At 36.0% G+C, this 72,089-nt stretch overlaps 1 protein-coding gene, 1 long non-coding RNA gene and 1 pseudogene across 5 annotated transcripts; 1 reads left to right on the forward strand and 2 right to left on the reverse strand.

The window, feature by feature from the left end:
- Positions 1-15,229: 15,229 nt before the first annotated feature.
- LOC113356365 lies at positions 15,230-24,478 on the reverse strand (annotated as a pseudogene).
- Positions 24,479-56,620: 32,142 nt separating this feature from the next.
- Positions 56,621-70,950, reverse strand: LOC113356364 (probable LRR receptor-like serine/threonine-protein kinase At1g53440). 3 transcript variants are annotated; one of them, XR_003362951.1, is made up of 25 exons: positions 67,276-67,750; positions 66,150-66,324; positions 65,943-66,014; positions 65,790-65,858; positions 65,626-65,697; positions 65,466-65,537; positions 64,834-64,905; positions 64,632-64,703; positions 64,467-64,538; positions 64,253-64,324; positions 64,077-64,151; positions 63,283-63,351; positions 63,068-63,133; positions 62,919-62,978; positions 62,794-62,829; positions 62,664-62,713; positions 62,172-62,533; positions 61,795-61,990; positions 61,563-61,700; positions 60,963-61,078; positions 60,623-60,833; positions 60,254-60,491; positions 59,746-59,899; positions 58,386-59,328; positions 56,621-56,934 (listed from the first exon to the last, which is right to left on the reverse strand). XR_003362951.1 is itself a non-coding variant. In XM_026599479.1 (24 exons), exons 1-24 carry the CDS (start codon positions 67,481-67,483, stop codon positions 58,888-58,890), a joined length of 3,168 nt encoding a protein of 1,055 aa, XP_026455264.1. In that variant the 5' UTR covers positions 67,484-67,750; the 3' UTR covers positions 58,261-58,887. The 3 variants fall into 3 exon arrangements, 2 of the variants coding, with proteins under 2 accessions (XP_026455264.1, XP_026455265.1); XM_026599479.1 differs by lacking the exon at positions 56,621-56,934 and having other exon boundaries at positions 58,261-59,328; XM_026599480.1 differs by lacking the exons at positions 56,621-56,934; positions 67,276-67,750 and adding an exon at positions 70,537-70,950 and having other exon boundaries at positions 58,266-59,328.
- Positions 68,008-69,383, forward strand: LOC113356366. Of its 2 annotated transcripts, XR_003362952.1 has the most exons (4): positions 68,008-68,074; positions 68,178-68,203; positions 68,305-68,387; positions 69,155-69,383. It is a non-coding gene; the product is annotated as an uncharacterized LOC113356366 (long non-coding RNA). The 2 variants fall into 2 exon arrangements; XR_003362953.1 differs by lacking the exon at positions 69,155-69,383 and having other exon boundaries at positions 68,010-68,074; positions 68,175-68,203; positions 68,305-68,592.
- Positions 70,951-72,089: the final 1,139 nt, after the last annotated feature.

The following is a 72,089-nucleotide window of genomic DNA, read 5'->3' on the forward strand; positions in this document are numbered from 1 at the left end:
TGCCGCGAGTAGGACAAAAGTTTTTTCTATGACTTTCATTAATGAGTAAAGAGATATTAGTAGTTGAGATGCACTGCTCTACCAAATCTATCCATTAATGAGCAAAAATGACCTTTCAAGCCTGTCGAAAGATTTTGATATATCTAACTTCATACCAACCAGAGATTGATTATAATCTTCTTAGTTTTCATAATATCTAATAATTCATGAGCTATAATAACATTATCTTGAATGTGTCTTCTTTGAACATAAGCAATTTGAGTTGGCGAAATGAGTTTAGATAAGAAAGGTTTCGATCTATTAGCCAAAGTTTTTGAAAGTATTTTGTAACTTACATTACAAAGGCTAATAGGACGATAATCAGATGGTGATTGAGGATATTGAATTTTAGGAATCAAGACTTGGTAAGAATGGTTCATAGCTTTAAGAATACGAGGAGAGTGTACGTGCGATGCACGTCGTCAGAATTCAGGTGTTACACAACTTTTTTTGCAGACAGATACTGATCTGAAAATTTCATAAGTTTCAATCTTAAAAAGTCTGCGAGGATCGTGAAGAAGAAGATGTAGTAGTGCAGTTTATATTCGAAGGTCCTTAAATATGTTCATAATTTCCAATACACCTCTAAAATAATTGGCATATCTAACAAAACCCCCTTCCAATCTAACAGATGAGTTATAAATACGAAAGATATCTGGTGGCTTACATGAATTGTTCAGACATAAATATATTTCAGAATGAATTCAGATTTGACGGCTACAAAAAGATAAGCTTAAGATTCTGTTGCTCTCATTAAAAGGGGAGGAGATGTTTATGGGTAAGAAAATGGTGGACCATAGAAATTACCTCAGTTCATACAATATCCCAGCATTGTTGATAGAAAGCAGCTTGGAATCCATCATTTCTTGGAGAATACTAAGGTCTAATACTAAATACAACATCTTTAATTTCTTGAGCATTTGGTAATCTAATAATACTTTCATTTTCTTCCACAGAAATACAAGGCATGAAAAGATTAAGTAAATATTTATTAACAAGAGGATTTGAAGTTGTTGAAATAGAACTAAAATGAGAGAGAAGAACATGTTCAATATCATTTCTCGAATCATTCCACAAACCCAAAGGACCTTGAATGGCATTTGTTAGAGCATTGCTTGGTCGAACTCGCATGCGTTGCTATCTCAAGCATGTTTGTCAATGTTAGTGATCAAAGCTATAAGTCTTGATTTCTAGTCTATTATAGCTAAGTCTCGGACTAGGATAGGTGTAGTTGAGCTCAAGGACTTCATGGCGATTCATCATACAAGTAGAAGAACTACTCAAGGAACCGGTGGAATTTCTCGACAAAAAGGTATGTGAAGACTTGAACTTATCTGTCACTCAAAAGTATATATACTCTATCTCCTACTTCTTGAGACAAAAAGTCGTATGCTATATATATAGACTTAGATTATATACATTTGGTATTTTGAAACGAGTATACCTCGCCTATATATATCTCGAAATATGTGTTGGTAAGCTTTTCGCTTCGACCAAGTTTATCTTTACCTAGTGAAGAAAGTCATGATATCTTTCAATCATCTTGAAAATTGTTTTGACAAAAATGGTGTAACAACTATATAACGTCCTCTAAGAATGTTTCAATGATTGGAATGAGAGTTTAGATTACATAACCAATGATGGACATAAGCATTGTTGTGGAAACACATTTATGTATAAGTCCTATTCCTTGAACCAAAGTTGGCGAACTTTGTTGATCAAGAGAAACCGGAAGAATGGGTTGTTGCCAAGTCCGCGAACTCAGTCCGCGAACTGCCGAAGTTCTCAAACCCGAGAATTTCTGCTGGAGCTGACAGACTACTTGCGTGAGCTAAGTCCACGAACCCAGTCCGCGAACCGGCGGAAGGTCTCTTGCCGAGATTTTCTGCTGGAGTTTGTAAACTCTACCGGTTGCTTAAGTCCGCGAACCTAGTGTGCGAACTTAAGAAGGTTATATATCTGAAGATGATTTCTGAACTTAAACTTTAAAAAGACTAAGGAATGCAGTTTGCAAACCGTGGCTATAAAAGTTCATGAACCGATTCAAAGTGAATCAAATCATCTTTGCTTCAATTGTGTCTTGTGTAGTTACATAAGATTTCCTTGCAATTGAACAACTCTCTAACTAGTTCATTTGAGTCATTTGAACTAGTTATGGTGAAGAAGAACATGGTTGATATGAAATGCTCATATGGCTAACCTTTTGGTTAACTATTATTGAACTAACAATGTACATGTTTGGGTACGGTTAACAAACCTAGAAGCGTGCAGTTCATTTGTGTATAACAAGATAAGTTTCGATCTAACGGTTGAGAAATATTAACTTGAATCTAAATCAGATTTTCATCTAACGGTGAATATTGATTGGTTTGTTACCAAGGCAAAACCCTGATTTGAGAGACTATATAAAGGAGACATCTAGTATTGTGCAAAATTAATCCCCACACCTTACGTGTGATACTAGTTTGCATACTAGAGTCGGTTCTCCTTTAACCTTTGGTTTTCTTATTCTAAAACCAGGTTAACGACTTAAAGACTTCATTGGGATTGTGAAGCCAGACCGATACTACTTTTATCTTAGTTGCGTGATCTGATATTGCATCTTCTATCGTATGAGTACAATCAGATTGATTGGCTTGAGATTTGATATCTCCGATAGGCAAGATATAAAAAGTAATCACAAACATCTTCGTCTCATTGTTTGTGATTCCACAACATCTTGTTTCGCTACCATACGATTAAGATTGTTGTGAGGTGATTGATTAATATAGGCTGTTCTTCGGGAATATAAGACCGGATTATCAATTGGTTCTTTTTCACCTTGATTATTATCAAAATACAGAACAAAAACTTTAGGGTTTTTCTGTGGGAGACATATTGATCCTTTGATAGAATTGTCTGTGTGAGACAGATTTGTTTATTTTCAAAGCCTGCGATTTTTGGGTCGTAGAAACTCTTAGTTGTGGGTGAGATCAGCTAAGGGAATCAAGTGCGCAGTATCCTGCTGGGATTAGAGGCGTAGGGAGTACAATTATACCTTGGATCAGTGGGAGACTGATTGGGGTTCAACTACAGTCCAATACGAAGTTAGCATGGAGCAGGATAGTGTCTGTAGCGGATTAATACAGTGTGTGTTCAATCTGGACTAGGTCCCGAGGTTTTTCTGCATTTGCGGTTTCCTCGTTAAAAAAATTTCTGATGTCTGTGTTATTTCAATTTCCGCATTATATTGTTTTATCTTTATAATTGAAATATTACAGGTTGTGCGTTAGATCAATCAATTGGAGAATCCGACCTAACGGTTGTTGATTGATATTGATTGACACTTGGATATTGGTCTTTGGTACCATCCAAGTTATTCCTTGTATTTGATTAGTACTCGCAGTTTCTGTTTGAGGAAATCAAATCAAGAGAGAGATATAAACTCGTTAATATACTTTTAATTGATTGAGTCTTGTTGATTCTCTTAAAAGTATATTCGAGTTTGTCCATACAGATTGCTAAGCGAAATATTGGGTGGTGTTGTTAGACCCCCGATTTTTCAATTGGTATCGGAGCAGGCAAACAAGTTTAAGACCTTACAAGTCTGTGTTTGTAGCGATCTGACTCTATGGACGATAAGTACATCTCTGACAGCGGAGCGCCAGTTCAGTGCTACTCACGTGAGTCTCAAAGGGTTGAAACTTCTGAGAAAAACTCAAAGACTTGTCCACTGACTGAATCTACTTTCGACTGGAAAAAATCTCTTGAGGAACAGTTGGATGTCTTTCTGATGATAGTGATTCATAAGAAGGACAAAGTGTTGATGAGGAAGTCTCTCAATATATCAAGCTGTTTGATCGTTCCTTGAAGAAAAAGAAGTCAATAACCTGCTTGAGTAAATACATGGGTCCTCTTTGTCAAGAAAACAGAAAGCTGAAAAAACTCTTTAAAGGATATGATGGTGGATATAAACTCTTACAATCTAACGTTAAAGATCGTGAAGAAGATGTACGCACAAAAAAAGGAATGTGATAATCTTATTCGAAATATCTTCATGTTGAAAGAAAGACTTGCAGAAACTGAAGCAAGATATCACTCTCAACAAAAGCATTTTAGCGACAAAGAGCGCAGTCTTCTCACCAAAGAAAAATCCTTGGAGACTGAGCTTGTAGCTGCTCTTAAGAAAGTAAAATCACTGGAAGAGAATCTGAGTAGATTCAATTCTAGCTCTACAAAATTGTCTTCTATGCTTGGAGCATGTAAAGAACACCGTGATACACGTGGTCTGGGCTATAAAGGAATAAATGCTCCAAAAACTAGTAAGATCAACTTTTTTAAAGCTAGTGATGATTCTCCATGTGAAAAAACTTTGGCATCTTGAAATGGTCCCAAAAACAATAATTCCGCTCCTTCTAAATCTGCTCAAAAGAGAACGGTTAAAAATAATTCCTTTAACTGCTATTACTGCGGGAATAAAGGATATTCTGAGTAAAGATGTCGTTATCGGTTGAGGAATGAAAAGCTTCACAACATTCTTACTTGGATGTCTAAAGAATTCATGAAACTGGCTTCACACATAGTTGGAAAACGCATTTTAAACACTCAAGGAAAGCACTGTGATAAGTCCCTTCTTAATTTTATGTTCAAAACAAAAAATGCCTACAATGGAAGAAGGAAGAGTGGCGAAAGGGTGACTGACCCTGCAAGAAGAAAAAGGCATAGGAGAAAGAAAGAAAAGTTGAGTTCCTCATCTCTCCCTGAAGAAAGCTGCAAATCCAAAACTTCCGCTCCAGACTTCTTACATATCAACAATCGAGTCTCAAATCTAAAAATCAGTGTAAACAGACTCAAACGGAGCATCAAGAAAACATGGAAAAAAGTTGACTCAGGTACTTCTAACCTTTTCCTTGATAAAACTCCTTCAGCTATGACTAGTAATGTCTTTTTGAATATCCTTGATAAAGGAAGAGGAGGAGTGAATATTGATGAGAAAGATGCTCATCTTAGTACACCATGACTGCATAAGGTTGCATCCTTCTTTTAACAAAGAGGGATGCTCTTTGTTCTCAAGATGCTCATCTTGAGAAAACTAGCAGGAGTGTATTAAGTTGTTGCTTAAAGTTTTTTCTCTTCATCCCTTCACCTAGTGTTTGCCACTTGACAACACTCTCTTGTATCTCTTTGCTTCTTTCTCTTCTTTGGCGTCACATGTGTTTTGACCGCAAGCACACGTACCGGACCCACACGAACTCCATGGTTCCTAGAGTTTTTGAAATACCTTATAAATATTAGGTTCCATAAGGTCAGAAGATTCTATTGAATTTTTGTGCATAATGGAAGGGAGGAACAAGATTGTTGAAGTCGAGTCGGGCAAAACCAGTGAGTTGATTGATGTCTCCATATCATGCTTTCATGCAGTTGATCATGAAAACAACCTACCAGTTCAGATGTCTTCACAACTGGTAGGAAATCTTCTTCAAGACTTTGAAGTAGTACGAGAACATCTTGGGATTGCAACAAGAAATCTTGTTTTTTCTGAAAGATGAACTAAAGAAGGCAACTGATGAACTCACCCATATTCGATCTCTAGTTGCTGACAAGGCTTAGTTTCTTTGGTTATTAAAAACTGAGTGTTGTTTATTGTTACCTAGTATGTCTTGTTTTTGTTTTAGTTGGAAGAATAACTAGTGCTTGAATAGCAATGATTGTGACTACACATAGCTATTATTTTTCATCTTCTTGTATTATTTTTTAGGTTTATTGGTTTTAAATTCTAAAAATATTTGGAGGATGATGTTTTTGCAGTATTAATCTTTATGATATGTTATATTGCAACTTGTTATGGGATATGTATGTTTGCGTCCGTGAACTTGAAGGTCCCATACTTTGTCAAAAGTAAAGTCGTTTGCGTTCAGTATTCACGTACTGGTAAAAGGATGAATGGACTTTTGACAAATACAAAAGTTAAGCCTATATTGTCAATGATTTTGATGGAGATAGGTTAAAGTCTTTTGTTTTCAAGGATTATGTCTATTATTGTTGTTATGCAAATAATGATTGAAGATAGAATGAATCCTTGTGTATTCCGCAGTATTGATCATCCATGATCCATATTCGTATGTATTACTGTGAGGCTCTGTAATGTGTCTTATGTTGAGCACGATACAACCAAGTTGATTATTTGTATTAGATTTGTTGGTTGTTCCGTAAGGTACTTTATGTTGAGCATTTTTAACTAAATTAATTATCTTGTTTGGTTATTTAGTTATTGCTCCGTAAGTTTTCTTATGTCGAGCAAAACAATTGACAATTAAATTGATTACTTTCGTAATTAGTTTGGTTGTGTATTCCAATTAGATTAATTATGGGTTCTCTTGTAATTGATCTAGTTGAGTATTTTTGTCTCCATGAGTTTTCTTATGTTGAGCACAAACAATTGAATTGATCACTTTTTGTGTTTGATTTGATTGCGTATACCGATTAAATTTGTCACGGGTTTTTCCTGTGATTAATTTGATTGAGTTTTTGGATATAAAAAAAATAGTTCTAATGGTTTTTGGTGTCCAATAAAATCCTTCTTTTCTTTTGAAATTAAGGTCGCTCTTGTTGTTCTTTCGGGAATGACATCAAATGGGGGAGAGTTCTTTTGAACTTGTGCTTAATGGTCATATCTTGAGGGGTGTGCGGCTGTGGAATTTTAGAGGGGTTATCTTGTATCTTTAAACTCCTTGATGAATGCTATTAGCTTCGGCTATATGATTGCATCTAAATAAGATGATGTGTGTTCTTTCTTTTTAGTCATGAAATGTCTCTTACGGAAATTTCATTATGATCCCGTTCTTGTACCTTTGCCAATTTTATTGACAAAAAGGGGGAGAATTAATATGTAGTTCACACTACAAATACATATGGTCTTCGGGTCATTATGTAAGGGGGAGTGGTTTCCATGTGAGATGGAGTATTGACTAAGGGGGAGTGATACATATCACCATAGTATTATTGTTGAAGTTGTGATACAATTGAACTTTGAACGCTGTGTAATAATACTATGACACTGTATAACAATGGTCGAGACCGATGCTTTCTCATTGTTATAGCTATGGATCTTCAACAACGGTGATGCTAAACTTACAAACTTTGGGATCATTGGAGTACTTGGAAGTGACGAAGATTTCGAGGAATGTTGAAGATTAGACATGTGGAATAGAAGCTACTTAAGTTTCTTTATCTTTTTTGTATTCCATATGTATTGATAGTTTTGTCACTAAAATTGAAAGAGGGGGAGATTGTTAGAGCATTGATCGGTCGAACTCGCATGCGTTGCTATCTCAAGCATGTTTGTCAATGTTAGTGATCAAAACTATAAGTCTTGATTTCTAGTCTATTATAGCTAAGTCTAGGACTAGGATATAAAGTGTATTTGAGCTCAAGGACTTCATGGAGATTCATCATACAAGTAGAAGAACTACTCAAGGAACCAGTGGAACTTCTCGACAAAAAAGTATGTGAAGACTTGAACTTATCTGTCACTCAAAAGTCTATCTACTCTATCTCCTACTTCTTGAGACAAAAAGTCGTATGCTATATATATAGACTTAGATTATATACATTTGGTATTTCGAGCCGAGTATACCTCGCCTATCTATATCTCAAAATATGTGTTGGTAAGCTTTTCGCTTCGACCAAGTTTATCTTTACCTAGTGACGAGAGTCATGACATGTTTCAATCATCTTGAAAATTGTTTTGACGAGAAATGGTGTAACAACTGTATAACGTCCTCTAAGAATGTTTCAATGATTGGAATGAAAGTTTAGATTACATAACCAATGATGGACATAAGCATTATTGTGGAACACATTTATGTATAAGTCGTATTCCTTGAACCAAAGTTTGCGAACTTTGTTGATCAAGAGAAACCAGAAGAATGGCTTATTGCCAAGTCCGCGAACTCAGTCCGCGAACTCAGTTCGCGAACTGCTGAAGTTTCTGGAGTAACTACTTGCGTGAGCTAAGTCCACGAACCCAGTCCGCGAACCGGCGGAAGGTCTCTTGCCGAGATTTTCTGCTGGAGTTTGTAAACTCTACCGGTTGCTTAAGTCCGCGAACCTAGTGTGCGAACTTAAGAAGGTTATATATCTGAAGATGATTTCTGAACTTAAACTTTAAAAATACTAAGGAATGCAGTTTGCAAACCGTGGCTATAAAAGTTCATGAACCGATTCAAAGTGAATCAAATCATCTTTGCTTCAATTGTGTCTTGTGTAGTTACATAAGATTTCCTTGCAATTGAACAACTCTCTAACTAGTTCATTTGAGTCATTTGAACTAGTTATGGTGAAGAAGAACATGGTTGATATGAAATGCTCATATGGCTAACCTTTTGGTTAACTATTATTGAACTAACAATGTACATGTTTGGGTACGGTTAACAAACCTAGAAGCGTGCAGTTCATTTGTGTATAACAAGATAAGTTTCGATCTAACGGTTGAGAAATATTAACTTGAATCTAAATCAGATTTTCATCTAACGGTGAATATTGATTGGTTTGTTACCAAGGCAAAACCCTGATTTGAGAGACTATATAAAGGAGACATCTAGTATTGTGCAAAATTAATCCCCACACCTTACGTGTGATACTAGTTTGCATACTAGAGTCGGTTCTCCTTTAACCTTTGGTTTTCTTGTTCTAAAACCAGGTTAACGACTTAAAGACTTCATTGGGATTGTGAAGCCAGACCGATACTACTTTTATCTTAGTTGCGTGATCTGATATTGCATCTTCTATCGTATGAGTACAATCAGATTGATTGGCTTGAGATTTGATATCTCCGATAGGCAAGATATAAAAAGTAATCACAAACATCTTCGTCTCATTGTTTGTGATTCCACAACATCTTGTTTCGCTACCATACGATTAAGATTGTTGTGAGGTGATTGATTAATCTAGGTTGTTCTTCGGGAATATAAGACCGGATTATCAATTGGTTCTTTTTCACCTTGATTATTATCAAAATACAGAACAAAAACTTTAGGGTTTTTCTGTGGGAGACATATTGATCCTTTGATAGAATTGTCTGTGTGAGACAGATTTGTTTATTGTCAAAGCCTGCGATTTTTGGGTCGTATAAACTCTTAGTTGTGGGTGAGATCAGCTAAGGGAATCAAGTGCGCAGTATCCTGCTGGGATTAGAGGCGTAGGGAGTACAATTATACCTTGGATCAGTGGGAGACTGATTGGGGTTCAACTACAGTCCAGTACGAAGTTAGCATGGAGCAGGATAGTGTCTGTAGCGGATTAATACAGTGTGTGTTCAATCTGGACTAGGTCCCGAGGTTTTTCTGCATTTGCGGTTTCCTCGTTAAAAAAATTTCTGATGTCTGTGTTATTTCAATTTCCGCATTATATTGTTTTATCTTTATAATTGAAATATTACAGGTTGTGCGTTAGATCAATCAATTGGAGAATCCGACCTAACGGTTGTTGATTGATATTGATTGACACTTGGATATTGGTCTTTGGTACCATCCAAGTTATTCCTTGTATTTGATTAGTACTCGCAGTTTCTGTTTGAGGAAATCAAATCAAGAGAGAGATATAAACTCGTTGATATATTTTTAATTGATTGAGTCATGTTGATTATCTTAAAAGTATATTCGAGTTTGTCCATACAGATTGCTAAGCGAAATATTGGGTGGTGTTGTTAGACCCCCACTTTTTCAGCATTGATATTAGATCTCCTTTTATTAAAATTAACCACAGAATGGAAGTATGAAGTATTCTTGTCTGCTTTTAAAAAAAATCACCATCTTGTTGCATGAAATATTTCTTCTAAATAGATAACCGATGCTGTAAAGATTGACTGAGCTGAATAACTTCAGAATGGGTAGAAGGCATATTTGAATCATAACATTGTTGTAATTGAGCCTGAGTAGAATGAATAATTGTTTCAATGTTGCCAAAGGATAATTTTTTCCACTTCAGAAGTTGAAATTTAGTGTACTTCAGCTTGCTCGAGAATTGATAAGATAATGAGCCCAAAAAGTGATGTTGCCGACTTTGGTTAATAGTATCAGTGCAAGAAGGGAATCTAAACCAACATTTATATAACTTAAAAGGAGAATGCTTACTGGAATTTGGGATGGTATGCAAAAGAATGGGACTATGATCAGATGCAATAGGAACAAAATGTTGAAGATGAGAATTAATATAATAATTTAACCAAAGAGTATTAACTAAAGCCCTGTCCAGTCTGACAGAGATATGAGCATCTCCAGATTTATGGTTAGACCAAGTAGCCAGTATAACCCAAATCGAAAAGGCCTAATTATTGAACAAAGTCCCTAACCTGAGTAGAATGATGAGAACTAGTAGCACGACTATGAGTTTCAAAATCATTCATAGTAAAATTTAAATCCCCAAAAAGAACCCATGGAAGATCAACATAACCAACCATATCCATAAGAAATTGCCACCGATTAACACTATCCAAAACATTGTTAGCACCATACATGAGAGTTATCAAAAAAATCAGGATTATAATCATGAGTCTGAATAATAACATGCAGTGGTATGCATGATTTCTAAATCAACACCATTTTTCCAAGCCAAAGAAATTCAATCAGAAAGATCAATAGAAGGATAGAACCAAAATTTGGATATTTAGTGTGAGTAAGATAAAGATGCACTCATTTCAGAATATTGAGCCTTGGTTTCTGATAAAAATAAAATGTCATGGTCATAAGTAATCAAGCAATATCTTAGATAATCTCTAGTATGAGGGTTACCTATATCTTGGCAATTCCGAGAGATAATTTTCATTGTAAACAGAAAAAACATCAAAAGATGAAAAAATAATGAAAAGAGACTGAAATTTGAGTCAAAGATGATATAAAAAATTTGAGATACCTGTTGAACAACATGTTGATGATTAAGAACCATTGTTCTAGATGGAATGTCCCAATCAGTTGGCTCAATGTCAAAACTAGGGTGATCCTCAGTAAAACATACACCTCTTGAAGGTAAATTACCTTGAGTTTCATTCCGTTGATGATTAAAGATGCTTGAGATGAATCATTTGAAGTTTGAACTGGTGAAGCTTGATTAGTGTGTATATGATCTTCACGAATGACCAACTTCTTAATGTGATTTCTCTCGAGTCTAACAAAGGTTTTACAACCAGAAATGCTGGCAATAGAGACAAACATAGAAGAGTGGGGAACAACTCGGCCTGCTGGTGCTAAAGAAGAGTCCGATAGGAATCAGTAGCTGTAAAGTACGAAACATGCATACTATCATAAGGTCTAATCTGCTATGAAGTAAAAGGTTTATGAAGATTTGATCTTTTCTGATGACCATGATCAAGAAATAATTTCGCAATCTCCTGAGGATTTCTCTCCGGTAAAGCAACAGGTTCAACTTGAGGACCAAAATTTCTAACTGCCAATTCCATATTGATTTTTCTGGTTTTGCGATCGTTACAAAGGTTAGTATCATGGTCTGGAACTTTGCATTCAGGACAAAGCTTGTATGGTTGTTTTTTAAAAAAGAAACCCACCCAACGAGATACTCCTGCAACATTGACATCATGAATTCCTTTAATCAAATGAGTGGCCACTCTTAACATAACTAAAGCTCTAAACTTATTAGAGTTAGTAGGATTTAGACCATGAGGTTCAAGAACAATTGTTTCTCCAACAATATTGCCAATAAGATTGAGAATTTTTGGATAAGTGAATTCAGGGAGAAGGTATTTAAACTCAAACCAAAAGGGAGAGGTGTTGAAGTTAAGTTTCTGGTAAGGAATATAGGGATGCCAGTCATGAAGAACTATGAGATAACCATCAAAATTCTAAGCTCCTCCAAACAAAATAGCATTTTTATCTTCATCAGTTTATGGCAAAAAATATTGGGTTCTAGTGATCTAACCATGAGTTGCCGTTGATCATTTCTCTTAAGATGAGACCAAATAAACTTAGTTGCTTTCTCAGCATCCCGCCAGACCATGACTCCAGGTGCAAATAACTTACCAGTAAGACGAATTTTCCAATCCTTGATACCCTGAGATAAAGCAATAACAGAATGTGTAATAACTCGAGCTTTAGCAGGGATATCCTCTAAATTGATGTATTCCATTTGAAAAGACATATTATTGATGTAATCAGATATTATGATAAATAGAAGAGTGAACAAAGCAGAGGGATTTATGATTGTGAAAATCAAATCATGAACAAGTAAAGTGTTTAAAAAGAAGTTTAAGTATATGGGTGTCATGAAAATGTGAAGATAGTTGATGAGTATTGAAAAAGGATAAGGGAAAAATTGCACGGATGTTAATGTTACAAGAGATGGTGTGTGATGATGAAATTGAAAGTAACAACAAAAAATCTGCATAACCAGATAAGATTAGTTTTTTTTTTTTTTGAAATAGGATAAGAATAGATATTGATAACCGAACAGATTCATACTGATGATGCACGACTGCAATGAATAGAAGCCAACAAACACTTAAAGTCCAGCTGATGACTAAAAAAGACAGGTATCTAGGAACTCCTCTCTTCTTTGATAAAAATAGGAAGGAGAATTTCGAACCGCTATTTCAAAAATATTATAATACCTTACAAGGTTGGAAACCAAAGTTGCTATCTCAAGTTGGCAGAACAGTCTTAATCCAATCCATTCTTCAAGCGTACCCGACATATCAGATGCAGATGCTAGCTCTTCCTAAAAAAACTTTGGATAAATTAGGTAAAATCCAGAGAGATTTGTAGTGGAAGAAAGATGGGTGAAAAGGTAAAGGTGGTTAAATAAAGGGGTGGAAAGGCATGTGCAAACCAAAAACACAAGGGGGGTTGGGAATAAAAAATCCTCATTATTTCAATATAGCCCTTCTAACAAAACTAGCTAGAAGATTAATGATGGAAAAAAATCAGTTATGGGTTAAACTTCTAGAAGCGAAATACTTCTATAATTCCAATCCTTTCGATCCTATAAGAAACTATGAGATGTCATGGATTTGGACAAGCATTCAGAAAGGTCTAAATATCATTAAAGGTAATTATATTTGGAAAGTGAAAAATGGAGCTAATACGAAGATTTGGGAGGACAACTGGATTCCCAACACGGACAAATAAATAAACCAAGGGTCAGAGATGATAATTTACCGAAAAAAGTTCAAGAGATGATAAATAATGAAGGATTTTGGGACACGGAAAAGCTAGATGATTTGTTCTCTTCATAAATAAAAGAAAAAATTCTAGGTATTACCGCAAATAAAGAAGATATAGACATGATAAGATGGGCTCACCACCAATCAGGAGATTTCTCGGCAAAAAATATTTATAACTTTCTCATTAATCGTAATTCTGATAATGAGAATGATATTGATTTCCCGTGGAAAAAACTATGGAAGATGCAGACTCTACCTCGGATCAGGCAGTTTATTTGGAAATTAATTCAGAAAGACGTACCGACCTCGAGTAGACTAGCGGCCCGTAACCCAGAGGTTTTCCCAGGGTGTCAAATGTGCAATAACCAAGCTATGGAAACAGAAAATCATCTTTTTAGTACATGCCCTTTTGCCAGATCAGTTTGGTTTGGTTGCTCTTTGGACGCAGTCAATTCTCGGATTAACACATATATGATTAACAAGTGGGTTGAATTGTGGATCGCTGATCAAAACTTCTCGCAATTTAGTGAACAAATTGCAATCATTCTTTGGTTCATATGGAAATATAGATGCGAGGTAGTTTTCAGAAAAACCGTTCCGGATCCCTCCTCTTTAATTCAGAAGATAAATAAATTTCTCCAGTCTTCAGTTATCAAGGAAGAGACCAAATCTCAAGGCATCCAAAAAACGGAGACTCCCCATCACGTTTAGAACAACATCCGGTCGGATTGGATAACTTTCATTTATGCGTCCTATAAAAAAAAAAAATCTTTCCATGGGATATGCCTTCATCATATACTCGGCAGACCAATAAGCTTTCCTTCATATTTCAGCTGGCTCTGATTGGGCTTCATCGGCGTTACATGTAGAAGCAAAAGCTCTTTTAAATGCTTTAAAGTGGCTAGAAAATAATATTCTTTCTAGTGTCTGTATAGTCACAGACTGTAAACTCCTTCTGGCTTCTATCACCAGAAAAGTACATATGCTTCATGGGTTGCAGTACTATTAAAGAAGTAATCACTTTGTTGGATAAACTCCCTCAAGCTCGGGTAAAATTTATAAACAGAGATTACAATGCTGCAGCGGACTCAGTCGCAAAAGAAGCAAGGATCAGAAGACTTCATCATATATCAACACACTTGTTTCAACGAGTACGAAAAAAGAGTATTACTTCTAATATTTTTGATGAAAATGAAATTGTAGATCTTCTGTATTACATTGCTTAGTTTAATATATATTAACTTTTTCCATCAAAAAAAACAAACAAACACTTAACCAATGAAACAAGAGCCAATTGATGACAGATGATATGAAGCTTGATAAGGTGATATTTGAACTGGACTCACAATTAATAGCTGATGCAGTGAACCGCGAAAATTTCAACACAGATTGGAGAATTTATAATTTTGGATATAAAAAGTATGCTCAAGAATAAAACTTTCAGGCAGTGCAACTATGTGCCAAAAGAACAAAATAAGGTGAATGATATATTAGCAAAATTAGCTAGAGTCTCTCTTTTAAGTAGTGTTTTGATTTTATCTATTTGTGATGAGATTTTACTTCAATTACAAGAGGATGCACAACATGTAATACAAGACTCTTAATTAATGAAAATTTCAGTTTAAAAAAAAAAAAAAAAACCAATTGATGAGATGGGACATTACTGCAACATGACGGCGATAACAAGCCTTTAAAGCTTCATAAAAACAAAGTGGTAATGCGTGATTGAATTATTAAAGAAACATCAAAAAAGAGCAGGAGAAGAAGGATTGAAAAAGAATGGAAAACTTAAATCGACTGAAAACAAAAGCCTAGAAGATAAGAAGATACAAAATCTAAAATTAGCAGAAGGAATTAAAAGTTGACTGTAGTTGACTTTTCTCTTGACAAGAAGAGAGAAAAAATTTCTGAGGAAACTTTATTCTCAGTAGAGACGACGGCTACTTGGTCTGAGTATTAAATACTCATGTGTCGGTATCAAGTTACTTTGAGTCAGGTATATGATATGTCAAGTACTTACAGCACATGCTACAGACTAAGTACAAAGAAACAATGTTGTTTGTTGTGTCAATTAGTAGAAGAATCTGTAAACCATTTATTGCTACTCTACAGCTATACAAGAAAATCCAGGACTATCTGAATCTTTATCTGAAGAGTGTCTACTAATTTGCTATTCTTCTTCTTCTTATATCATCTTCTTCATCTTCACTGTAGTAAGACACTGCAGAATCGAACTGCCATGGATCCTCCATCGATGATTTACTGTCTAATAACGCACTCTCTTGAGAAAAGTTTGATATCTGTGTTTGGTTGTCATACGAGATTCTCTCAGATGTCCTTGACCTCGTATCATCAACCCTCGAGCCACCACGTATAAGATGTGATCCTTGAACTGGGGTTTTCAGTAGTGATTCTTGGACTGGAGTTCGACCTTCAAGCATGCTCACAACAGTAGACATCAATGGTCTAAGACTAGGAGATGGGTTTGTGCACAACAGGGCTATGTTTAACATTCTCAAAACTTCTTCTTTTGAATAGTCTGAATTGAGGATGGGGTCAACGAGGTCTAGGAGACTTCCTTCCTCTTTTAGTACATAAGCCTGCAGTTATACCAAGAAGAGAGTTAGTTTTCGTAGGCCACTTTTCCAGTAAAATCAACTATAAGTTTATCATATATATGCATATTTATACAATTCGTCGATCTACTAAAGAAGGTTGATCAGTGATTTGAATATGTTCACTAGTGTCTTTGTAAGCTCCAGTAGAGACAACGTATTATATTTCACCTTCCTCAAAATAAGCATATTTTCAGCAAGGGACACATGCAAGCCCCGAGTAATCACATGCGCAGATGCGCTGCACTGAAGGAGTCCGTAAAGGTTCAACATGAGTCCAATCAAATGACCTATGGGACACCTTTTGAAACCAAAAATCCAATACAAAATTGACAAAGAAGTGCAAAAAAGAACCATTTGGAGTTGAATTTCATTTCCTTTAAAAGAACTTAGCTGTGGGAGAAAATATACCAATGCTTTGTATTGAGTGCAAAAATATTTAGGGGTTACTTTACCCAGTCAAGAAGACAGCTGATGAACTCATCCTTCGGAATGTAACTTGTGTTGCTCTTTCCACTGACAATCTCTAACGCAACAACTCCGAAGCTGTAAACGTCTGCTTTGTAAGTCAAGCGACCCCTCATTGCATATTCTGGTGCCATATAACCTCTAAAAGTAATAACAAAGAAATACGGTTAATATCATGAGCCAAAAAGAGAATCCTCGCCTGTTATTTACATGGACACATCAGCGAAGAAGTTTATACTGAATTAACTGCATTCAATCTGCACATGGTTTTAGATCACATATGGCAGATGCTTGAATAATTTTGAATACTCATATACCTTAAATTTGAACACAAGGCAAAAAGCTCATCACTTTCAAACAAAATTAGACAATTGATGATCTTAAATGCGGCATACCAAGACCATAAGTCCAATCACAACTAGTTAGTTAGATTTGTTATATATGAGCTAGAAGTCTTAAAGAGTCACAAACTAACTAGATGTGTTGCCTACCCTTAGGAATGATAAAAATGAAATCAGAGAGAGGAAAATATTGCACCATATTACACTTCTGAAATTGACAATGTACTAAGGTACATGAAAATTCCATCCACGTCTTATTGGCTCCATTTATAACCATGCTCGTTGATTCTTTACTTAACATGCTGGATAATGAAGGTGCGAAGAAATCAAATTCACTTACACAGTTCCTGCTATACGTGTGCTGATGTGGGTTTTCTCCTCCTCCTCGAGTTTAGCCAAACCAAAATCAGATATCCTCGCAGTAAAATCTTTATCAAGAAGAACATTAGTTGCCTTTATGTCTCTGTGCACGATTTTCAGCCTTGATTCTTCATGAAGATAAGCTAAACCTTTTGCTATGTCCAAACAAATCCTAAGCCTTGTTGGCCAGTTCAAGTTCAATCGTTGATCTGCACGACCTAAAATCATGACATCTCTGATTAGTTTTGGAAGGCTAAGAAAGTCGACTAGAATAAATGGATATCTAAAGTGATAATAATGATTCATGGAATCTTGTCTTGTAAAAAGCTAAATATTGAGGCGAGGTGGTGTTTACCAAATAGAGCACGGGCAAGGCTATTATTCTCCATATATTCGTAAATCACCATAAGCTGGTTTCCTTCAACACAACAGCCAAAAAGCTTCACGAGATTACGGTGTTGTATAGCAGAAATCATGTTAATTTCGTTCACAAATTCACGATTGCCTTGCATTGACTTGGCAGAGAGTTGCTTGACAGCAATTACTGAACCATCTGGACGCAGGCCCTGATGTAACAAAGTAGAGATCAATTTTAGGAATATATAGTTGCATCAAGAAAGTCACACCTAATGGAAGTGGCTCGAAAATTTGACCAACAGCAGAAAATAAAATATCCACAAGAAGCTCAAAGTTACCTTGTAAACTGGACCAAACCCACCTTCACCTATTTTATTTGCAAAATCAAAATTACTGGTCGCCGTTTTAATTTCTCTCAGAGTAAAGTAACTCGTCTGCAATAGCTCCTTAAGTTCTGTCAAAAGGGAAATGAGCAACAAATATTTAAACCTGTAAAGGTAATGAATGCAAGAACATGCCAAGTGACAAAAACTCAAGATGTTCATTCATAGTAAACCCATGAGGAAACTATTGAGCAACTCATTCCAAGATTCACTCAGACATATTTTAATACTTTTAAAGATTCCAAGCTAATCCTGTTGTAAGATGCTTATCTTTTAAGAATGTATATACTACATGACTATTGTTAGCGAATATCTACTGTGTATGAATCACGGTTATCTTAGATATACAATTTTAGTCCAACATTGGATATAATGCATAATATCAATGTGCCAGAATTTGGAAAGAGTTTCGCTGCAGCGTGCCAGCGTGTGTTATCTTTCGAGCTCAATGTTTCTTTATTCTGTTCAAGTAGGGTTTCAGCAGGCAAACTCAATGTACAAAATGAAAGGATTATTTATTTCATTTTACCAACCTTTATCCTCAAGATCCTTTTTTCCAAGGCAGCCTTTCTTCCAAAGGATTGCCAGAATGAATAAGATTAGAACACATGAAGCAGCTGCAATGCCAGCAATTACTCCAACAGACACGCGACCCGTGTTTGGATCAAAGTCTAACAAAATGGAAAGATTAAATCATGATATGAAATATGAAGAAGAAAATATGAGATATAATCAAGAAACTTAAATTGTGCATATCAACTGACTTGGTGTGACTGCAATAGCTGAAATAAGAGGTCCATATGCAACTTCGAGGGGAATGAAAGTAGTTCCTTTCCCCGCCCAGTATAAGTGAATCTCAAGAGTGCTGCTCATAACATCAACATCATATTCTTTAATAATACTCTTCCCAACACCTTTTGCTGCTTCTTCAATATTAAAACCCTCCAATACTTTTTTACCCTACAAGGCATCAAAAAAATGTTGGAAAGAACTTAGTTAAAAACAAAGCCAATTAGAGATCATTCAAAGTGAAGGAGAAGTATTGATATGTAAAAATAATTTACTGCGAGTAAATCAGATAAAAGTATATGATATGTTACTTTTGACAAACACTGATGACCACAGTTATCAAGTCACTCACTTGGATTGATACATCAAATACCCGAGTACCGATGCTGTCAGCCGTTTGGTCAATTGGGAACATTATTTCCGCAAAGTGAAGCTTCACTTTATAATTTCCCGGACGTAAGCAAATGCCGTAGTACTTGAGTGAGAGAGGAGAAACACGAGCTGACGAGTATAAGTCTGTCACTGACATGTTCGTACTCGCTTGAGTAATATAGTTAGCTCTGTTGGACCCAACAAAATCTCCTGTACTACTACAAGCCCATCTATCATTGTACGAGAAGAATGATGATGATCCCATTGGTGATAAATCAGCGTCATACTTCTCTCCTCCGACAGTCATCTCCGAGCCACCACAATTAATGAAAAAGGAATAATCTGCGAATGTCATGGTCATCAAATCTTCATACATGGTTATGTAAAAAAAAAAAACGGTTGTGATTGAACTATAAGACTTATTACGAGTATAAAACACCACGATTCATTTCACCGAAAAGTTCAGATAGTTACATTTGGAATCTGTGAAGCAGGGTAGATCCTTCTTCAAACACCAGCTAACTCTGCATAAGATTTTTATTTAGTTCACAATGTTTAAGATTATTATGTGCAGAAAGGCGTAACCAAGCTGCAAGGAACTTACTGGTCTTCTTCAGATGAATAGCTCGCGATTTTATTCCTGTTCGGCAATCACATAAAATGAGATTGATATAAGATTGAAACCATCTGATAAAGAAAAGAAAAATTTACCAGTTAAATGAAACTTACAAATTTGAATCCTGGCAACCCGATTGAGATGGCCCAGTAAAATTGTTGTATGATAGGTCACTGCAATACCAAAATAACAATAGTCATGCTCACGGGTTGAAATTTTAGGGTTTGATGGGATGGAAAATAAGTAAATGTGTAAGCCATACAAGTTCCGTTTGGCGTTTGTTATCCATGCTGGTATCTGTCCGGTCAATGAGTTGTTAGTGAGGTACCTATATCCAGAAGTATGTTATTGACCTTGTAAATAATGATAATAAAACCAATAGAAATAGGGGGAAGCAAAATAACCAGAATTTCGAGTGTACATACAAATATTCATAACAAGTTTATATGAATTGCTGATTCGCTTACATGTTTAGAAGGGATGGCATTTCTTGGAGGCTTTGAATGTCACCAGTCAATCTATTGAAGCTCAAGTCTCTGCAATGAAAAGGTTACAATAAAAAGTAATTACAAAGAAAACTGTTACCAAAATATGAATACTTTGGTCTCATGATGAAAGAACAAAAGTCACCAAATCCTTTCTGAATTCAAATTCATTGTTTAACCAACAACTAATACACAGAGCTTAACTATGAATATACAAGCAGTGTCCTTGAGGTTTCTCTCATATAGGGTACCTGTCTCACAGGTGTTTTACCCATGATTCCTTCCAGGATTTGAGATATTTAGGCAAAGGGGTGCACCCTATAATACGTGAATATACACTTCATATAGGGTACCTGTCTCACAGGTGTCTAGCAGGATGGTTGAACACAATGTCAAAATGGAGGAGAGCTAGAGATTAAGGACATATAGGGGTTAGGCTATTATACGTCAATATACACTTCGAAGCACAAGATAGAACACTCGAGTATGAAAGATATGCTCAGCGTTGCGCACAGATAGAAAGAGAGAGAGATGGCGAGTGAGGGAGGGAGGTTTGGGGAATTTAATAAGCTGCAAGACACATGAGTATAGAGCGTATTACCACTGATTGAAGGAAAAGTACATATTCCCTATAGACCACACATATGTGGACACACACAATGTCACAATCTGATCATGTATATCATTTTCATAGTAAAGCACAATAACCCATCACAGATGCATTTAACAAAAACAAAGGCATAATCAAACTCATTTCTTGAATAGAGTTAAGTCTACTAATTATGGGCACAGACCAAATTTCCACACACTAGAAAAGAGCATTAAACATACATGGAAAAATAACAGCAACCTGGACAGCAGATTGAAAGCAGTAGCATTGAAAGTTTCAGCAGCTACTCTTTTTGGTTGTACAGGAATCACAAAGGGGGATGGTTGTAAGGTGTGTGCTAAAGTTGATTATTTGGCAATTCACGCTCAGAGTAATGATCCCTTTAACTAAGAGAAGTAAACGAAATCATGTATACAATCAACAAAGAGAAACCAACTTTCTGGAGGGACTCTAGTGCACAGTTATTCATCATAAGAAACTTACAGTTGCAATAGTCCAGGCATGCTCTCTACAATGTTTGATGCAATTGAACCATTAATCAAGCAATTTCTTAGCTCCCTGTTGTATATAACTGAAACAAAGTTTTCATTAGTAAGTAAAAAATGACAGGCATGCATGTAGAATTACACAATGCAGGGAACCATAACCATAGCTCAACTCACAGTTGCTTCATGCTGCTCATATCCCTCAAATCAGGGAAGGGCATGTTTGGTCCCTTTAAGTCGGACACTCTCCTGAAAATATGTAAAACATATGATCGCTCGACTCTAACTTGTTTCCAGTTCATGACCAAATACACGGAAAACACTTATATTTGAAATTCAAATTTTGGATGCAAAAAGTAGAAGTGTTTCAGTAAACTTGGAAGGTGGTCTAACAGTGTTGTTAAGTTCTTCAAGTGGAATATGGAGGAAGGGATGGGTCCCTCCACTGATGTGCCTCGCATATCTCTGCAAAGGTTTGAAACATCTTTAATCAGGAAGTTCAATCGAATTAGAATCTGAAGAAATTTTTAGAAGAGGGAATTTTGAGCACGATACTCACAGCCGAACAAGTTGCGTCCAATTGCCAATGAAATCAGGTATTTCTCCAGAGACACTAGTCCCAGCTATCCTACTGCAAATAGTAGCATAACCAGAGAATGTTCATTTCAAACAAGTGATGACAGATATAGATGCCAAAAACTATCTGGCTAGATACAGAGGCAAGGTTTGAAAAGAAAAAAAATGAGCATCACATACAAATCTGTAATGTTCTTCAGAGTAGCAAATGTTGCAGGTAAAGTTCCTGTGAAATTGTTCCCTGAAAGAACTCTGCATGAGTAAGAAAACAACTCAAAACAATTATCCTCCGATGCTCGGATGAAAACTTCGGCACTAAAAACAATAATGAATTAGCATCGGTATGGGTAATACAAAATTGGTGCTCACAATGTATTGCTTTTGTACGTCAAGTTTTAAACTTCCTTTTTACCATATCCCTTCTGATCATTACTGTATTATCAATGCAACTCTAAAAGTGCTAGATGATCCAAAACTTGGACACAATAGCATCATAAGTGATGTTATAGGTGAAAGAGTAGCAGATTTAACACTATGTCTTAAACGTACTTTACGTTAAAGCTGCCATATCAGTTACAGTTAGGACAGCATTGTGTGTCCAACTTGTGGGGCCCCTAACATTACACAAACTGCTGACGCCCTTGCCATGGACTATCATTTACTTTCCCTTGTCATGGACTATCATTTACTTGATATAACCATGACACAAGTTCTATAAATGTAGCATTTGGATCATGCATCTAATCTAATCAAATAAAGTGAATAGATAAACCTAAAGAATATCACACAAATGAGAATAGAAAACCATCTTACAATGTCTTCAATCTGGTAAGCTTGCCAAGCTCTGGAGGAATGGGTCCTTCAAGTTGATTATCTGTCAACAACCTACGACAAAAAATTGTACAAGTAAAAATGAATCATCGGAAACCTTGAATTTCATATTGAACCAAAAAGAAGAATTTGGCATATCTTACAAATGTTCTAGAGTAACAATGTTTGCAATTTCATTTGGAATTATTCCCTTAACATTGTTCGCCAAGAGAGACCTGCAGTTCACAAGAAAATAGTATGACTTAAAACACTTGTATTTTGATGTAGTTCTCTATATACGAACTTAGGAAGGCATTCAAAAATGTATTAAAATGACTTACAAAATGACCAACGGAAGAGTTTTCCAAGCCTTAGGAATAGACCCATTGAGATAATTGACACTGAAATCTCTGTTTAAGCAAAAATGATTAAGTAATTTCACTTGGGCATATTATCAAACAGGTAAGTGAAAGTAAGAATATAGGTAACACATACAGTTATTGCAGATAGGGAAGATTTGCAAACTCATCAGGTAATTCTCCACTTAAGTAGAGGCGTTTCAGCTGACTGCATATCCAAACAAAACATCTTTTCCACAGTTAATTCTATATCTCAATGACTCAACTTCTAAAATGCAAAAATGTAAATGAGAAGAAGTACATTACATATTGGTGATATGGCAGATGGTGGAGGAGTTGTGAGAACAGTCGCACACAACTTTACTTACTACTTAGAGCATTGGTACTTATAGTGGCATTAAGATCTTCACTTCTACTGCAAGAAGTTTGGTCGATGTTCTTCCAATATGGAATCTTTAACTTGGTTGATATTTTCTTAAGTGCTTCAACTGATACACAAATATTTCGTATTAGCAACTTGCTAAAGTGCCCGGCGTTGAGAGTAATGCAAATGTAATTTTTGTGGCAGGCGGCAGGAAATTTCCAAGAGTTTTGTAGTTAGAGGATGCGAAAGTCAGAGCATCTTTTTCTTGGAAAAACTAATTTTAAAAACAATTATGCAAAGAAAATGTCTAACTTGTTAGGTTTACTCAAAAACAGAATAAAAAATTGAATTGGGTTAGAAATGGTCTTGTACCAGTCTCTTAAAATAATGAGACCAAAAAATGTTGCCTTGTTTTCAGTGGACGTCTCAAGGCGGCCATCATTTTCAATCCAATCTTGCATCGCACTGGCACTGTGTAGACCATCAATTATGTTTTAAAATACTACTTTTTGAAGAACATCCATTTTTTCTTTTTTTTTTTAACTCTTGCACAGCTGCACTGCTGCTGCCTGCATTGTTTAAAATCTATCATTGATTAAATGAATGCATACTGTGCTTGATTGTATATTTTCTTGCAGAAATCGGTATGCACTGTTACTACCCAAGTTCGTGTTTCACTAGTACGCCAATTTACGAACAAGAATAACAAAAACAAGTACTACACTAATACAACATGAGTAAAAGATAGTTTCATCAAGAAAAATCAAAACTATGAAGTAGATTTTCTGAAACTGAAAACGTATTTTGCAAAACATGGCTTTCAATATAATGGTCAAGAAAAGATAATTTGATTATAGTCTTTGAATTATATCTTCAACTAACCTTCATCTTCTGGTAGAATTTGAGCTTTATAACTGAACTCTTCTAATGCAATAAATACCAGAAGCAGGATAGCAAAGAAAGATTTGCTCAACACTAACTTCATATCTCTACTTGTTTCCACCTTCGACTTTCGGTAACAAAACTACTATAGTACTACTACACCAAGAAACGGGAGTAGAGTAGACTCGTCGAGGAAAAAAATTAAGAGAGACACTCAATCAACTGGGTGTATGAAACCATCGATCAAAAGAGACGATGATGTTGAATAATCTAGAATTGACATTTCCACGAAAGATTCTTGATTGGATAAAAGGACAGGAACCTTACAAGTAAACCCAACAAGGACAGGACAACAGTCGAGACTCGAATGACTTGCTTGTTGATCTCGTCGTCTACCAAAATAGTAATAACAACAACGACGAAACACGTAAATGTGTGAATATGGAAATGGATTATGTGATCATCACGAATAAGTCACAAGTGTTGAGTATTTTGGGCAGACGTCGATAAAGAAAAACAAATTATTTCAAGAAAATATCTTTTTCAAAAATTTCTATTTCAAGAAACGTGTTTTGGGGCATACGTAAATTTGAGGCATATATTTCAAAAAAAAAAATTCTATTTCAAGAGAATATCTTTTTCAAAAATTAATCACAAGTGCTAAGTATTTTTGGCAAACGCCGACAAAGAAAAAATTTCTATTTCAAGAAAATGCTATTTTCAGGAAACGTGTTTTGGCATATAGAATTTTTTTGAGGCATACTTATTGGTGCCGAAATAGGATCACTAGGTTGTAAAACGCGTCACCTCTTATTCATCTTTTTTAATAACAACAATTATGCCCTTTTTTAAATAGTATTGATGATTATAATTACATGTTAATGATAATGATTAATTAGTAATGTTAATGATTGATTAAAGTTAAATTATTTGTGTTAAACTAGTGGAGAAACCAGATTTTTGTGAGAGAGTTTGGGTTTTTGAGAAGAAGAAGAAGTGAAAGAAAAAATCGATTTTTTAGATTTTTGTGATTCAAAATGTGTGATTCAAATGATGAAGGAGAATCTCCATCTCGTAAACAGAATATAATACACATCAACTACAACAATGATCCAGATTTGGCTGACTTTTTGGATTATGAGAATGATTTAATTCAAACTCAACCTCAACCTCAAGCTCAAAATGATGGTTTTTACAAGCCAAATCCAGGAAATGAATACATTGATGAAGAATCTTATGCTAATAATACACATATATACTATTGATTTCCCTTTCGATTCATGAAACAAGTTCACGAACTTACTTCCTGAAAATGCGGGGGTCTAACAACCACACCAAAAATTCGTTTGGCAATCTGAGGGGACTTACCCTAATATACTTTCTAGAGAATCAACTAGACAGTCAGACTCAATCTAGAGAAAAGTATATAGAAGAGTATTATATCTCTAACTCTTAATTCGATCCGCAATCAACAAATAGAAATTTGCGAGCCTGATTGAATATAAGAGGAGTAAACTTGAACGGTATCGAAGACCAATGTTCAAGGATCAATTAATCTCAATCAACAACCAAAGGTTGGATTTCCTAATTGATCGATACAACGAACAACCTGTGATATTTCAATTATATAACAAAATATAATGCGGAAAAGAAATAACACAGACACCAGAATTTTGTTAACAAGAAAATCGCAAATGCAGAAAAACCCCGGGACCTAGTCCAGTTTGAACACCACACTGTATTAAGTCGCTATATAAACTAGCATACTACCAATGAATTTCGGACTTGACTGTAGTTGAACCCTAATCAATCTCACACTGATTCAAGGTACAGTTGTGCTCCTTACGTCTCTGATCCCAGCAAGATACTACGCACTTGATTCCCTTAGCTAATCTCACCCACAACTAAGAGTTGCTACGACCGAAAGTCGAAGACTTGATAAACAAATCTGTCTCATACAGAAAAGTCTATAGGAGTGAATAAATCTGTCTCCCACAGAAATACCCAAGAGTTTTTGTTCCGTCTTTTGATAAATCAAGGTGAACAGGAACCAATTGATAAATTGGTCTTATATTCCTGAAGAACAGCCCAGTATTATCAATCACCTCACAATAATCTAAATCAGATGATGGCGAAACTAGATATTGTGAAATCACAAATGATGAGACGAAGATGTTTGTGATCACGTTTTATCTTTCCTATCGGAGAAATTAATCTCGAGCAAATCTTAGAGAAGATAGTACTCGAACGATAGAATCGGGAAAGATCAGAACACGCAACTACAAGAGAAATAGTTGGGTCTGGCTTCACAATCCCAATGAAGTCTTTCAAGTCGTTAACCTACAAGGTTTAGGAAATCCTAAGGTTAAAGGAGAATCGGCTCTAGCTTATGCAACTAGTAACACACAGATGTGTGGGGATTAGGTTTCCCAGTTGCTAGAGTTCTCCTTTATATAGTTTTCAAATCAGGGTTTGCAATATAAGTTACCTTGGTAACAAAGCATTCAATATTCACCGTTATATGAAAACCCTGATTCAACCAAGCTAATATCATTCAACCGTTAGATCGAACTTAGCTTGTTACATACAAATGAAACGTACCCTCATTTAGGTTTATGTAACCGTACCCAAACGTGCGCACCCATGTTGGCTCAAATATGGTCAACCGAAGTTAGCCATATGATAACTCTCATATCAACCATATTCATCTTATCCATAACTAGTTCAAATGACTCAAATGAAACTAGTTAAAGAGTCGTTCCATTGTTATATTCTCATAGAAGTATACAAGAACACAATCCAAACAAAATCGGTTTGATTCACTTGAATCAATTTATGAACATTATAGCCACGGTTTGCAAAGATTGCATTCCTTATTATATAAATGTTTAAGTTCATATACACAACTGATTTTAGAAAGTAACCCACTCAAGTACGCAAACGGGTACGCATACTTGAGTAGCCGAACTTGAGTTTGGTTACGTCGGTACGCGTATGGGTGCGCATACTTCAACACATTCCAAACTCCAGCAGATTTTCACGGAAGTGAACTTTCCGCTGGTATGCATACGGGTACGCATACTTGCCCAGACATCAGTAACCACCAGTACGCGTACGGGTACGCATACTTCAGGTTCCCGGTTTTGGACTTGTACGCTAATGTGGTTAACACACTATATTTATATCCCAACATGGTTACATGATTCTAAACTCTTTATTTCAATCATTGAAACTTTCTTAGAGGACGTTATATAGTTGTTGTTCACAAACTATTTTTCGTCAAAGCGATTTTCAAGTTATTGAAATTATCATAATGAAACATTCCAAGACAACACCAAATGATTGTATCACACAAACCATGTAAGATGTAACTCGGAAATTTTCATATGATCTTATTCGGACTTTCGTCACGAATGTAAGATGAATTCGGCCGAAGCGAAAGCTTGCCAACATATATTCCGAGAAATATATAAGCGAGATAGACTCAGCTCGAAATCTCAAATGTGTATAATAGAAAACTATATCGTAATACGACTTATGTCTCAACATGGGATATAGAGTAGAAATAGACTTTCCAAGTGATAGATAAGTCAGTCTCCACATACCTTTTGTCGATGAAGTTCCACAAGCTCCCCTTAGTAGTTCTTCGTCTTCAAGAGATGAACGCCATGATCTTCAACATTACTCGAAATCTTCGTCACTTCCAAGTACTCCAATAATTCCAAAGGTTGTAAGTTTAGTATCATCGTTGTAGAGGATCTGTAGCGATAACAATGAGAAAACAAATGCTCTCAATCATTGTTATACAGTGTCATAGTATTATTACACAACATCAAAGTTCAATTGCATCACAACTTTGACAACAATACTATGATGATATGTATTACTCCCCCTTAGTCAATACATCATCTCAATATGAAAACCACTCCCCCTTACATGATGATCCGTAAACCATACGTATTTGTAGTATGAAACTACACATCCCATTTTTTGTCAATAAAATTGGCAAAGGTACGAAAACTAGTGGGATCCTCATGAAATTTCCATAGAGATTCTTCATGACCAAAAGAGAACAAACATACCAACAAATTTAGATGCAATCATAAAGCTGAAGCTAAATGCATTCATCAAGGAGTTTATAAAGATACAAGATAACCCCCATAAAATTTCCGCATCCACGCTCCCCACAAATATATAGTGATTAAGCACAAGTTCATAAACGAACTCTCCCCCATAAAATGTCATTCCCGAGAGAACAAAAAAGGCGACCTTACTTTTACAAGAAAAGAAGGATTTATTTGGATATAACCAAATCACATGAAAACATGAATTTGTATCCAAAGGATTCAATTGAATCAACCACACAGGATGATCAATTCAATTGTACATGCTCGACATAAGAGAACTTACGAAGCAACACAGTAAAAACACAAAGATATGGATCCGGGAAGATCAATACCGTGGAATAAACAAGAAATCACTCTATTTTCCATCACTATTTGCACAATGACATAAAATAGAAAATTCTTGTAAACAAAAGTTCATCCTTCTTCCATCAATATTTGCATAATGACATAAAAGGCATAACTTTTGTTTGTCAAAAGTTATCTCTATCTTTTATCAATACTTGCATACCGACATATAATAGAGAGAACTTTTGAACAAGTATGAAACAGTCAAGGTTCACGGATGTAAACAACATATCCCATAACAATTTGCAATATATAAAACCATAAAGATTAAAATTGCAAACATCATCTTCCAAATAACTTAGAATTTAAATAAATAAATCTAAAAACATTGAAGATGAAAAACGTTTGGAACTAGCTATGTGTAATCACAATAATGACTATTCCAAACCCTAGTAATCCTTCTAAACAAAATCAAGAATAAAAATTCTCATAAGAAGTTTCCTAGACATCAAGACAAACTCGTAATGCACATATAAGATAATTTGTCCTTAGAAGGTAGAATCAATCTTTTTCTCCCGGATTTACACCAAGAATAGCTACCAAAGGCATATAAAAATATTTTCTTAACAAAGAAGAACATACAAAGTCATTAACGACCATGCACCATAGTCACAAAAAAATGATTGTGAATATTCAAGAATCCCATAGTAATGCGTACTACTGCCCATTCTTGAACTTCCTTCTTTGTGATTCACCAATAACATTTTTTTAAAAGCTACAAATGAGATTATAAGAGTAGTACTCCAAGAATCCAAGTGCCCAAGTCCAAGAGAAGTGGAACAAGTGCGACGAAATGGAGCAAAACACTCAAAAATAAGAGACAGGATAAATACCAATCTTAACTCATCCAAATTCAGGAAATATCATCTCCAATTTGAAGAGAATTCAAAGAGGAAGAGAATTCAAAAAGAATGAGGTCATTCCGAGTTCGGACGAAGAAGTTACAGCCAAAAACAAGTTTACCGAATATCGACGTCTACGGGCAAGTGTGCATACGGGTATGCAAACGAATTTTCATGACCTGGGGTAGCATGAAAACGGGTATGCGTACTAAAACCCCTGTATTTTGATTTCAAATGATGGTATGCATACTTGGTATGACTACCATGAAATCCAAACATCCTGAACTATTATTTTCATACCTAAACATTTAAGAACCTTAAACACAGATCAAGTTAGGTAGAAATGAACGATAAGCAAGGTACATGGATCATTATAAGTACTCTAATCAAATAAAAACACAAATATTTCTCAAGTTTATAGACATACCTTTTTAGAAGAATCCAATCGAATTCTACAGCCTTACCGAACATGATCTGTGCGCCCCAATTCTAGTGATTCCCTTACCGTTTACATAGCAGGGCATTCCTTGGTGAGGATGCACTTACAACACACTCAAGTTGTGTTAAGGTGAACAATGTCTTGCTCACCACAAGTGACTTTTGGATTATCATGCATGAAAGATATCGCTTTTAGAACCTTTCACATCCAAATCCATCTTTCCGAAGAACTTATTAAGTTCCAACATCATGGATACTGCTTTTTCCATAGTCATGGAATTTTCTGGGAGATCATTCCTTTTCACACTCAAAAAATCATTGAATTTCTTTGGTATCCACTTCTGAGTGCGTTTAAGAACAACTGGAACCTTCTTCCCATTAGTCTCTTCTAGAATTCTCGGAAGAGAACTGGATTGACTATTCTTTTACAAGTTAGTCTTTTTCCAATTGGGAGCATCGGATCTTGTCTTTGAATTTACGAAGTTATCCTTTTGATAACCATTACGATTGTGAAAAGGATTCATATGACGTTTATAGGAAAATCTACGTTTATCACAGCACTGATTCCTTTGCCTAAAGGTTGGACGGTTACAACCTGTAACGTTAAGGGGATTAGTCTTAACATATGATCTTGGTTTCACAACTTCTTATGATTCCCAAACGAGAACATCATGAGGTTTCTCGTTCCTTATACGGAAACAACATCTCCTTTCCAGGTGACCATTATTTCTGCAATAGTGGCAAACATAAGGGATGTTCTTACCTCGATCCGTGTGTGCTGAATTTGGAGGTTGATATACTTTGCTCTTTTGAACCTTAACTGCCGGTGAAGCTATTTCACTTTTTCCATCAATGGAAACCTTTTGTTGAGAAGAATCACTATCCTTGACAAATTTTATCTCTTTGCTAATACTTGGAACATTTATTCCCTTATATCCCAATCCTCGTGTATCACGGTGATTTTTACTTGCTCCTAGTACAGTGGTTAACTTGCTTGAACTAGTATTGAACTTTTTCAAGTCATCTTCCAACATCTTGATTTTATCAAGAGCAGCAGCTAAATCATCCTCAAGACGTTTTTCTCGGGCGAGAAAACCGCTTTCTCTGTCATCAAAACTCATTTGTTGAGAGTTAATCCTTGCTTCAAATTCTGCAAGTTTCTCTTCCAACGAAAAGTACTTTTGATAAAGATTAGCACATTCAAGTGACTTCATACGTAGGTTTTCCTCAGAAACCTTGATGATCGATTCGTTAGAATGATTCGAAACATAAACACCTGCGTAACATCTTCTCAATTGCTTGTTTTTTCGACAGAGAGGAGTCAGAAGAGGTGTGACATGGGAAGTTGTCAACTTCTTCTTTTTCAACGAATTCAAAACCTTAACATACTCTTTTAGAGCATAGCTCGGTTGAACCCACCAAGCGTTGGTATGTCAAGTTTGGTTGTCATATTTTAGTGAATCAAAACTCATTTAAAGAGTCGCTTGATTATGTACTAGAGTCAACTTCGTATATGTTAGCTTGAAAGTATTAGGATATGAGACATTACAAGTATTGCGAATACTTGAAGAAGTGAAGAAGTAAGAATCTAAAGCGACAACATCATCCTTCCACTTGAGGTTAGTGATATTTGACTTGAATTGTTTCATTCCCTAACGCATATTTCAAGTCGTGCATATTGAAAACAAAACTGTGAAGCATGAACACTCTAGTTAGACATAGTATTAAGGAATACAATACGATGTTTATTGCTTAACCATTAAACTTTGTAAATAAGACATCGACATAATTGTTTAAATGCTATTGTGATTATGTATGGGTATGAGGTGAGGATTTCATCCTAGGAAACAATGTTTTACATGTGTTTTAAGGAAGTAAATTCATGAACTTGTTTTGTGAATCGAAAAGGAAATAGCTAGGCATATTGGTATTCTTATTCATTGCATATCTTGCGACAACCAATATGTGTGATTAGTATAACCACTCATGACTTGTTAATGTTCTTGGCAAAATTATTCACAAAGGCCTGACTTTTATATTGGTATGACTTTTATTAGTGAAACCGGATCTTAAGTAATCACCTGAGATGGTATGATCGAGTTTGTAATTTTGTGTATGACTGACTCTGGGTAAAGGGGAATCGATCCTAGTAAGAGGTGCAACACATCACAAAAGGGAATCGATCCTTGTATGAGGTGCAACAAGTTTTTAGCAGAAAGGGGAACCGATCCTATGGACATGTGCAGCAAGTACAAGTTAGATACCATATATATGTGGGGAACCGATCCTAGTACCTAGTCAACCGAATTTTGGAAAGCTAGTGTGACTATGCACATTATTCACTTGGAGGTAGAACCGAAACTTGTTTTGGTAGAACCGTAAAACCCATGATTTGTGATTGAGTGTTCTTGATCAATCACATAATTCTTGAAAGTCAGATGAACCAATTATAAACTTGTTTTGAAGTGTGGAAAATCGGTTTCAAGGTTGTAAGTATGAAAGAGGACTTACAAAGTAAGGATGTAGGCATACTTTTAACACGTGCAGTGAATGTTAATCTTTAAATTTTCAAAGTTATTCCTTAATAGCTAAAGGAAGAAAATCCCAGGATCGAAACATAAATAAGTTAAGAATCTTTTATTTAAGGTTTTTAATTTTATTTTAGGAAATGAGAATTAGTAATGTGCATTTACTAGTTGGAGATTTTTCAAAGAGATTTTTGGTCAATATTTTGAACAGAGCATTTCCAGGAATTATGGAAACCGAATCTGGGCTTTAATGCATATCTTGAGAATATTTTCGGTTTTGGAAATTCCTTGGTGTTCAAACTTCCATGTATATAAATATGAAAGTTTGCATTTCGAGCAAACTAATCCTTCGTGACAGCAAACTTCCTCGGTTGTGTTGTTACTGGTGAAACCTCCTATTCGGAGAGGAGAGTAACCTAATTAGGCGAAATCTCTTACGACCACTCAGTTTAAAGTATTATTTGGGATTGAGAAGCTCTATTAGTACCATTGGTGGGAAACTAGATAATTGCGGTTTATCTTTTGTTTTCGATTGATTTGATTGACTAACAGTGGTTGAACTTTGATTGCACCTAGTTTATTTATGCTTGAGAATCTTCTCTTCTGATATAGGATTCACTCAAACTAGATCGAAGTTTCGACAGAGATCTTTAGACTGTTTGTAGATCTAAATACGTCTTGTGATAGTCCATTGTTAACAGACTCCGTTCTGTGATTGATTACAAGAGATTCAAGTTATTGTGTGCAGGTGTTTATGGAAGATCTAAGAAGATTTGAAGACAAAGAAGATATTGAAGATTTCTGATTTGGGGTTCATAATCTTTGGTGCGCAATACTTGTTTCGGTATAGAGGATCCAACTATAATCGGTTTATCCTTGTGGTAGGTTAGATTGATTAGTTGTGTACATCGGCATTAATACAATTCTTTGTGATTGAAAGTATTGATTGCAAAATCTTATAGTTTATAATAAGATAGATCTAAGGACCCGACGAAGGAGTTTATTGAGATAAACAGAAGAGCCTTTGTCGAACTCATATCATTTGGTTGAAGCGAGTTGCTACCAAACAGATTTGTTGTTCCTTTACTGTTTGGAATACGAACCAAAGGAATTGTTCCAAGTACGTGACTTATTCATAAGTTGGAGGTGTGGGAATACAGACGAAACTAGGTGAACTATAAGTTTAGTTGCTTGGTCTCAACTATACGAAGTTGGTTTATTTTTTATAGCAGCTTAGTCCTGAGAGTATTCAATTCTTGACAAGGTCCCGGGGTTTTTCTGCATTTGTGGTTGTAGATGGGGAAAAACGATTTGCTGGTTTTTAAGGAATTGAGGAGACGACCGTACGGAGGAGACTCCTCGAACCGAGTGAAATGTTAAACCTCACACAGATGCACCGCTTCAAAGGGGGTGCTTTAGATTTGAGAGATTAATCTGTAGTACTCCGGCCTAAATCAAGACAATGACCGTTCCAGAGTAAATTCGGTCACAAGAGAGGATGGGTTGATATGTAGGAGGGAAGCTGGGAAATGTGTGGAATCAATGGTAATCAAAGATTGTGGGTGTGTGAATTCTGAATATGATAAGCTCTGAATGATTGAAATTGCTCAATTGAGAGTAGTTGCTCAATTGATGAGTTGATGATCTCGTGTTATCGATTTGACGCGAGATTGATGATACTGTTGATATTGATGATTCAGTCATGATTCAGAGACTTATTTATATTGCTGGAATTTTAGACACCATGATTCCGTGAAGTGTGACAGTTGATGGGATGAAAGAGTGGGGAAATGGAAATCGTGTTTGAGACCAGTTGCTCATCGTGTGATGACTTGGTCGATTTTCCATCCACTACCTCGTGAATTCCTTCAACTGATTGCACGACTTGCTCACATTCCATCGTGTGTTTGAAAACACGTGTCGTAGACCGCCAGACCAAAACCCTAAGTGATATCCCCCCAAAGTGACATGATTGACGTCTCGTGGTATGTTAGTCAATTGATGATTTCGTGGTTTGCTGGGACGATGAGTCCATGTAGTTGCTGAGTTGAACATGATGTTCTGAAACTCATGAATTAAACATGTCATGAGACAAAAGTATAGTTCTTGCGATGAAGTGAGAAAGTATTGCTCATTCGATGGATCGTTGAATATTGATTGTTGAACCAATATTCCTTGGTTTGAGCAAATATTTATCATCTGAGAAAGTGTTGCTCATGTGATGAATTGTTGAATATTTTATCGTATGATCATGTGTTGCTCATCTGATGGATTATTGGTAGCGCACCAAAAATATTAAATAGAATACTGGTCGTTGAACCGAGCATAATTAATAAAATTAATGACCATGAGGTCTTCGTAAAATTATTAAGGTTGGAATCTGGAATGATGATCCTTGGATTCAGAAACCCTAATTTGATTAATTGATGATCAATTCATGGTTCGTCAGAAGTTTAACCATGGGACTAAGGAGGGAGCGACTACATGGGACCGTGGATCAACCATGTAGTGTCCATATGCTCAGGTGAGCAAATACGAAGAACTCCTGAAGAGTTGACGATTTGTTGGTGGAAGAATGATTAAATGCTGGCTTAATTATTTATTCAAAAATGCTCGTCTGAGCCTTAGGTGAGAAAACCTAATTAATTATGACGAGGCGAGGGACCGACCATGGAGTCATGAAACCGGCCCTGGGTTTTCACGTGACCGCCTGACGATCACTTCATGAAATCCAAAGTGTTTGGAAGAGTTTTGGACCTAATACGAGCAATTGTGCAAATTAGGTCAAAACTGTGAAAATTGATGGGACCGGCTTCCGTGAGCCAAAGAGCCAATCTTGGTCGGTCAAGATAGCGTTTTCATGTCCCCAAGGCGTCCGCGTCTCAGTCCTGAGAATTTTGATATTTTCTGGCGTGCAATTGAGCATCCATTCGAGAAAATATGCCAAAATTAGGGTTTCGACGAAATTGAGGAAAATACCATGAGATGATGAAAAATAATTATAAAATAAGGAATGAGGAGGCGTGGGACCTCCATGGTCAAGGCATGGTCGGCCGGTCGTGACCACGGTCCCGTGGTGCCTTTTCCTTAATTTTATAATATTTTGATGATTTTATGAAAAATTCATGAATTTTGAGAAATTTGATGAATTTAGGGAGGTTCCATGAATTGAAGGAGTTTTCATGAGTTCATGGAAGCAAAATATTAAAATAATAAAAAGACGGGCGTGTGGGACCATGGAGGCATGGCCGGCCGGCTATGGACCGGTCCCACGAGTTTTTCATAATTTTTTAATATTTTTAGGTATTTTTGATGATTTGAGGGAATTTTTCCTAATTTGAGAGAAATACCATAAAATCAAGGAATTTGATGAATTCAAGGAAAAATAGGACAAATAATAATAAAATAATAAAGCAAAGGGCGTATGGGACCGGCTAGGGCATGGTCGGCTGGCTAGTGGCCCGATCCCACAAGTTTTCATAATATTATTTTATTATTATATGATGATTTGTGCAAAAAAAATACCATGAAATCAAGGAGTTTTCTCATGAAATTAGAGAAATAATAATAATAATAAAATAATAATAATAAGGAACCGTGGGGTGTGGGGCCGGCTGGGACCAAGGCATGGACGGTTGGCCAATGGTCACGCCCCACACTCGTTTCCTTAATTTTATATTATTTGTTATGGATTTATGGAAGTACCATGAAACCGAGGAGCTTCCTCGAGACGAAGGAGATTTGATCAGATGAGAGAATTTTCATCAAATCATGGAAAATAATAAAAATGTATTAAAAATATAAAATTGGCGTGGAACTGACCACGACACGGTCGGTAGGTCGTATGTCCGTGTTCCCAGCACCTTGGTCAATATTTTTAATTATTTATTATTTTCTTCCCTATTTTGCATAGGTTCATCGTTTCGTTGTATTTTGAAATACTCGTTCGTGCGGTGACTGTTAGTGTATCGTCGTTGAATACACTTTCACCATTTGAATCGGGGCTTACTTAGAGGTAGCTCAGACGCCCGGTTGTTGATTATTTATTACTAATTATGGAATTCAGTGGAGAATAATTCACAAAACTGAGTAATAAGATGTTTATTATTAATTCATAGGATCAGCTGAGGATTCGACTACGAATTCTGAATAATAAAGTGAGCATTACCATTCCATGGGATCGTAGATTCGACCATAGAATCGGAGTAATTAAGATTTATCTATTACCATTTATGAGACCAGTTGTGGATTCGACCATGAAATCGGAGTAATGAGATAATATAGTTATTGTTATTCTATGAGATCAAGCCGTGGATTCGATCATAGAATCGGAACAATTGTTTATTGCCATTACGTGGGACCAGTCGCAGATTCGACCATGGAATAGGAGCAATTGTTATTTCCATTCCATGGGACCAGTCGTGGATTCGACCATGGAATAGGAGCAATTGTAATTAGGAATAATTAACTTTGTGGCTCTATACTAGCAGAGCAAGCTGTCTAGGAGCATTAATTATCCCGATATGAGCTTGTCGGTAAGTCATATCCTTTATATAGTCAGGGTAAACTCGTTGTTTGTTCCTGAAGACGTTATCGCTCTATACTAGCAGAGCAAGCTGTCTAGGAGCCGTCCATCTCGTGATACTATATCGAAATAATCACTGAAAGTATTCAGTATTCATGAGATATGCCGTTGTCCAGTCGTGAGACTACATATCTACATGTACTCTGAGAGAAAGTATTCTCCGTTGAGAATTCGATGAGATACCCATGTCTCGATACTCACGTCTGATTGCTGGATCAGAGCTTCGTGTAATTATGAGTTTACGATTTTAGCCCTTGTCGAAAATCCACCATCTACAGTGGTTTCCTCGTTAACAAAATCTTGATGTGTCATTTACTTTTATATAAGTTTAAGTTCACGAATAATCGTTTTTAGAAAATAACCAACTTAAGTACGCATACTGGTACGCGGACTTAAGTACCCGGAATAAGTTTGTTTTCAGTTCACAAACTCCAGCAGAAATTCTCTAGATGAGAACTTCCGACAGTATGCAGACTTGGTACGCGGACTCTAGTTCCGGTTTTCCTGAGCAGCAAAGTACGCATACTTTGGTTCAAGGAATAAGGACTTATACATGTATGAGTAACCTCACAATGTTTATATCCAACAATGGTTATATAATCTAAACTCTCATTTCAATCGTTGAAACATTCTTAGAGGACGTTATATAGTTGTTGTTCACAAACTATTTTTCGCCAAAGACATTTTCAAGTAATTGAAACTAATATGACTTTCGTCACTAGTAAAGATGAACTTGGCCAAAGCGAAATCTTACCAACACATATTTCGAGAAATAGATAAGCGAGATAAACTCGGCTCGAATAGCAAATGTGTATAATCGTAGTCTATATAGCAAAACGACTTTTCTCTCAAGATAGGAGATAGATTAGATAGACTTTTGAGTGATAAATAAGTTCAAGTCTGCACATACCTTTTAGTCGATAAAGTTCCACCAGTTCCTTGAGTAGTTCTTCGTCTTTGTATGATGATCCCATGGAGTCTTGAGCTCCACTACACTTTCTATCCTAGTCCGAGACTTAGCTAATAGTAGACTAGAAATCAAGACTTATATTTTTGATCACTAACATTGACAAACATGCTTGAGATAGCAACGCATGCGAGTTCGACCGAGTAGTTTTCTACCAGTTCTACCTGAAGCAAACTTTTGAGACCATACCAATACCAAGAATCCTAGAGATGTGAGCATAACTCAACACCACTTTCTTTCAAACGATTAGGTTCAACTTTTGAACCATAACCTATCAAAATAAATATGGTGTGAAACACCAATATATACCACCTCTCACTGTATCCACAATTCACATTAACTTAGCTTGAAAAGAATTGTTAACAATATTTGATATTCTTGCAATGTCGTGTAATGCAAACATATCAAATAACTTCATAATTAAAATTATGTTCATTTCTTGGTGAGAGTTGGTATTCATATTTGTTTTGACTAGGTTTCTTATTCTTTCGGTTTTAGTTTGGTGTCAAATTCTATCTCATAATTTCCAAACTTGTATGAGTCATTCATATTATTGTCATAAAAAATAATTCTCAATATCTAGTTTCCATACAACTCATTTTAAGGTTGAACAATCAATTTATTTCAATCTGAAATCCAATTATTTAATCACCACAATAACTACAAATAGTTCATCAAACATACCTCATTTGCTTTGAAAGCTCAATTGGTCATAAAACATTTCCCATTCTCTCCACACTAACAAAGAAATCAGCAAAACCATTGCTCCATACATCGACTAATCTCCAGTATTTACTCGCAAAAATTTTATTTTCATTGAGAAACAAAAACTTGCTCAAGTAAGTGAAATTATCACCTGTCATAATCATTTAAATGTGAGCATTCGTAACCCAAAATATGTATGCACTTGTAGAATTACTTAAAAATAAAATGAAAATCAGTACTCCAAGTATCAAACTGAAATAAAGTTTTCTAGTTATAACGTCATAGACTATAACTTTCTACTAAGCATATTATTAAACATATGGCCTGCACTAGTTTGATTTCCAATAGTGATCTTATCTTTCCATTACCAAAACAAGAATAAAGTAGTAAAATCAAAACATGATTTTTATTGTAAGTTCTTACAACTTTAACCTCTAAACTCAAGTATCACGACTCATACTTTGGACAAACACAACGATTTTGAAATCACCACATCTCTCAAACCACAAATCCAAATGGAAAATTTCAAAATGGTTTTTGAAGATAAGTTTATTATATGCAAGTTTCATGTTAAACAAATTCACAATATCTCCACAAATATGGGGACAAACGAATTCAATTAAGGTTAAAATTCCGCGCGTCAGAAATTTTCAGCAACGTTATGCGGTTTTGTAAAATACCTTAAAAATAATTTTTGCCATCCAAAAATTCTGAAATTTAATGCGGATGATCGTCACTATGTATAGTATATGTAGTAAAATTTCTAGACCCAATTAATTATCGTTTAAGAGATCCACATAAAACTCTATAACATGTTACAACTACGGCTTATTAAGATTAGACATCAAAAATCAATATTTTGGTTATGAAGAAACCTAAAATCCAAGCATCAAGATAAAATGCTAACGAATAATTATACAGTAATGATTCGATAAAACAAAATAAATAATGATACTTATCGCGTTTCAACAATAGTTTCTCCTTTGATCTCTATGGCAGGAGAAAACGTCTTAAAATTGTTGGAACAATTGCTGAAAATATCCTGCAAAACAATCATAAAACCAAACAAACAAAAACGTTATGGCTGAGACACGACCAGGTCGCTCTCTTTAAGACGTTTCGCGGCTCTGCCCAAGATTGTGCAAGCAGTTCTTCCATGTCACGTCGTCCCCGGGATAAAACAGCCGAGTAAATCTCTTTCACAATCACTCTTGCACTTTAATAGTATGTGATACTTGTACACTTCTAATCTTGATCATAATCAAAATTGTAGAAAACAAGTGATAATGATACACTAGTTTTCTTTCTCTCAAAATTCTTTTTCTTTTAAACTCCAAAACATACAGAAAAACTCTCTTTTTGTTTTCCTACCAAAATCTGATTTTAGTACTCAAAATTTCAATAATTAATAAACTTAATTATCACAAAATTAACACCATTAACTTTCCTAAATAAAAAGGGTCAAAAGATTGATAACAGAATAAATTTCTTTAATTATGACTATTAAAAATAATTTTAATAAGAATGATAAATGGAAATAAAATATTATTTTAAATAATATATTTTCAACAATCTCCACATACCTTTTGTCGATGAAGTTCCACAAGCTCCTCTTAGTAGTTCTTCGTCTTCAAGAGATGAACGCCGTGAAGTCTAAAGCTCAACTACACAATCTATGTCCTAGTCCGAGACATCTAAATAGGCTAGAAATCAAGATTCATAGTTTTGATCACTAACATTGACAAACATGCTTGAGATAGCAACGCATGCGAGTTCGACCGAGCAATGCTCTAACACTTCCTTTAAATAAATGTAAAACATTGTTTCTTAGGATGAAATCTTCACCATAAACTAATACATATAACCAACTAATTTGATCGGTTTTCATCATATTTGGGGCTTCTATCTCAATCAACGATTTTTCCTCGCGACAACATCCATGGCAGTACTAGAGTCCCTCCAAATCACTTAGAGAAACATATACAGCAAAAGTAAAAAGAAGGTGATTCAAAATTAATAGAATACGACTTATGAGCAATGCATGCAGAAGTTATTGTCTTGATGTTTTCAACGACTATCATGCTATTTCTAGCAACTGAGTTTTCTCGGATATAATAATAAATTCTATAGACAAAAGAATCGAAATTATCAGCCTGGAAGGCAGATTTGGTGTCATCCCAGTTAGCTCAAAAATCTCAAAGAGATGAAGTTTCAAAAGGCCAAGAAAAATCATAGAGTTCTTTTTTTTTTTAAGTATATAAAATACTCAAGATATCCTGCAAAAGTGAATACTAATATTAGTATACTACCCAAACATGCTTAACTACTTCCCCGCACTTAAACTCCACTTTGTCCTCAATGTTTAAAAACCGAAATTTCTGATTTCTGAAGCAACAACCTGTAAAACTTGAAAACTGTACATTCCGTTAAGGAATTTAGCAAAACTTCCTTGACGAAAGTTGTTCGCTTACGTCTTTTCTATAATGTATCAAAAGGGCATAGTGTTTCATCTGATATTTATGGCCTCTGGACTGACAAACGCGCAGTCGAAAAAAGTTCTGGAAAATTACCGAAACTCAAATGCCCAGGCCAATCGGTCCAACTTAACCGAAATATGAATTCATATTTTCTTTTTGGAAAAGAAACATAAGTCTGTCCTCTTTAAAAGTTGGGGTCAACCACTCAAATCGGACTCCGAATGAGGTCTCGAGAGTTGTTTTCGCAACAAGTGCGCGGTCAGAATTTTCTGACGAAAAATAGCTTTCCGTCAAAAACATTCATTAAAGAAATAGGACTTTGTAACAATTTAAGATGGGAATGCAAGATATAGTATTCAAACTATAAAAATAAATAAAAATCAAACAAAAACAAAAGGTATAGAGATACAAAGCCGATGGGTTGCATCCCATTTAGCGCTTGGTTTAATGTCGTCAGCTCGACTTGATATTCCAGTTATACCTCAAGAGGGGGAAAATTTTGAAGTCCAATCACGTCCACATTCTCCTTTGAAAAGTTTTCATAATATGGATTCAATATATGACCATTAACTTTGGAAATTACCCCGGTTTTGGTACTAGTAATCTCAACTGCACCATAAGGAAACACATTAGTAACAACAAAAGGTCCAATCTATCTGGACCTTAGCTTACCAGGAAATAAACGAAGACGAGTATTAAATAAAAGAACTTTCTGTTCCACAAAAATATTCTTTCGAAAAATCATTTTCTCATGAAAGAGTTTAGTCTTCTCCTTGTATATACGAGAACTTTCCTATGCATCATTACGTATTTCCTCTAGCTCATTAATTTGTAGTTTCCTTTGATTTCCGGCTTCGTCATACTCCATGTTGCACATCTTAACCTCCCAAAATTCCTTGTGTTCTAATTCAACTGGGAGATGACAAGCCTTACCATATACGAACCGATATGGAGACATGCCAATCGGTGTTTTATATGTAGTTCGGTACGTCCATAATGCATCATTGAGTCTTAAGCTCCAATCTTTTCTGGTAAATTTGACGGTTTTATCAAGAATGGACTTAATCTCACGATTCGAAACTTCAGCTTGCCCACTAGTTTGTGGGTGGTAAGGAATACCAATCTTGTTAGTAATGTTATACTTCTTAAGGAGAGCATGGAAGTATTTCTTGAAATGCGAACCTCCATCACTGATAATCACTCGTGGTGTACCATTCCTAGAGAAAATATTTTCCTTCACAAACTCACAAACAACTTGAGAATCATTAGTATGGGTGGCTTTAGCTTCCACCCATTTCGATACATAATCCACAATAAGAAGTATATAAAATTTTCCAAACGAATTTACAAAAGGACCCATAAAATCAATTCCCCACACATCGAATAATTCTACAGCAAGAATCGGTGTGAGTGGCATTTGATTTCGAGCACCTAGATTGCATGTTCGTTGACATCTATCACAAGATTTACAGAAAATATATGCATCGTCAAATAAAGTGGGCCAATAAAATCCACTCTCAGGAACTTTGAGAGCGGTACGTTTAGCACCAAAGTGCCACCACAAGCATAAGAATGACAAAAACTAAGAATGGATTGAAATTCAGAGTCAAGTACGCACCTGCAGATAATCTGATCAGAACAGTGTTTCTATAAATAGGGTTCATCCCAAACATACTGCTTGGCTATTTTGTTAAGCTTTAGCTTTTGAGAATTGGACATCGTACTGGGTACTCATCCAGTAACCAAGTAGTTAACAATATCTACGTACCAAGGTGTTTAAGCACCCGTAGAAGAAAAAAAATTCGTCCGAAAAACGATCTTGCAAGGGAAGTATTTCTTCTGAAACAATAATTCTACTAAGATGATCTGCCACTGTATTATCAACACCTTATTTGTCTCTAATTTCAAGCTCAAATTCTTGCAACAGAAGGATCCACCGAATTAGTCTTGGCTTAGCTTCTTTCTTTTTTAGTAGGTATCTAAGTGCAGCTTGATCAGAATATACAACCACTTGTGTACACATCAAATAAGATCTGAATTTTTCTAATGCAAATACTATAGCCAACAACTCTTTATCGATAATACAATAGTTGATTTGTGCCTCGTTAAGGGTTCGAGAAGTGTAGTAAATCACATGTGATAACTTGCCTACTTTTTGACCCAATACCGCACCTACTGCATAATCACTTGCATCACGCATCAACTCGAATGGCAAGTTCCAATCCGGTAACTTAATAATTGGTGTAGTAGTCAACAATTCATCCAATCTGTAAAAGGCATCCTTACACTCCTGATGAAAGTTAAAATGAACCTCTTTTTGCAATAATTTTCACAACGGCATTGAGATTTTGGAGAAATCTTTGATAAACCTTCTGTAAAAACCTGCATGACCAATAAACGAGTGAATCTCCCTCATAGAAATGGGGTATTGTAAGTTTCTAATCAAAATTATTTTTGCTTTGTCCACCTCTAATCCCTGAGAGGATACAATGTGGCCTACCATTATACCGTGGTTTACCATAAAGTGACACTTTTCCCAATTAAGCACAAGATTAGCGTCTACGCATCTTTTTAAAACAAGTTCAAGATTTTCTAAGAAAATATCAAAAGAATCACCATAAACACTAAAATCATCCATAAATACCTCAATGATGCGCTCCACACATTCAGAATATATACTAACCATACACCTCTGAAAAGTGGCAGGCGCATTGCAAAGACCAAACGGCATACGTTTGTAGGAAAATGTACCGAAAGGACACGTGAAAGTGGTCTTCTCTTGGTCCTCTGGTGCGATCAGAATCTGATTGTATCCTGAATAACCGTCCAGAAAGCAATAATGTGAGTGTCCAGCCAACCTCTTTAACATCTGATCAATGAAAGGCAAAGGAAAGTGATCCTTGCGAGTAGCGGGATTAAGCTTTCTATAGTCAATGCACACTCTCCATCATGTTTGAACTCTTGTAGGAACAAGTTCATCATCCTGATTTCTGACAACAGTAACACCTGATTTCTTCGGCACCACTTGCACTGGACTAACCCATTTGCTGTCAGAAATTGGGTAAATCACCCCACACTTAGGAGTTTGAGGATTTCTTTCTTCACAACCTCCATCATAGAAGGATTAAGCATACGCTGAGGATCACGTATTCGGTTGGAATTATCTTCCATTAGGATCCGATGCATACACATTGATGGACTAATACCTTTAATATCAGCAATAGTCCAACCAATGGTTGTTTTGTACTCTTTCAGAACCCTAATTAGCGTTCTTCCTGCATTGCTGTGAGGTTATTTGCAATAATGACTGGTAACTCTTCCTTATCATCCAAGTAAGCATACTTTAATTAAGTGATCCGGTAGAGGTTTTAGTTCAAGTTTAGGTGCCTGCACAACAGAAGGCAAAGAAATTTCTTCAGTAACAGATAAAGATATATATGAAACATTACCCGAATGGGTATTCTGCAGTGTTGTTAAAGCGCCACATATTTCTAAAATATCATCAGATACATTAACTTCCAGGTCTGAAATACCGTATCGATACTGTGTTGTAACACAACATCAAGTTGATCTGCTCTACTTAATTCAATCATTTGATGGGATAACGAATCAATAACATCAATAGAAAATACAACATGGATATCACTAGGGTAGCGCATAGATTCAAAAATATTAAAGCTTATGATCTCTTTATCCCACTATCACATCAATTTTCGTTTTTGCAGTTTTCATAAATGGTCTCCCTAAAAGTAAAGATGTATATGAACAAGATTCTCCATTCTGCATATCCACAACAAAGAAATCAACTGGAAAGATTAATTAATTCACTTGGACTAACACATCTTCTACAAGTCCCTTAGGATAAATACTAGACTTGTTTGCCAATTGAATGACTATCCCTGTCTCTTGTAAAGGTCCCAGATTCAAAGAATCATAAATATCAGTTGACATAACACTTATGGATGCACCTAAATCAAGTAAAGCACGCTCAAACCTCTTAGTACCAATAGTAATTGGTTCCGTGAAACCCCCAGGGTCTTTGCACTTTGCAGGCATCTTCTTTTTCGCCTACCTAAGCAACCTCGTTAGCAATCAACCTGTCTTTTTTTGTACACAAATCCTTCAGAAATTTGACCCACCTAGGTACAGTTCTGATGGCCTCAATAAATGGAATATTGATTTGTAACTTGCTGAATATCTCCATTATCTCTTTATCTTGAGCTTGCTTTTTATACTTGGAAAAACGACTAGGAAAATGAGGTGGTGTAACATATGTTGGAACCAAAACCTTTGGTTGGCCAGTTGAAAGTGGCTTCTCCTTAGGTTCGGTTTGTACCTCTTTTTCTCCATCTAAATTCGAATCCGTAATCGGTTCTGGGACGATCCCAGATGCGAATTCTGTTCCAAATCATCACTTACCCGATTCTGCTGATTAGGCTATATTGAATCTGAAATACCTGAGCCTTTATTGAATTCATATCGGTTGCCATATGCCCCATTTGGATCTGCAGATCCTTAATGGCAGAATCGGTCTTAATTGGATATTGTAGGTTATGTTACAAATTCTGAGATATTTCCTTTTGTTATTGCATCATAACCTTCATCATCTCCTCTAAACTAGAATTTGGATCTTGTTGTTGAGGTTGTGGCTGAGGTTGGAAACCACTATGTCTCCCATATAGATTAGGAGTTGGAGCTGCAGCCTGCTTATTTGCATAACTAAAATTTGGATGATCTTTCCAAACTGGATTATAAGTATTAGAGTAGGGATCATACCTTGGCCTCTGATTAGGGAATACAACATTTACCTATACCGGGTCTTCCTCATATGTAGGAATAACTGCGGATGCTATACGTTGCATCATCTTTTCCATATTATTCAACTGTTATTTTGTCTGCGAAGACCCTCCAATTTCACTAACTCTTCTGATATTTGAGTCGTTTCTGGTATAAAACTGTTGTGCATTTGAAGCCATACTCTCAATTAAACTAGTTGCTTCTGAGAATGTCTTGTCACTGAGTGCACCCCTGATGCTGCATCAATCAAACACCTCTGTTCTGGAAGTAACCCTTCATAGAAGTATTGAATAGTGAGTGCTGGCGTGATGTTCTGGTGCGGGCATATTGCCAACAACCTTTTGTACCTTTCCCAATATTCATAAAGAGTTTCTCCTGTAATCTGCATCATACCACTGATCTCCTTACGGATTGATGCAGATTTAGAAGCAGGAAAATAAGGACCAAGTTGTAATACTTCCAGAAGGAAGATAATGTAACCACAAATTCGCTTGGTCTAACAATGAGAATGGGAAAGCTTGCAACATAGACATTTCTTTGTCTTCGGTACCCTGCCGTAGACTTTAATTTCATCACATTCCCAAATACTATAAGATGCCGGTTCGAATCTTCGCCTGGAAGTCCCTTGAACTTTGGTAGGTGGTGAAAAAGATTCGACTTTAGTTCTACTCTGCCAGTGAGGGTAATACACAATGGTTGCGAGTCCAAGCATGGAGATGTCAATTCTTGCAACTTCTTCTCCGGAGGTAGAGGATTTTCGTTCACCATTTCTTCTAACTGTGGATCTTGTTGCGACTGCTGATATGCTTGTAGCACAGTACCTCTACGAGTTTGAATGCCACACCTCGGGTAATCCCACTGCTTTGGTGCCAGAGATGAAGGTACCTGAAATCAAACAATCTAGAAAACAATATAAAAAACTAACAATAAAACTTAAAAACAAGAATAAAAACGGAAAAATAAATTATAATTAAAATAAAAAGAAGACGAAAAAATAAGTAGAAACTAAAATAAAAATAAATAACAACTAAAAGCTACCAACTGCTCCCGGCAACGGCGCCAAAATTTGATGTTGTCGTGAGCGCAACAAATTAAATTACTTATTTCCACACAATTAACTGGTAATATAATGTCACAAAGAGCAGGGAGTTTTCAGTTGTCAAATGTCACAAATAGGGGGATTTTGTTTGTAGGTTGCAAATAAAGCAAAGTAAATAACAAAACAAATAAATTAATATGTAATCAAGGATGAGGAGTATGATAGAGTAATCCTTCTTCGTAACTAAACATTCATCAAAGTAATGTAATTATTTATTCGTCATTGATCATAGATTATCACCAGTATGCTTAGCTACCCCCAAGACTTCTAATATCACCGAATAACAGGTACGCTTAGCTATGATTCTATCCGTCTGAGCCACCTTGAGGTACGCTTACAAGATGTAACTCAATTGAATGCTTTAGGGTTTATGAATCTAGGTTCGGTCCTAGAAGTTAAACTCGGTATGATCGGTTCACTTACTAGTATTGTTCCTACACGCGATTGCTCCATAGAATCCCTCTGCAAGGTCTCACGTTTTCTACTTGTGTAAGGGTTATTCAACAATTACGGATATCCTAACCCGTTACTAGCAATAGATCAATCAAGGGATCAGTCTAGTAGGCCTCCTAGATCAATCAAGGGATCAGTTTACTAGGCCTCCTAAATCAATCAAACGATAATCAATCAACCAATCAATCATAAATATTCATAATAGTATAAACAAACGATAATCATATGAAGAAATCAAAATAGATTCATATATTAAATCAAATCATGTTTAGAACTTAGAATTCATCCTCAATCAAATAGGAGTTTAGCTACTCATGGATTTAGTGAAACCCATGATATATATATGATAAAATCAAAGATAAATAGTTTCGGTAATGGAAGAACCCAAAACCCAAGCTTTCGCTCCTTGTCTTCTTTTCTCCACTTCCGTATCTTTTGATAGTATCTCTGTTCGGTGCTTGGAACCCCCTTGAAAAGTATTTGGAAGTATCTTTAAATATCCCTAAGAATATTTGGGTTTGTAAATACTTCGGAACTAAGAAAACCAATTTTGGCAAGTATTTTCGTCACTTCTTGGAGGGTGTAACCGATCCTGGTACTTGGTTGGTATGATCGGTCACACATGTAGGTAAGAATTTGGCCTTATTTGATCCATACGGTTTTGCCCACAACTTATGCATACAAACTCGGAATGACCTCATTATTTTTGCGTTCTTTTTGTCTCTTTATTATACAAAATAGAGTTGAATACTTATGAATTTGGTCGAGTTCCTCCTGGTCCTTAGTCCAAGTTCACGTTTATGTCCACTTTAGCACTCTTTTCGCTCCTTTTGGATGATTTTACCTAAATAAGACAAACAAAATAAAACAATGATAATACAAGGAAATATGAAAGAAACATAGCAAATACAAGCATGGAAGTGATAACAAAACTATAGTAAATTATTCACTTATCAGCTTGCATATACAAGAATTTTGAGTCGAGAACTAATTATTTAGTTTACGAATTTCTCGGAATATAATGACTAAGCTTAATGAACATTTGTTCATACTTGATCAATTTCGGTGGATAAAAATTTATTGTTCTGGACCAAATTTTCATTCAAGTTTATCATTCGAAAATAGCCTGGAACAGTGATATGTGTCATTGATGTTATTCAGGAATGTTTCGAATTGATTTAGAGAAATATAGAAATACTATATTCGGAAACAAGACATTGTTATCAGTCTTACAAACTGAGAAAATTGTTATATGTCTGAAGCCGTATTACATGTACTTGTTCACGTAGCGGAGTAGCTATATATCGACTTTTAGATTTGTGTGATATGCATATTCTTATGTACATCCTGGGAAAATTTGTTTTTTTCATGATTCTGATAGGTATGCATATCATATGCAAACCATTTTGGAACTTTGGTAAGGGAACCGGGTTAAAGTATCCAAACCGGTATGCGAACCAATACTGTTCTATGTTCTAGAACTAGTTTAGTACCCGAACCGGTACGTAAACTGAAAAGATTTTGTGAACTCCGGAACCGGTAAATGTCTTAAGTTTGTAAACCGGTATGTGAACTGAAAAAGTTATGTCAACTCCAGAACTCGGTTTTGCTTATAAGTTTGCAATCCAGTCCGCGTACCTTGACTAATCCGATTCACGAACTGCTCAAGTATTTGTACTTCGTGCATTACCAACTATGTCGATTATGATTCAATTGCGATTAAATTATGGCGGTGACTAAATACAACCCACAAATAGGTTAAATACAACCTTCATTAATAATTCAAAATTATTTATAACCATACTTAGGTGGGTGAAAAAAACCTTCGTTAATCTTCTTTGTTGTTTACTCTCTTAGTTGTTTCCATAAGAAAAAACCACCGAATAATGGTGGAAAATGATTGTTAATTGTTCAGGGATCATGAAGAGCTTACATTTAAAGAATGAGACTGCATGTTTGAATATCAATTAGGAATGACAAACAACTTCCAATATGAAAATAACATTTTCAAAATCTAAATCATGTTTCACGGCTACAGTCATATACTTATGATATTTATTTATTGTAGAAGTCTGGATCACCTATCAATATCATCATATAATTAAAGAAAGAAAATTATCCATCAATGAATAACATCACAACTATATTATGTTTAGGGTTTAAAGTTTAGGAATCGAAAATTACCCATCAATGACTAATTTTTTTAGGTTTGGATTTTTTGGGTTTGGATTTTTCTTAATTAATTGAAAAAATTATGTAAGTCAGAGTTTTTTTTTTAAAGAAAAAGATGACTAGCAAATAGAATCGGAGAAGATGAAGTTTGAAGAGGATTTACATTACCCATATTGTTTACAGTTCATAATTATTTTGTTTTTTAACTGAAGGTTGTATTTAACCCATTTGTGGGTTGTATTTAGTCACCGCCAATTTTCCATTAGATAATTTGCATTTGATCAATTCTCTATAATACACTAGACTTATTTGATCACATGATTTTTACTCAAGAACAATGCCTTTGTGTTCATGGAAATGAGTGTTAAGCTTTTAAGTTCAAACCGGCTAGTTTCGGCTAACTATGTTGGACATAGTCTTTGTACACTGTTTGGTTAAGTCTTTCAACCAGAGTGTATATCTTATTTATGTGAATAAGATTCAAAGTTTTCATCTAATGGCGAATATTGTTTGCTTGGTTCCAAAGCTATCTTAGCTTAAACCTAAAGCAACCTATGCTTTGAATGTCTATATAAGGGGAACTCTTGGAAATTGGGATCTTTGAATACTGACACTACTTTTTGGTGTGTCCTAGTTGTATCTAGAGTTGTCATCTCCATAAACCCTTTTAGGGTTTAACGACTATCAAGACTTCATTGGGATTCGTGATGCCAGGTCCAGTTATCTTTTATCTTGATAACTTGAGTATCCTAATCTTGTTCGGTTATTGATTTATCACTTGAACAAGATAAATAGAAATCACAAAATTCTTTTCGTCTCAAGCTTTGTGATTCTGCAAGTTTTATACTTGTGAGGCGAATAATAATTTAGGCTGCACTTCGGGTTGCATAAGTCCGGATTTTGAGGATGACCATACTTCTGCAAGTTGCTATCGATTTCCATCACCTTGATCTTACGTTTGATCGGATCATCCTTTTCGATTGTAAATCAAGAAATCATTAATAGGCTTAATATGTGGGAGGCAGATTTGGTTTAAAGTCTTCAATTGAGTTGAAGCAACTCTTAATCGGTGTGATGTTATCTAAGGGAATCAATTACGCGGTGTCCTGCTGTGATTCATGAGACATAAGAAGTGTGAATGTACCTTAATTGGTGGGATACCTTTTTGCTGAACTACATTCCAGACCGAAGTTAATTGGTGGTAGGCTAGTGTCTGTAGCGACTTAATACTGTTTGGTGTTCAATCTGGACTAGGTCCCGGGGTTTTTCTGCATTTGCGGTTTCCTCGTTAACAAAATTTCTTGTGTCTGTGTTATTTATTTTTCCACATTATACTGTTTATCTTTATAATTGAAATACCACAGTTTGTGCGTTGATCGATCACAGTAAATACGCCCGACCTAGTTTGTTGGATTTGACTTGATTAATCCTTGGATATTGGTCGTTGGTACCGTCTAAGAACTCTCTTTGTAATTAGGTTCACGGATATAATTCTGTAAACGTTCTAATCACAAGAAATATAGAGATATAACTCTAGACACTTTCCATGATTGAGTTTTTACTCTCAGAGTTGTGTTGAGTTTGTTCATACAGATTGCCTGCGAAAAGTTGGTGGTGTACTTTGGTATCCCGGTGTTTTCAATAACCATATCCTAAGTGGTCTATACTTCAGTAGAGCCACTAAACTAACCAGTGAATGGCTCATTGGCAATCCCCAAAAGAGTTTTGCATAATAACTGTTTATATTAGTATTATACCGTATACTAGGAAAACTATATTATTAAAACTAATAATGTCTTAATTGTTGTGTCCTTCTGAGGATGTAGCATTGAAGCAAGAGGATATCCATATCACAGAGACCGTCGCGCAACGAAACACGAACATGAGATTCACTAGCTCTTAAATGTAAAAAGGAGCTTTAGAAGTAGAATGTAGATACTGCAACAGAGGAGGACCAGGTCTTGCAGTACCTAAAGAAAAGATGTGAAGTAGAAGTTCAAGGAAGATTCTCCTTGAACCATCATATAACCATTACCAAATAAATCCTAGAGCATTAGATGAAGTCCCTTTTGTTCAGTGATTCTTAAAGACTATCCAAAGACATGAGAACTCTGCAACATCTATGGTTGTAAATGACACCCTAAAATTACTCGTCCAGCATGAACCCTCCAGAATATGCATGTAACCTTAAGAGCCTAAACACGATTATAACCCGTTATGACCGCCTGGCCTGACATGGTATGGTACCTGCCCAAACAACCTAGCCTGGTACCCATGTGAATTTTCTTAAGAGTTTTAGTTTTACGTTGAAGTAGATTGTTATGTGTTTTGCTTATATTTTGGGTTAAATTCTTATTTTTATCCATTCCACGCTCAAAAGATTAATTGCATAAGATGTTTTGAAATATAGTTCATCTAATCTCCAAAATCCAAACACAAATATCACGTTATTACAGAACTTTAAAAGTACAAATATTTTGTAGCATGTTTGGCCTGGTTAATATATTGGGCTTTGGACAGGCTTTCAACCTCAAAATAAGCAGCTCACATGCCCTTTCCGGCCTGATGGGCTTTTTGGGTAGCTTAATATAAGGCTAGTTTGGCCTGGCCTGGATTAAAAATCGGGTCTACCATCCCGACCTGGTTCAATTAAACCCCTTTGCAATGGTTAATTTATCTTTAATTTGTAAAATAAGATTTAGTAGTGAAACCATTATATGGCATTTTCAACACAATTAGCTTTAGAGTTGGCAAAAAGCTATTAGAGTAATCCAGGGATGAGTGACATTTCGGGAAACTGTTATCGGGTGACTGTAGTGGTGCCCATAGAAAACCCACACTACTGGATAACCACAATCGCTAAGTGGGGACAATATCGGTGGAGATCCGGGTAATTAAAGATGGCAACAAAGCCGACAATAGGTCACATGTCGAGGATAGAAAGGTACACTGGGCGGATTGGGTCAGGTACTTGTCTCATGAGGGATAGAGAACGTCGGAATCTGAGTTTTTCTTAATATAATACGGAACCGAGAAGGGCTCCAATTGTAATATTCCGATTCGGCAGCCAGAGTTCGCCGATTGGAACTTAGATAATAATTGTTCTTTCCAAACACCGAGGCCTTAGCTCTAGAGTTAGAAAAAAACTTTGCATTTAAGTGTTCTCGGACAGGATTGATTTAGGATGGTTAGCCACCTAGGAAGCTGTTGTTGGATGACTGCAACAACGCCCATTAAAAACCCCTCATAGTAAGCTATTATTTGAAGACCGCAACAGTGTCCGTTGAAAACTCCACACTATTATGGATGCACCCAAAGGTTAAGTAGGAACAATATCCATGGAGGGTCGGGTCATTACATCCAAACTTATCAATTAAGGTCGAAAAATATTGAAAGTTGCACCAATCCAGTTGAAATATCTGAAGTTATCCAATCCATGATAGTTGTAATTCATCAATAAGGTTCTTTCTACCTTACATTTTTTGCTAAGAAAAAAAAGGGGGTGCAACCCATACAGACCTGGTGTTTTATTGGTTCAAAATAACTTACCCGTAAGATACTCAGACAATTGTTAATTTTTTGGTATTTTGAGGCCGCATTTAAAGGACAAATAGTTTTGGCTAGATTTTTCACATTTTCTTTTTCCTACCTTAGTCAAAATATTAACAAAAAAGAAATTGATCATATAAAGCGAGCAGGGTAGATAATTTCTATTACGAGATTAGACTAATAGCCCGTTCGGTTGGGAGAATTAGAATCCTACGAATTCAATTATGGGGTAATCCAATTCTTGGAATTGGATTCCAAGGAATTTGATTCCAATCCGAAAAATTCATGTTCGGTTGAGATAATTCAATTATCTTTGTTATTTTCCCGGAATCCAATTCCATTGCATCATTAGACCAATGCAATGGAAATCTATCATTTTGGAGGGAATTGGATTTCTAGAAATTGAAATTCCCAATTACATAGAATTCATTTGCCCCGTTCGGTTCAAGGAATTGGGCGCATTCTCTAGGAATCGGATTCCTAGGAATCCAATTCTCCCAGCTGAACGGGTTGTAATAGATTTTGTGTTTTTCTAAAAGTACCCGGTGAATTATTCATTTTTTTTTACCGGGATCTAGCTCGAGTTCCGCTAAATTAAAAATGAAACTGTTAGAACCACAATCAAACCTTAATTGGTTCTGATTCCAATGATATAAAATGAAACATGTAAGCCACATTGACACCCATCAATTATCACTTAGAAGCAACTAAATAAATAAAATTTAGAAAGTTAAGAGAAGAGATACATTACATATACGTGATACGGCGGATGGGAGAGGAGTTATAAGAACAACCACACATAACTTTACTTGGAGCATTAGTACTTATAGTCATATTCTTCAAGTATGGAATCTTTAACTTTGTTGATATTCGCTTAAATGCTTCAACTGAATAAATGGTACACAAACATGTATTAGTATGTAAACATGGAGAAACCAAGGTATTATCGCTGAAACTTTGGAGATCTTGTAAACCTGTGTCAACATTTTGTGAATAACTTCTAATCACAGTATTGGTGTTAGAGTAATTGAAATTTTGGTAAAGTATGCAAGGAAAAAAAGTCCGCATAAATTACAATAAAACTCAATGTGTGAGCGGTTCCGGTGTTAGCAGTTTATGCGGTTCGAAACCATGGCTCTTACTCCGTACATAGCCACAATAGGAACAAAACGCGAGGATTCATTAGAGGAAGAAAAAAGGAAGGATAACTTCAAATCATGTACCAAATAAAGTAATTCACCGATGAAACCAAAACGACCAAAACGAATATAAGTTGTTAAAGGTAAACAATTGTTATTTTAGAAAAAGAGGGCCAGAACTTCACATCATAGCCGTCGCGGATTAACAAGTACATACTCATAGTACTTTCTTTTTGAAAGAGACTAGAGAGAGATATGATGGTCAATTCAGTACTGAGTCTAGTTAGCAATTTGTGGTACGGGAAATGTTCGGAACGGAATACGTACGGGTATTATACGGATTTATGAAAGTCGAATTCGGTCAAGAATCTGGTCAACGGTTCGTGATACGGCAGTAATACGGAACGACATACGTACGTGTATAATTCGTTTTAGAGATATGAGTTCGGTACGCAAAATTCGACATATACTAATAGGAAGAAAAAATCAAATATGGCGGGGAAAATGGGAAGTGTGTATCAAACCTCAATATATACAAAATATATGTAAACTTAGCATAAAAGAATCATTAGCTCCGTGATCTAGAGCCGACTAAGGGAGTAATATGTCACCTGTTCGAATCTCCCGTCGCGTAGAATTTTTAATTTTTGGAAAACGAAGGGTATTGTTAGTTGGGCCCTGCAGTATGCTATTAAGAAAGCCCAATAGCAACAAAGCCCGATAGCAACTGGGTCAGAGTTTCACGGAGCATGATGAGCCGATTTAGTTCGCCGACTCTCGTTCGGAACGTGAAAGTCGCGTATAGTTCGAGAACCTGATCAAATCCCCCGTATAGGAGTCGGACTTCCGCGAGAACCTGATCAAATCGCCCGTATAGGAGTCGGACTTGACGGGCTGCGAATTATTCGCCGAATTACTACCTAGGGTTATCCTTTATCCCAATTTTTTTGAAATGGCTAAATTACCCCTAAATAAATCATTAGTGTTAATTAAGTTAATTAGATAAATTAATTTGTTAATTAGTTTAGTTACATTAAAATCATATTTTTGGGTAAAATTTATGATAAAAGAAAATTGTGTTTTTGGGGAGGAGAAGTTGAGTTTTTTGGGGAAAAGTTAGGGTTAATTGAAATGAGTGATTCTAGTGGAGGAAATGATGTTGATGAAGCTTCAAAAAACAAACATGATTGTGTTGAAGTTGAAATTGTCTCAACTAATCCTATGAATTGGATGTTTGATGAAGCGATGTTAATAGAGGAAGCCATGAATATTGGTGCAAATTCCCATTGGTAAAAATGAAGGAACCAACCCTCAAAATGAGGAACCCCAAACTCAAAACAATCAGGTAAACATCGTATACCCTTTGATTTGTCTGTTTGTTGCTCCAAGTGTTCGAATCATCACCACTATGGAACAACTCAGTATCAGAGTCGTTATTGTCGGGGCTATATAACCAAACGACTCTACGGAGTCGTCATTTTATTAAAACCACCAATGACGACTCAAACCTGCAACTTTACCAGGTTATGAAAAATCGTCATGGTGGTGTGATAAACAATGACGACTCCGGAAAACTAGGTCAGTTGGAGTCGTTAGTTTGGTTTGTTTATACCCAAACGACTCTATAACCCCAAACTTTCTGTAAATATAACTCTTAGAGTCGTCATTTATGTATTCCTATTCAAGAACGACCCTAACCAACCATTTAAAATATACCTTAGAGTCGTCATATGTGTAGTGATACTCAATGACGACCCTACCAAACACATTTTTATAATTTTTGTTTTCATAGAATCATTTCATTGAATCGTAAAAGGCATACATCTTGCATAGCGTTGCAATCGAAGGAAATGGACTACAATAGATAAGAACGACGCACTTAAACACTTAACCATAAAGGTTGTACTTATAGGAATGGACCGGCAACTAAGTATTTGTCGTGCCGTGGAAGGAGGAGTTGGGATGCGTTTCTTGTCTTTCTTTAGCCTACAATGGTAACAAACACAAAAAAAGGAACAAATGATTTAAGTTTTTCATGCTTTCAGAACAAGGGTCGTCATCATAATCGTTAATATACGAAAGACCCTCACAAACTATATGACGACTCTAAGCAACAAGGCGACGACCCTAAGCTAAGCAATGATGACTGCGTGTTTAGTATGTGATGACCCTATCAATAATTTGGACAGTGAGTATGTTTTTTTTGCACTTAGGATCGTCATAATATTTTTTTTTGCTGCAAAAAAGAACTTTGATTTAAAGAGAAACTGATACACTGTCTTGAATCAACAGATTCGCAATGACTCTAGGAGGTTCATCAGACCAGACTCTAGTGACTCGATTCTTCCTACTGAACTTTGCAAGTTTGTCAGCAGGTTTATTACATATCCTAGGAACAAAATGACATAACAAAATGGAATAGTTTTTAGAATCTCTAAAGCATCAAGAAGAAGGCCTTCATTTTCCCATGCTATAACTGGATCTGCATGATTGATATAGTTGGCAATTCCTTGTAAGTCAGTCTCCAGAACTATATGAAAATGTTGCAGCTCTTTGCACCAAGTCACAACATCCAAAAACGCAAGGCATTTTGCATGCTCTGAGTCCCTTACTCTTGCATAGAACTTTACTGAACAACCCCTCCAAGTTCCTGTAAAATCACGCAGAATAAGAGCGGTACCAGTTAGTCCATTGTTGTTTTCATAAGAGGCATCACAGTTAATAACGTAATATGGAGATGCATGTGGTTTCCACACTAAGTTATCAGTTTCATGGTTTATAGAACTATTATGTTGAAGCTGGTCCTGCAGATTCAGTTTACTGATGTAAGCTGCAAAGCTAATAGCTCTCCTTGCTACTGCATTTGGGTCAGCTTTCTTGTTTTGAAAATTAACCTCGCAACGCTCGTTTCAAATTGTCCAAGAGACTGTCATAACCAGAATTAACCAATCTGTGGAAGTAGATTGTTGTTTTCTGTTTCGCATCCAAGCTTAAAAAATTGTATACATGCATATGAAAAATCGTTAATGTTTAAGACAATACAGAGTAACTACCCATATACTGTATCTTAATTATTCGTATCTGAAACTCAATTTCACGATGAAATCCTCAAAGTAACAAGAAAATATCAAAGCGGAAGTGGGTTTTAGTTCACTTACTTCCCAACGATTGCGACGATGAAAAAAAATTGGGTTATCAATGGGGAGAAGAGATGAACAGAGTCGGGTGGGAGAGGGAGGGGAGGAGTGGAGTTTATGATTTATTTTTTTTGGAAATGAACTGGAGGCCTTATGTTTAGGGTAAATAGGTTATTAAGTAGAAAAGGCATAATGGTATTTCCACCGCTTTTTGGACTCCCCCTTTAATTTTTAGGGTGGGTATAAATTTTAAACGAGGTATTATTGCAACTCAAGCACAGTAATGGTACCTCCGATCACATACAGGAGTAATATCACATCGGATTTTAAAAAAAAACTGATGGCGTAAAAGCTGAAAATGGGCAGCAAGCGGCAGGAAATTTACAAAAAAAAAAAATCTTAGAGGACGCTTAAGATCCTGTTCAGCATCATAAGAAAATTTTTAATATTGTGTTCGTCAAAGTTATTCAAAATTTAAGCAATTTGGAAAAAGAGTAAATGTTAGTGTCGGTCCTTTGATTAAGAAGATAATTTTTTTTTAACAAGCTAGGTTTACACGAATAAACAACAAAAAAAACTTTGTCAGAATAAAAATTGAATCGGGTGAGAAATGGTTTTGATTCGATGCTCATAAGACTATATCATGATTTGATTCATTCGGTGCTCATAAGAAACTTCGTATCCAACTAACTGGCAAAGCTATAAGTGTTTATAACATGTGATGCAAAAGCAATTCTTTCACGTACCATGGAAGATTCTGACTGCTTGAAAATTTCTGCCTAACGGTATTACGAACTCAGAACAAAAACAAGTACTTACTTGCTCGGAAGGAATATAGCACTAATATAGGCTATACAGCATCAGTAAGGTTCAGAAAGATTCTTTAGTGATTTAAATGATAAATGAATACAACAAAAAAATTCACATAAGCATGAAAGCAAGAAACTAAGCAGGGCCAACTGACCTTCATCTTCTGGAATAACTTGAGCTTCAGAACTGAATTCCTCCAAGCAATTCAACACAATTAACAACACAAGAATTATAACAGAGAATTTTATGTTTGAGATGACATGAAGATATAGTAACTTCATATCTGTGTTTCGAACTTCCAATAACAACAACTACTACACTACTGCAGGAGAAGACTTGTTGGGAATAGGATTTAACTTTTAAGAGAGACTAGAATGAAAATGATGGTAGAGTTTTGTATATGTCAAGTACTTACGGCATATGCTACAGACTAAGTACGACTGAGAAGAGCAATAAGAATCTGTAAACCACATAATGCTACACTGCAGCTATACAAGAAAATCCAGGACTATCTGAATCTTTATCTCAAGACTCAAGAGCTTGGAACTATAGAAGAGCAAGAAAAAGGGGAAGGAAGATTTGGCCTGTTCTCTTTGCAGTGTGTTGGGCTATTTAGTGTGATACAATTCAGCCACTTGAAAACTGAAGAGTGTCAACTAATTTGCTATTCTTCTTCTTCTTCTTATATCATCTTCTTCATCTTCACTGTAGTAAGACACTGTGGAATCAAACTGCGATGGATCCTCCATTGATGATTTACTCTCTAATAAAGCACTCTCTTGAGAAAAGGTTGATATCGGTGTTTGGTTGTCATACGAGATTCTCTCAGATGTCCTTGACCTCGTATCATCAACCCTCGAACCACCACGTATAAGATGTGATCCTTGAACTGGAGTGTTCAATAGTGATTCTTGGGCTGGAGTTCGACCTTCAAGCATGCTCACAACAGTAGACATCAATGGTCTAAGACTAGGAGATGGGTTTGTGCATAACAAGGCTATGTTTAACATTCTCAAAACTTCTTCTTTTGAATAGTCTGAATTCAGAATGGGGTCAACGAGGTCTAGGAGTCTTCCATCCTCTTTTAGTACATAAGCCTGCAGTTATACCAAGAAGAGAGTTAGTTTTCATAAGCCACTTCTCCATTAAAATGAACTATATGTTTAATATATGCACATTTATACAATTCGTATCAGTAATCTGAATCTGTTCACTAGTGCCTTTGTTAGCTCCAGTACACATGAAGTAGTATATTTCACCTTCCTCAGAATAAGCATATTTTCACCAAGGGACACATGCAAGCCCTGAGTCAATCACATGCACTGCACTCAAGGAGCCCGTAAAGGTTCAAGGACGCCTTTTGAAACTTAAAACCCAATACAAAATTGAAAAAGAAGTGCAAAAAAGAACCATTTGGAGTTGAATTTCATTTCCTTCAAAAGAACTAAGCTGTGGGGGAAAATATACCAATACTTTGTATTGGTGAGTGCAAATATATTTAAGGGTTACTTTACCCAGTCAAGAAGACAGCTGATGAACTCATCCTTTGGGATGTAACTTGTGTTGCTCTTTCCACTGACGATCTCTAATGCAACAACTCCAAAGCTGTAAACGTCTGCTTTGTAAGTCAAGCGACCCCTCATTGCATATTCTGGTGCCATATAACCTCTAAAAGTCATAACAAAGAAACTCCGTTAATATCATAGGCCAAAAAGAGAATCCTCGCCTGTTATTTACATGGAACATCAGCTAAGAAGTATATACTGAATGTAATCGTATGCACAACTAACTAGTTTTGAAAGAACGAAGGTGATGAATGAGTCTTGCATACCCTTGGGAATGATAAAATGAACTCAAATAGAAGAAAAATATTGCATCATATTACACTTCTGAAATTGATAATGTACCAAATCTACTGATAATGTACCAAATCTATTAATATGTACATGAAACTCCTATCCTTGTTGATTCTTTACTTCACATGCTGAATAATGAAGGTGGGAAGAAATCAAATTCACTTACACAGTTCCTGCTATACGTGTGCTGATGTGGGTTTTCTCCTCCTCCTCAAGTTTAGCCAAACCAAAATCAGATATCCTCGCAGTAAAATCTTTATCAAGAAGAACATTAGTTGCCTTTATGTCTCTGTGCACAATTTTCAGCCTTGATTCTTCATGAAGATAAGCTAAACCTTTAGCTATGTCCAAACAAATCCTAAGCCTTGTTGGCCAGTTCAAGTTCAGTCGTTGATCTGCACGACCTAAAACCATGACATCTCTGATTAGTTTTGGAAGGCTAAGAAAATCGACTCGAGTAAATGGATGTCTAAGTGATATTACTGATAAATGGAATCTTGTAATAAGCTAAATATTGAGGCGAGGTGGTGTTTACCAAATAGAGCACGGGCAAGGCTATTATTTTCCATATATTCGTAAATTACCAGAAGCTGGTTTCCTTCAACACAACAGCCAAAAAGCTTCACGAGATTACGGTGTTGTATAGCAGAAATCATGTTAATTTCGTTCACAAATTCACGATTGCCTTGCATTGACTTGGCAGAGAGTTGCTTGACAGCAATTACTGAACCATCTGGACGCAGGCCCTGATGTAACAAAATAGAGATCAATTTTAGGAGTATATAGTTGCATCAAGAAAGTCACACCTGATGGAAGTGGCTCGAAAATTTGACCAACAGCAGAAAACAAAATATCAACAAGAAGCTCAAAATTACCTTGTAAACTGGACCAAACCCACCTTCACCTATTTTATTTGCAAAATCAAAATTACTGGTTGCTGTTTTAATTTCTCTCAGAGTAAAGTAACTCGTCTGCAATAGCTCCTTAAGTTCTGTCAAAAGGGAAATGAGCAACAAATATTTAAACCTGTAAAGTAATGAATGCAAGAACATGCCAAAGTGACAAAAACTTAAGATGTTAATTCATAGAAAACCCATGAGGAGATTGGAAACTATTGAGCAACTCATTCCAAGATTCACTCAAACATATTTTAATACTTTTAAAATTCCAACCTAATCCTGTTGTAAGATGGGTTATCTTTTAAGAATGAATATACTACGTGACTATTGTTACCGATGGAATATCTACTGTGTATGAATCACGGTTATCTTAGATATACAATTTTAGTCCAACATTGGATATAAATTGCATAAACGAACACAATATCAATGTGCCAGAATTTGGAAAGAGTTTCATTGGCGTGCCAACGTGTGTTATCTTTCGAGCTCAATGCTTCTTTATTCTGTTCAAGTAGGGTCTCAGCAGGCAAACCCAATGTACAAAATCGAAAGAATTATTTATTTCATTTTACCAACCTTTATCCTCAGGATCCTTTTTTCCAAGGCAGCCTTTCTTCCAAAGGATTGCCAGAATCAATAAGATTAAAACACATGAAGCAGCTACAATGCCAGCAATTACTCCAACAGACATGCGACCCGTGTTCGGATCAAAGTCTAACAAAATGGAAGAAGATTATATTATCATATAAATATGAAGAAGAAAATAGGAGATATAATCAAGGAACTTAATTTGTGCGTATCAACTGACTTGGTGTGACTGCAATAGCTGAAATAAGAGGTCCATATGCAACTTCGAGGGGAATGAAAGTAGTTCCTTTCCCCGCCCAGTATAAGTGAATCTCAAGAGTGCTGTTTGTAACATCAACATCATATTCTTTAATAATACTCTTCCCAACACCTTTTGCTGCTTCTTCAATATTAAAACCCTCCAATACTTTTTTACCCTACAAGGCATCAAAAAAATGTCGGAAAGAACTTAGTTAAAAACGAAACCAATTAGAGATCATTCAAAGTAAAGGAGAAGAATTGATATGTAAAAGTAATTTACTGCGAGTAAATCAGATAAAAGTATATGATGTGTTACTTTTGACAAACACTGACTACCACAGTTATCTAGTCACTCACTTGGATTGATACATCAAATACCCGAGTACCAATACTGTCAGCCATTTGGTCAATTGGGAACATTATTTCCGCAAAGTGAAGCTTCACTTTATAATTTCCCGGACGTAAGCAAATGCCGTAGTACTTGAGTGAGAGAGGAGAAATACGAGCTGATGAGTATAAGTCTGTCACTGACATGTTTGGACTCACTTGAGCAATATAGCTCGCACCGCGAGATCCAACAAAATCTCCTGTAGTACTACAAGCCCATCTATCATTGTACGAGAAGAATGATGATGGTCCCATTGGTGATAAATCAGCATCATACTTCTCTCCTCCGACAGTCATCTCCGAGCCACCACAATTAATGAAAAAGGAATAATCTGCAAATGTCATGGTCATCAAATCTTCATACATGGTTATGTAAAAAAAAACAGTTGTGATTGAACTATAAGACTTATTACGAGTATAAAACACTATGATTGATTTCACCGGAAAGTTGCAGATGGTTACATTTGGAATCTGTGAAGCAGGGTAGATCCTTCTTCAAACACCAGCTAACTCTGCATAAGATTATTATTTAGCTCACAATGTTTAAGATTATTATGTGCAGAAAGGCGCAACCAAGTTGCAAGGAACTTACTGGTCTTCTTCAGATGAATAGCTCGAGATTTTATTCCTGTTCAGCAGTCACATAAAGTGAGATTGATATAAGATTAAAATCATCTGATAAAGAAAAGACAAATTTACTAGTTAAATGAAACTTACAAATTTGAATCCTGGCAACCCGATTGAGATGGCCCAGTAAAATTGTTGTATGATAGGTCACTGCAAGACCGAAATAACAATAGCCATGCTCATGAATTGAAACTTAAGGGTTTGATGGGATGGAAAATAAGTAAATGTGTAAGCCATACAAGTTCCGTTTGGCGTTTGCTATCCATGCTGGTATCTGTCCAGTCAATGAGTTGTTGGTGAGGTACCTATATCCAGAAGTATGTCATTGACATGGTAAATAATGATAATAAAACCCATAAAATAGGGGGAAGCAAAATAACCAGAATTTCGAGCGTACATACAAGAATTCGTAACAAGTTTTTGCGTTACAATTCTGAATAGCTGATTTGCTTACATGTTTTGAAGGGATGATATTTCTTGGAGGCTTTGAATGTCACCAGTCAGTCTATTGAAGCTCAAGTCTCTGCAATTAAAAGGTTACAATAAAAAGTAATTACAAAGAAAACTGAATATACCAGCAGTGTCCTTGAGGTTGCTTTCATTTAGGGCACCTGTTTCCCAGGTGTTGTAACATGATTCCTTCCAGAAATTGGAGATATTTAGGCAAAGGGGTGCACCCTCTAATACTGACTCACTTATCAAAGTATTTCATGCCGTCTAGCAGGAAGGCTGAACACAATGTCAAAATGGAGGAGGGCTAGAGCTTAAGGACCCATAGGGGTTAGGCTATTATACGTGAATATACACGGAAGCAAAAGATAAAACACTGAGAGTATGAAAGATATGCTCAGGGTTGCGCATGGAGAGAGAGAGAGAGAGAGAGAGAGAGAGAGAGAGAGAGAGGTTTAGGGAATTTATTAAGCTGCAAGACACGTGAGTGTATTCATGCAGATTATGCGTCCATATATATCACACACACGCACACACGCACACAATCTGATCATCCATTACGTGGAAATATAACAGCAACCTGACAGCACATTGAAAGCAGCGGCATTGAAAGTTTCGGCAGCTACTCTTTTTAGTTGTACAGGAATCACAAAGGGGGATGCTTGTAAGGTGTGTGCTAAAGTTGATCATTTGGCAATACACACAGAGAAGTAAACGAAATCATGTATATTATCAACAAAGAGGAACCAACTTTCTGGAGGGACTCTAATGCACAGTTATTCATTATAAGAAACTTACAGTCGCATTAGTCCAGGCATGCTCTCTGCAATGTTTGATGCAATTGAACCATTAATCAAGCAATTTCTTAGCTCCCTGTTGTACATAAGTGAAACAAAGTTTTCATTGGTGAATAAAATCACAGGCATACATGTAGAATTACACAATGCAGGAACCATAACCATGGCTCAACTCACAGTTGCTGCATGCTGCTCATATCCCGCAAATCAGGGAAGGGCATGTTTGGTCCCTTTAAGTCGGACACTCTCCTGAAACAAAATATGTCAAACATATGATGGTTCGTCTCTAACTTGTTTCCATTTCATAACCAAATACATGAAAAACACTTATATTTGGAATTTTGGATGCAAAACGTAGAAGCGTTTCAGTAAACTTGAAAGGTGGTCTAACAGTGTTGTTAAGTTCTTCAAGTGGAATATGGAGGAAGGGATGGGCCCCTCCATTGATGTGCCTCGCATATCTCTGAAAAGGTTCCAAACATCTTTAATCAGAAAGTTCAATCGAATTAGAATTTCAAGAAATTTCAGAAGAGGGAATTTTGAGCACGATACTCACAGCCGAACAAGTTGCGTCCAATTGCCAATGAAATCAGGTATTTCTCCAGAGAAACTAGTCCCAGCTATCCTACTGCAAATAGTAGCAAAACCAGAGAATGCTTATTTCAAACAATTGATGACAGATATAGATGCCAAAAACCATCTGGCTAGATATAATATCAGAGGTAAGGTTTGAAAACAAAAAAATGAGCATCACATACAAATCTGTAATGTTCTTCAGAGTAGCAAATGTTGCAGGTAAAGTTCCTGTGAAATTGTTCCCAGAAAGAGCTCTGCATGAGTAAGAACACAACTCAAAATAATTATCCTTCAATGCTCTAATGAAAATTTCGGCACTAGTAACAATAATGAATCAGTATTGGTATGGTAATACGAAATTGGCGTTCACAACATATTGCTTTTGTACGTTAAGTTTTAAAGCATACTTCCTTTTTACTATATCACTTCCGATCATTATTGAATTATCAATGCAACTCTAAAAGTGCTAGATGATCCAGAACTTGGACACAGTGGTATCATAAGTGATGTTATAGGTGAAAGAGTAGGAGATTTAACACCACATCTTGAGCGTACTTTACATTTAAGCTACCATATCAGTTACAGTTACGACAGCATTGTGTGTCCAACTTGTGGGGTCCCTAACATTACACAAACCGCTAACGCCCTTGTCATGGACTATCATTTACTTGCTCTTATCATGGACTATCATTTACTTGATACAACCATGACGCAAGTTCTATAAATGTAGCATTTGGATCACGCAACTAAACAAATAAAGTGAATAGATAAACTCAAAGAATATCAGGCAAATGAGAATAGAAAACCATCTTACAATGTCTTCAATCTGGTAAGCTTGCCAAGCTCTGGAGGAATGGGTCCTTCAAGTTGATTATCTGTCAATACCCTGCAACGGACAATTGTACAAGTAAAAATGAATCATCGGAAACCTTGAATTTCATAATGAACCAAAAGAAGAATTTGGCACATCTTACAAATGTTCTAGAGTAACAATGTCTGCAATTTCATTTGGAATTGTTCCCTTAAAATTGTTTGCCAAGAGAGACCTGCAATTCACAAGAAAATAGTATGACTCCACCACTTGTATTTTCATATATGAATTTAGGAAAGCATTCAAAAATGTAGTGAAACGACTTACAAAATGACCAGTGGAAGAGTTTTCCAAGCCTTAGGAATAGACCCATTGAGAAAATTGCCACTAAAATCTCTGTTTAAAAAAATGATTAAGTGAAATCATTTGGGCATATTATCAAACAGGTAAGAGATGGAAAGTGAATGAGACAACACATACAGTTCTTGCAGATAGGGAAGATTTGCAAATTCATCAGGTAATTCTCCACTTAAGTAGAGGCGTTTCAGCTGACTGCATATCCAAACAAAACATCTTCTCCACAGTTAGTTCTATATCTCAATGACTCAACCCCTAAAATGCAAAAATGTAGAGGACAACGGCCTTGCTTTCTGATTTGCAACAGGTAAATGAGAAGAGGTACATTACATATTGGTGATATGGCAGATGGTGGAGGAGTCGTAAGAACAGTCACACACAACTTTACTTAGAGTATAGGCACTTGTAGTCCAATTAAGATCTTCACTTCTATTGCAAGAAGTTTGGTCGATGTTCTTCCAATATGGAATCTGTAACTTGGTTGATATTTGCTTAAGTGCTTCAACTGAATGGTACACAAATATTTCGTATTAGTCAACGTGCTAAAGTACCCGGCGTGGACAGTAATGTAAAAATGTAAATTTGGGTTTTTGACGTCCAATGGATTCTGGAAGGGCAGGCTCCATCGTACTCCTGCCTCCAGAACTGATTGACATTTTCTCCACTTTAGGGCTCAAAGATGTTGGGATTATTAGTCCCACATTGTTGGGTTGTATAAGATCCTTCGGTTTATAATTTCTTAGACCCTCTCCACTCATTGCCAACTGGTTTTGAGTTGGATGACTGTATTCTAACATGATATAAGAGCAGGCTATTTGCGACGAGTTTCATTTGACCGTGCATTTACTCCAGCATCACCTGATTTAATTGTCTACGTGTTAGACCCTACGAGACTACACGTGAGGGGGCGTGTTGAAATTATTAGTCTCACATTGTTTGGTTGTATAAGATCCTTCGGTTTATAATCTCTTAGGGCCTCTCCACTCATTGCCAATTGGTTTTGAGTTTGATGCATGTATCCTAACAAAAAAGCTAAATGCGACATGGAGTATCCATTTTAGACTCTGACAGTCTGATCTGAAGTATACATAATGACATATTCCTAGTTACTTACCTTCGGCGAAATAAACAAATTTTCAAAATAAACTATCGCATTGCATGAAATTTAAAAGATTAATAACCCCTATAGAATTCCATACCCCTATGAGGACAACTCCTACGGTATGGATGTTAAATCATCCACGAGAACCCATATAAATAGAGATAATCAAGGTTTATGGGGATTTATTCTACTATGGAGATCTAGATAAATATTCACTAACTAGGACCCACATTTTTTTTTCTTGTTTTTAATACATTAAAATACTGTACGTCCAGAAGAAAAACCAAAAAAAAATAACAGCTTTGATACGTTGACCGAAGCCAAAGACCAAAACCCGTTTCCAGTAGCAAGTACCAGATGGGTTAGGAGAACAAGTTAACTCCCGAAAATAGGACATAGTTTTTACGCCGGCCAGATACGTTGACCGAAGCATCACCGTGAAATGCACCATGAGGGCAATGAACGGTCCCAGATGGCATCGGGATAGGGAAGGGCAGAAGTGGACCTTACCATCCCCTCTCACACGGTCACCTGCGGTGTAAATTCTCGGTGCGTTAATCATTTCTGAAAAAATAAAACATTTGAGGAGGCCCCTCTAGACTTATAGACATATGGATAGAGCTGGCAAACAAGTTGAAACCCGCGGGTTAACCCGTGCCCGGACCGTGAAAACCCGAACCCGGACCGGCTGGTTTCTAAACAAGCCGGGTTAGGGTTGGAGAAATGGTGACCCGTTAAAAAACGGGTTAACCCGGCCCGGACCGTACAATCACGGGTTAACCCGTTAACCCGCACTTCATTCATAATACCGGGTGTCACTATACGTGTCTCGCTCATCTGCCATGCAGCCATGGTATAAAAACAAAAAAAAACCTACTTCGTCTTTTCTTCTCTTTTCTTCTCCGTCCGCAGTACTTCCCAGCGGCAAAGTTCACAGACAAAGTTGAAAGTTCTTTCGTCTTCTCCGTCTGCTACTACTTCGATCTTGAAGGATTTGAGTCATTTGACTCTTGAGTATTCTCTGTGTAAGCAAGCGGGACTGTGGGTGTGGAGAAAGTCTGAAAGTGAAAGAGGGAAACCCCTTTTCTCATACCCTATTTCTCTTCGTATCTTCAAAACCCTATTTTTGATTTCAATTCTCATCACTTATCAGGTAATGTTATGGTTTTCGAAAGTTAATTTCTTTTTGTTTTGTTTTCAATTTTTTGGATGTTAGGGTTTGAATTTATTTTTTTTATTTTTTTTGAATGTAGAAGTCCTTCAGGTGCAAATTAATCTTCAGGTAATTTGAATTTCTCCATCACTTTGATTTTATTTGAATTGTTAGAGGTTAATTTCTTGATAGATTGTCCAGTAACTCCTTTCTTCAATTTCTCTGTTAAGGTTTCAATTGAAGTTCCCTTCTTTTTAATATTGTGTGGAAGACCTCCAGCCTCCAGGTGCAGTAATTTCTCAAAGATCTTCAGGTATAACATCTTGATTAAAGATTGGTTTGAATTTAATATTTTCTATGGTTTTATTAGGGATTTGCTTATGTATGTGATTGTGAATATGTGATTGTGCATATGTTTTATTAGGAATCTTGGATGGATGTTTTTATTAGCTCAAAGCCTCAAAGGCTCAGACTATGTGGTTTTAATTAGGAATTTGCTTATGTATGTGAATATGTGATTGTGCATATTTTATTTTAATTAGAGCATGGATACAGTGTGTTACAGACACAATTACAGTTGGTTCTTTCTTTACATTTTCATTCATCTCAATTCTCCATTCTCCAATGATTGTATTTGTATATTTGTAATTTTGTATGCTATGTTTGGCAAGACCTAGTGAGTAGTGAGTGGTGACTACTGACTAGTGCTAGTGTGCTACCTCCTACCTTGAAAGAACAAAGTGGGGGTTTATTATGTGAACTTCCTTGCTTGATGTTTCTTTGTTGAGTATCCAACATTCCAAGTCCATGACTGGGTTTTGGTTGTTAAAGCTGGATATCATCTTATTCAAGATAATAATGTGTATGGTATTATGCTCTCCATTTGTGTGTAAAACTGTGAATTGTGATAAACTGATAATGTTACTATGAGTCTGTGACTGTCAATTGAATGGGATGCAAATTGCAATGCAAGTAAGTGGTTGTTAATATCTTTATTGTTCGACACAAAGTCATAAAGTACAAACAATGATATGACTCTCTCTCATGTGTTTAGCTCTAATTTTGTGCTATTGTTTTTAGGTTACTCTCTCTGATGTGTCCAGTATGTCAAGTGTACAAGAACAAGACCATTATAATGATGTTATGAGTAGTGATGGTGAGGATGATGATGTTGAGATGCTAGATTATGTGAATGAGGATCCAACTGTTGGTTGTGCACCTGCCTGTCCTGCACCAGTTTCACGTGGAAAATATCATCATGATTCATGACATGAACTGATGAAGTACTGTAACTAAAGTATTTAAACTACTAATGACTAGTATTTGTAATTTGTGTTCTTTTAATCCTTTAAATGCAAAATTAGTTTAGTTTTGCAATTTTGAGTTTTTGAATGTGGCCTGAATGTGGCCGGAAATAGCCAGAAATCGATTTCTGGCGAGTTGACTCAACATAAACCAGCTAACCCGTGAGCTCCCGTGAACCCGCAAGCTTTACCCGGGATGGGCGCGGGTTGGAGAAATGACCACCCGTGAAGAATTTCAACCCGCAAGCTTAGGCTTGTATTAATCCGTAACCCGCGGGTTGGTCACAAGCCAGCCCCGGCCCGCCCGTTTGCCAGCTCTACATATGGATGTGAAAATCAATTATAGTAACATTTTTTTAGTCCATAAAATATGGATCATCACAAAGATGTGGATGTTTTTTTGGCTCCATGGGAGCTGCCTAATAGCCATAATAATTACTGATCTCAGGAAATATAAATATTTATTTTAGACAGATCCTAATAAATCATTGTCTCACAAGTCAGTGGTCCAAATATCTTGCTGCATCTTTACTAGAACCACTCAAAAGCAAGGGTCACAAAATGGTGTAATGGGGATAAGTTAGAGAATGTGGCGGGCGGCAGTAAATCTCCAAGACCCTAGTCAGAGCATCTTTTTCGTGGAGATTATTTTCGTAAAAGCAGGTCAAGTTTTAGAATTTAAGTTTACTCAAATAAACTACTAGTACTAATTAACAAGTAGAGAATAAAAAATTGAATTGGGTTAGAAATGGTTTTGTACCAGTCTATTAAATTAATGAGACTTAAAAATGTTGTCTTGTTTTCAGTGGACGTCTTAAGGCGGCCATAATTTTCAATCCAAAACTTGCATCGCACTGGCACTGTTGTTTTGACCATCAATTATGAAAAAAAAAATGTTTTAAAATACTATCTTACTTTTTTAACTCTTGCACAGCTGCATTGTGTAAAATCTATCATTGATTGGATACTGTGCTTGATTGTATATTTTCTTGCAGAAAATTAATTTCATCAAGAAAAATCAAAATAAAAAATAGAGATGAAGTTGAAGATATGAAGTACTTCAACTTGGCTTTCAGTATGATGGTTAAGAAAAGATAATATGATTATAGTCTTTGAATTATATCAACCATCAAAAGAAGATCATTTATTATAACGTACCTTCATCTTCTGGTAGAATTTGAGCTTTATAACTGAACTCTTCTAATGCAATAAATACCAGAAGCAGGATAGCAGAGAAAGATTTGCTCAACACTAACTTCATATCTCTACTTGTTTCCACCTTCGACTTTCGGTAACAAAACTACTATAGTACTACTACACCAAGAAACGGGAGTAGAGTAGACTCGTCGAGGAAAAAAATTAAGAGAGACACTCAATCAACTGGGTGTATGAAACCATCGATCAAAAGAGACGATGATGTTGAATAATCTAGAATTGACATTTCCACGAAAGATTCTTGATTGGATAAAAGGACAGGAACCTTACAAGTAAACCCAACAAGGACAGGACAACAGTCGAGACTCGAATGACTTGCTTGTTGATCTCGTCGTCTACCAAAATAGTAATAACAACAACGACGAAACACGTAAATGTGTGAATATGGAAATGGATTATGTGATCATCACGAATAAGTCACAAGTGTTGAGTATTTTGGGCAGACGTCGATAAAGAAAAACAAATTATTTCAAGAAAATATCTTTTTCAAAAATTTCTATTTCAAGAAACGTGTTTTGGGGCATACGTAAATTTGAGGCATATATTTCAAAAAAAAAAATTCTATTTCAAGAGAATATCTTTTTCAAAAATTAATCACAAGTGCTAAGTATTTTTGGCAAACGCCGACAAAGAAAAAATTTCTATTTCAAGAAAATGCTATTTTCAGGAAACGTGTTTTGGCATATAGAATTTTTTTGAGGCATACTTATTGGTGCCGAAATAGGATCACTAGGTTGTAAAACGCGTCACCTCTTATTCATCTTTTTTAATAACAACAATTATGCCCTTTTTTAAATAGTATTGATGATTATAATTACATGTTAATGATAATGATTAATTAGTAATGTTAATGATTGATTAAAGTTAAATTATTTGTGTTAAACTAGTGGAGAAACCAGATTTTTGTGAGAGAGTTTGGGTTTTTGAGAAGAAGAAGAAGTGAAAGAAAAAATCGATTTTTTAGATTTTTGTGATTCAAAATGTGTGATTCAAATGATGAAGGAGAATCTCCATCTCGTAAACAGAATATAATACACATCAACTACAACAATGATCCAGATTTGGCTGACTTTTTGGATTATGAGAATGATTTAATTCAAACTCAACCTCAACCTCAAGCTCAAAATGATGGTTTTTACAAGCCAAATCCAGGAAATGAATACATTGATGAAGAATCTTATGCTAATAATACACATATATACTATTGATTTCCCTTTCGATTCATGAAACAAGTTCACGAACTTACTTCCTGAAAATGCGGGGGTCTAACAACCACACCAAAAATTCGTTTGGCAATCTGAGGGGACTTACCCTAATATACTTTCTAGAGAATCAACTAGACAGTCAGACTCAATCTAGAGAAAAGTATATAGAAGAGTATTATATCTCTAACTCTTAATTCGATCCGCAATCAACAAATAGAAATTTGCGAGCCTGATTGAATATAAGAGGAGTAAACTTGAACGGTATCGAAGACCAATGTTCAAGGATCAATT

This window comes from Papaver somniferum, chromosome 3 (genome assembly GCF_003573695.1).
Source record: "Papaver somniferum cultivar HN1 chromosome 3, ASM357369v1, whole genome shotgun sequence".
NCBI lineage: Eukaryota > Viridiplantae > Streptophyta > Magnoliopsida > Ranunculales > Papaveraceae > Papaver > Papaver somniferum.

Coding starts and splice junctions, on each gene's coding strand:
- LOC113356364 (XM_026599479.1), bottom strand. CDS start 67,483: ATGATTAACGCACCGAGAATTTACACCGCAGGTGACCGTGTGAGAGGG. Junction 63,134..63,282: donor ATATCATCCCTTCAAAACAT/GTAAGCAAATCA, acceptor TTCTGGATATAG/GTACCTCACCAACAACTCAT. Junction 62,534..62,663: donor CTGCTTCACAGATTCCAAAT/GTAACCATCTGC, acceptor TGACATTTGCAG/ATTATTCCTTTTTCATTAAT.